The sequence below is a fragment of the Peromyscus maniculatus genome, chromosome 13 (assembly GCF_049852395.1).
Source record: "Peromyscus maniculatus bairdii isolate BWxNUB_F1_BW_parent chromosome 13, HU_Pman_BW_mat_3.1, whole genome shotgun sequence".
Classification (NCBI taxonomy): domain Eukaryota; kingdom Metazoa; phylum Chordata; class Mammalia; order Rodentia; family Cricetidae; genus Peromyscus; species Peromyscus maniculatus.
This window is the reverse complement of record NC_134864.1, coordinates 45,071,887-45,143,975: the sequence shown is the minus strand read 5'-3', so window position 1 is coordinate 45,143,975 and position 72,089 is coordinate 45,071,887. Positions and strand designations below refer to the sequence as shown.

The 72,089-nt window shown below is 41.4% G+C and overlaps 1 long non-coding RNA gene and 1 pseudogene across 1 annotated transcript; both read right to left on the bottom strand.

Moving 5' to 3' along the window:
• Window positions 1-22,349: 22,349 nt before the first annotated feature.
• LOC121822173 (U4 spliceosomal RNA) lies at window positions 22,350-22,466 on the bottom strand (annotated as a pseudogene).
• A 15,367-nt stretch (window positions 22,467-37,833) lies between these two features.
• Window positions 37,834-71,505, bottom strand: LOC121822074 (uncharacterized). Its single transcript, XR_006063055.2, has 4 exons — window positions 71,411-71,505; window positions 41,251-41,328; window positions 40,270-40,367; window positions 37,834-38,203 (listed from the first exon to the last, which is right to left on the bottom strand). It is a non-coding gene; the product is annotated as an uncharacterized LOC121822074 (long non-coding RNA).
• Between the last annotated feature and the right edge of the window lie 584 nt (window positions 71,506-72,089).

Below are 72,089 nucleotides of genomic sequence, written 5' to 3'. Positions count from 1 at the left end.
TAAATCATTTACCACCATAAATATCCAAAGTAAGAGCTCAATCATCAGTGATGAAGCAGTGGTCATAATAATTCTACTAGACTGTTTTAGACTATCACTCCAGTGTTCTGTGGGGCAATGCTGAAGACGCAGTTTCCTGCTAAATAGTTAGGCATGCTTATCATAACCACTTACACCCTGCTTCTCACCCTTCCAAGCTTTCCTAATGTTTTCCAAAGTGATGTGAAGGCTGAGTAATCACTCGCAAAGATACCAAAAGCTTCGTTCTGGGCTAATCCCATCATGCCCTACATTCCTTTTTACTTCAGTCAATCCTGAAAACCACAAGTCGTCTCTCATCACTGGAGCTCTCCCATCTCCATAGCCCTTTGAACAGCCTCTAATCTAGAACAATCTTCCACTCCTCCCTTCTCCTCAAATCCTGCCCACACAGCCTCTGGAATTCCTGATAACGCATTCACTTGATCTTTCTTCCTCCTTATGACTGCTTCCCTTACTTTCCTGTCTGGGCTAACGCCTGCTTATACATGTGAACACTACCTCCCTTTTGCACTTCAGAGGGTAGCATTTTCTTTCTCTTACATCTTGTAAATCTAAAAGTACTGTGATGTTTCTTGTTGGCATTTCCATGAAACTAGATCCACTTTCCTTAAAAAAGGAATACCAGCTCCTTTGAAGTTCATGCCATTTGACAACTTCCCAACAGACTACCCACTACCCTCATTCTAGCCATTCACAAAACCTAAGGCCATTGGCTCTCATTAAGTGAAAATGTAACAAGTTGCTCTCTGATACCACCACTATTCTGCAATTGTTCCAAGATTGGTGATCCATGTAGCTCTGTATCTATGTAGACTCCCATGATTGAATATTCTCTCACTGTCTTTGCTCTTAGTCCCTTAACTTCCATGAGTACAAAGATTTTTATCCTCATCTCCCTCTTCCATCTGGTCCCAAGTCAGGTAGAAGATCCTCTTATTGCCTTAATGCTAGATATCAATAACCTCCTCTTAAAATGCCTGGGTTGTGGGTTGTGACCACCCCTCTTTGTTAATCTCTTTAATAATGCTTGCAAAAAAATGTTCATTTGCACTGGGAGATCAATCGTGCCAACATTTACTCATCTTTTGTCTTCACAGTTCCATTTCCCTCCTTACCCTGTCTAACAGATATGAGCTATCCTCCTTTCATTATCTCACATATTCCCCTGACAATATTACTGCCTGTCTGTCATTGTCCCATCCATTGTTTATCCTGACGACAGCATCTTACTATTCTTTGCCTGACTCAGAGCAGCCCAGGTGTGACTTGACAAGACATGCAACAGAGTTGATCTGTTGTACTTAAAATGCATGATTACCATATTGGTAGAGTAGGCCTAGGATGCACTCATCAAATCCCAGCATGCATTTCCATTCAACTTACCTCCCCTTTACTGAAAACAAACACCATCTTAACACTTAACCTTTCTCCTCCAAGTCTCAACATCTTTCATACACGTCTCTGTATTTTCTGCCCAACCCCCTTACCTCAGATTTCACTGTTGATATTTTTGCAATTATAAAACAATGTCCATATCTCCTTACTAGTGTTTCTTGACCAAGTTCTTTGCATTTCTATTTTGTAATGGATTGTTTTTCTTACCTAATTCCAATTATACTTCTTTCTCCAAGTGTATGCACTAGACCCCATTCCATCTACCTTATTTAACAGTTTTGCCCCAATGGTTTTTGAATCATCACTTATCTCCTATCTACAAGGAACATGTCACAAATTTTCTCCATGAAACAAGCAAATCAAAGCACCTTGCCTGATTTCAGATCCCCATCCCCCTGCCTCTCTACTCCGCCATTACTCTCCTTCCCTGTTCATTTATACCAAACTGATACTTTAAAATTGGGCTACACTGCTGGCTCCATTTCCTTCCATCCCAGTATTTCCTGACAAGACCTCACTCAATCTGTCAAGTCCCACCTTCTAGAAAACAGTCACTGTTAGAGCATCACCTTCTCCTCTCTACCAAGAAGGCAAACTCATCCACCCTTGTGGCAACGTCTGACACGGTTGACCATTGCTAGGAACATTTATATTCTCAGCCTCTTAGGTGTCTGTTTCCACTCTGTTGACCTCTTCTTTACCTCTTTCTTACCTTTTGAGTTTTCTCTGTTAATCTCTTCTCAAGGCAGCCAAACTGATGTAGTCAAAGTAGATGACGTCACAGCCTTGCCCAACACAACTCCACGGCCTCCTACTGTCATTCAGAAAAAACAAAAGTCCCTCCAGTGACTCTCAAGGTCTTACTTTGACCCCCCTCTGATCACATTGCCCCATCCACCCAGCCACTAGCTCTCCATGCACTTATTTCAGGCAGGCTCAGACCTCCACGTCCTTGCTGATCTCTCTATCTAGAAAGGGACTCTTCTAAATACCAGGCTGCCCGGCTCCCTGTTGCATTCAGATTTTCTTCCATAGGTAAATGTATACACCCTTTTTTCCTACGTGACAGCCACTATCTAATCCATTTCATCTTCTCTTCTCCCCTATGATGCTCAATAGATGGTTTGTTTATTCATTTATTCTTCCTCTTTCCCACATAAAATTAATGGTGCCTGGGACTGGTTAGGGTATCTACATTTTTGCATTTTTTTCTGTTTTTTCACTACAGTTTCCCTAGCACCTAGCAATACTCATTGCTTGATAAATATTTGCTGAATGAATAAATAAAATCCTCCCTTAGAATGTCAACATTCCTGTGATAAGCATCTATATATATGCATTCCTAAAACCATTAAAAACCTTTATCCACTACTTAAACCAAATCTAGAGCACAGTAAATTGAGAATGGAGGCAAATGGGTTGGCCATAACCTTCTGCTGAATGTCTTTCCTTTGTCCTAGCAAGGAATTTATTGACTAATTCTTATAACTCTCTCCATTTCCCACAAAATGCAGGGTGGTTAAAGTCCAAAATCAATAAAAACAAGAATGCTTAGAGCAAGAAAGAAGAAAGGAGAGATAATGAAAACACTTTAAAGGAACTCATAAACACAATGAAACTGTATCTGAGAAACAAAATTAAGAAGGAAGATTTTGTAAGGAATCATGTTCGTAGAGCAGCCTCTCTCTACTTGCTTTTTTTCTCCTCAATGAACTCTCAGAAGTCTTTCTTAGGGCAGCCTGGGCTCCATCATGCAGAACAAAGGACAAGCCTTTTGGCCGGAGCGTCCAGTTATCTGAGCCCAGATAAGGACGCACAGGATATGCCCCAGGCAAAACTGTCAAGTGGAAATACTTGGCATATGTCTGGAAATTCCCCTTTCCCTGTCTCTTTCCCCCACTTTGAGATTAAACTCCAACCTCTTCACTTAGTAACCTCCTAAATCTTTCTTGTATCAAAAACCCAAAAGGCGTATCACAACAGCACTTATACTTATAGCCAGGCTACACCGCTGCTTTTAACCCATTTAATAATTAAAATCATATAGGCCTTTAATTTTTCAGCTAGGTGATCAGGTGAAAATGAATAGATAATCCAACCCAGGCAACTCAGACAACTTAACATCTCCAACAGTACTTTCCTGCAAATACTCAGTTCTTCAGGGAAAACATCTGACCTCATAGTTCCCTCCCTCCTGGAGCTCAGATATGTCGTTTGATATTTCCTGGGTAGATGTGAACAAATGTCTCTTCACCCCAGTTATGCCATTGACAAGAGAATAAAGCAAGGGTTCCACTCAAGTCTTAACTTGGTACACCAGTGAGTTCACATGGGGTCAATTACAGGAACATGAGTGACTCAAAGGCAGCTACATTACCAAACACCACCACGCCCACCTTCAGCATGAGTGACAGCTCATGAAAGCTGTGCCTCTGGAACTCAGTGTCCAAACTGTAGGCAGCTCCCTGAAAAAGAATCTCCTCTTCCCAGCTATGGTTTACGACTGGTATAACACGGGGAGCCAGCTTCTAGAGTCTTGTAACTCTTTGAGCTTCTTTAGTCCTACAACTACCTCTTTCTAGGAAGAAATGTTTTGATTTCAAGGGAACAGCTGCATGATGATCTCTGTGTGACTTCATGATAGAAGAAGTGGCAGAGACCCGACATCGGTCTTAGCAAAAAGGATGTGTGGAGCGAAACTGAAAACTCTTTGCCACCAAAAAGGAAAATCCCAAAAGCGAATCTAGTGGTTTGCCAGTAATGAGGCTGAGTTTAAGGTTTTTAGTAGGCTTAGGTGGGCTCTCATTGTCTGGTATGCATAAGCAAAGTAGGGGGAAAATAAGGAGAGATCGCCCTACTAGGAGACAGCTTGTTGGACTCAAGTAAGGCTCTCAACTGGCCCTGTGGCGCCACCTTTCTCTCCCTACCTTGATGTTTCGGAAGAACTAGAGAAGGTGGGGTAATCCCACAGTGGGTTTATTTTGGGTTCCCTTCCTGCCCGAAGACTGGGTCAGATCATAGCAGAGATTTTTGTGTTCTGTTACCACCACAGGACCAGGAAGCATGCCACTGGGTGGTGAGGCCTTGGTGATGTATTGTGTACCCTAATAAACTTGCCTGAGGATCAGAGGACAGAGCCAGCCACTAGATTAGACATAAAGGTCAGGCAGTGGTGGCACACACTTTTAATCCCAGCACTTGAGATCTCATGCCTTTGCTTGGGAAGCACACATGCCTTTAATCCCAGGAAGTAATATGGCTGGGCAGAGAAAGGTATATAAGGCGTGAGGAAACAGAAACTCACTCTCTTTAGGCTGAGGATGTTGTAGAGGTAAGCTAGTGGCTGGCTGTTCTGCTTCTCTGATCTTTCAGCTTTCATCCCAATATCTGACTCTGGGTTTTTATTATAATGTAGATGAATTTCTAAATGGTATTATTAAATAAAAAAACATGGAGCCAAATATAGGGGTGAAAGCCTTAGAGAGATCAGGAAAATAGGGAAAGCCACCAGCCAACCTTACCTCACCAACTCTGCAGCTTCCAAACACGAGTGACTTTCTGTCTACCCAGGCTGATATAGCTTGCTGTTCTGCCATTTGATTTGCTCTCTGTCTAGCTACATCACTTCCCCTTCCTGGCCAGCTCTGTCACTTTCTGTCTGTCTGTACGTGCCTCAGAACTCTATGGTTGGTACTGAAATTAAAGGCGTGTGTCACCACCCTTGGCTCTGTTCCCTAATGTGGCCTTGAACACAAAGAGATCCTGTCTGCTAAGTGATAGGATTAAGGGCATGGGCTACCCCTGTCTGACTTCTTTGTTTATTTAAAATGGCTTGCTATTCCCTCTGATCTCCAGGCAGAGTTTATTTATTAAAGCACAAATAAAATATCACCACATTTCAGCACAAATAAAATATCATCACATTATAAGACCATGTTACACAGGCCAACCCTCTGCATATTTGTTTGTGACAAAATGAGAGGTAGTCAAGGGCTGTGGAACCTCGGCTCTCTTTTTGCTGCTCCCTCTCACAGCCTCACTCTCCTCGCTGGATGCTCCCCGTCCTGTCAGAGTCTGCATTCTCTTGTGACAATCATTTGTGCTCTCACTTTGTTCTCCTGAGATACAAATTATGGATAACATGACATTCTCATACAACCTCAAAAATTAATGATATCTTAACTGTAGGAAGAGAGTTTTTAACAGCAGAGGTGAATCATCCGTTGTGTATTTCAAAATATTAACAAATATTTGATATTAATTACAGGAAGAGACCCGTGGAAGTGGTCCAGTGGTTGGTTACAACTGTAGAACCAACTATTTGTGAGTGCTACAAATGTTTTATTATGGGTTCAAACTACACTGATGTTTTCTTGATATTATGAACTGTGAGCCTGAGGACCTGAGTTTCATACCAGGACCTACATGGTAGAAGGAGAGAACTGACTCCTGAAAGTTGTCCTCTGACCCCCCCCACACACACACACATACACATACACAAACACACACATACCATACACACACACCACATATATACACATATATACATACACACCACACACACATATACATACACACCACACACACACACCACACACATCACACACATACACACATCACACACATACACACACACCACACACACACATACACACACACCACACACATACACATATACACACATACACACACATACATACCATACCACATACACACACACACCATACACACACACACACACACCACACACACACATATACATACCACACCACACACACATACACATATACACCATACCACACACACACATACCACACACACACCATACACACACACACAACACACATACCACACACACACACCACACACACACCACACACACACACACACACACCACACACACACACACACCACACACATACACATATACACACACCACACACATACACATATACACACACACCACACACACACATATACACACATACACATATACACCATACCACACACATACTCACACACACACATACCACACACACACCATACACACACACACCACACACACACTATACACACACACCACACACACACACCACACACACACACACCACACACATACTTGTGCACACACAAAATAAATAAGTGTAATTACACTTTTTTTTATTGCTTTCTTCTCTCATTTAATTCCCTTTATGTACTAACACATGCACATGCTCCCATACATGTGGACACACAGATATACAACCAAAGAGCATCATATCCTACACATTACTTGGGGGTCCTTTTTCTCAATTAACACAGTATTGTGGCTACCCCAAAATATGTAGAAATTAATTAGATTTTTCCATAAGGACTTAATGAAAAAATAGTATTCCTCACCTGCACTCACATTAAATTTTCCCTATATGGTGGTATATTCTGCACCTGGAGGCAGGTGTTTTCCCTCCACTTGTCTCCTTGGCCTCTGCTTCACCTATGTATTACCATCTTCTCTTTTATCCCATATCTCCCACAATGACACCAAAATGTCTAGGTATGATTTAGAAGCACAATCCTCTCTCTGTGACATTATAATCAGCCAGTCATCTACTCAGGGTGGTTAACAGGTGCCAGTCCAGTTTCAGAAACACATCAAATGCTGAGTTTAAAACATAGGGAATTTGTGTTTAATAAAAACAACAATACTGTTACAATTGTCTCTGATGATGAAAATTCTCCATAAATAACTATAGTTCTTATTTATTCTTTTTAGAGGCTGCACAATATTCCAGGGTATGGGTTTTTGTTGTTGTTTGTTTGTTTGTTTGTTTGTTTGTTTCACTCCAAGGACTTTATGACTTCTAAGAATAATGTCCCAAAGATTAATCTGCTGGGGATGCTGTGAATGTGTTGCTCTGATTGATTGATAAATAAAAACGTTGATTGGCGATTGGCCAGTAGCCAGGCAGGAAGTATAGGATAGGCGGGACAAGCAGAGAAGAGAATGCTGGGAGGTGGAAGGCTGAGTCAGGAGATGCCGGTCTGCTGTCCAGAGAGCAACATGTAAAGGCAACAGGTAAAGCCATGGAACATGTGGTAACATATAGATATGGGTTAATTTAAGATATAAGAACTAGACAGCAAGAAGCCTCCCACGGTCATACAATTTATAAGTAATATAAGTCGCTGGGCAGTGGTGGCACACGCCTTTAATCCCAGCACTTGGGAGGCAGAGCCAGGTGGATCGTTGTGAGTTCAGGGCCAGCCTGGGCTACCAAGTGAGCTCCAGGAAAGGCGCAAAGCTACCCAGAGAAACCCTGTCTTGAAAAACCAAAAAAAAAAAAAAAAAAAAGTAATATAAGTCTCTGTGTGTTTAATTGGGTCTGAGTGGCTGCGCAAGCCGGGTGGACACAGGAATACTCTTTCTGGTCCTTGTAATTCCAGCACTTAGGACCCAGAAACTGGTAACTCACCCATGATTTCTAGGCCAACCTGGTCTATATAGTGAGTTCTAGGTCAGCCTGGTCTACATGGTCTACAAGAGACCCTGTCAAAATACAAAAACAAAACAAAACAAAAAATTCACACAAACTTGATCTAATCTACTCTTAATTTTATGGGGACATTTTCTAAAGCTGAGATTACTAAATACAAATTCAAATATTTAACATGTGGTCATTTTCCCAAATGTTTGTAACAATACACACTGTTATTTTAAATGCATAAATGTACCACTATGCAAATACTAATGTACAACAGCTAGTGCATTTAAACTTTCTAATGTGTTGTATATAAAATTGTATTGTAATTTTAATTTTCATGAGAATATCAAAACACCCATTCTTATCTTTACAAAATACTTCTAATGGCCCTGGAGATTGAACCCAGGTCCTTACACATGCTAAGCAGGTGCTCTACCAGTAAGCTAAATCCCAAGACCTGCATTTTTTTTTCTTAAATTTTTTTATATTATGGCTCAGTTTTAAAAAAAAAATCATTTGACTTCTATTATTTATTATCCAATAAGTTTTCAAAGATTTATTTTTATTTATGTGTAAGTATGTTATGTGTATGTGCATCTCAGGGCTCATGGAGGCCAGAAGAGGGTGTCAGATCTCCTGGCACTGGAGACACACGCACCCAACAGTTGTGAGCCATTCAATAGGAGTGCTGGGAATGGGATGAAGGTCCTCTGGAAGAGCATCAAATGCTATAATGTCTGAGCCACCCCTTCAGCCCCCTTTACTATATATTTTAAATATTTACCAGTAGTCAGCTCAGCTAGGAAAGTTTTGACCTACTAAAGCAATTATATAACTATTTCTTACAAAGAATTTTTAATGTCCCATAAGGAGACATCTATGTTAAAGTCTTTGGTAGTTACTTTCCTCAATTATTGAGACCAAAGACCCAACAAAGTCAGCTAAGGGAGAAAGGACTAACTTCGGCTCCGGATTTAAGAGGACACTCCATTATTACAAGAGAGGTATGGCACAGCTGCAGGACCATGGCACAGCTGGTCACATCTGCAGTGAGAAAGCAGAGAGTGAGAAATGTTGGTGCTCAGCTCACCTTCTTCAGAATATACAACCGACCTAGCCATCTTCTCACAAACCTACATAACCAAGAGATAACGTTAGTCATCAGTCATCATGGAAGGCAGTTAGCCACTCACTGCTCATGGGAAGGACAAGGATAATGTAGAAAGTGGCTTAAGTCTTCTTTAAAAGGAAGAAAAAAAAAATGGCTCTCTAAAGTCTTGTAGACCTGTGAACTAGAGCTTGATATTTTATTTCACTCCAAATCTCTCCTAAGTAATAAGCAATTCTATAGAGTTAGCGCATTCATTCTTGTGCATGTTACATGAGCAGTGTCAATCAAAGAGAGGGAAGAGCTATTGGATGTAGGAGCTGGAGGGGAAATGAGGAAAGAGAAGGTCAGAATGACCCGGTGCTCCTCTGCAAGGGGGCAGGAACAGAGAGCAGAAGTCGGTGCTTGGCCAAATCAGTGCAGGTGACGTCCGTGATGGATCCCTGTTTCCACGGCCCTGCATAGTTGCCTCCCATTTCCTCTCCTCTGCAGGTATTTATTGAGTTTGAACCAAGTGTGTGCCAGGCACGCTTCTAGGTCATGGGGATTAGATAAAAAGATATACATAGCTCTTGACTTCTGGAGAATTCAAGTTTATTTTTTTAATAGATACAAAACCAACAAATCACAGCATCATAAGGACACTGCTATAATGAATAAGAAAGTTCTTTGGGAACAAAATGGAAGGAACATTTGAGGGCCCAGTCCCTACTAGAGACTCAACAAATATTGAACTAAGGCACAAATGAATGCGTTAACTAAATAAATAAGGTAACTGATTAAAAACCTTCAAAATCTAGAAAGCTTTCACACACACACACACACACACACACACACACACACACGCACGCACGCACGCACGCGCACACACACACACATGAACATTTCAGCTGAACCTGTGTTTTGTAGGAATGGAAGAGGAGAGGGTCCTCTTAAGAGGGGAAGGAGATGTAAATTCAGAGGATAGACAGAATGGCAGCTTCAGAGAACTGTGCAAAACTAAGTGACTGAAGGTTCAAGGTCCAACTGGTGTGAGGATGGGGCCTAAGAACTGAAGTCGGCTTTGTGGGAGACGTCGGATCTTTGGAGGCCATTGGAAGGATTATAGTTTGAACTTGTAGCTCGGGAGGAGCCGCTCAACAGTGTGAGCCATGAAGTAAAATGCCAGATTTACCTTGCTGAAGTTTCTCTCGTTGTGCTGTCGAGGAGATCCCAGCCAGAAGTGAAGAGGCAAAGAGAAGTAATGATAACCCCACTTGCCGGGGTCCTAGAGGTTGATGCTACAAGAGCCTGCACCTGGCTCATAGAAGCAAGGCACACAGAGACAACCTAGCATTTACTCAGGTCTGGTGGGGTGCAGAGGGTAAGACATCGGAAGGGGAAAGCTAAACTTCCTCGCATGACTTTTTTTTTTCCTTGTTTACACAGAAAGAGCATCAGTCGGGATCTTCAGAAAATGTATCTTAAACGGGTGATTGACGACAGGACTACTAATGGCGGCTTGGAATGGGGACAGAGGCGGGAAGGACGGGAGGCTCCTAGGAGGGTAGCTGCTAAGAGGATGTTTTCCCTAAACGCAGGTGTTCCTCTAGTCACCCGCAGCAGCTTTGTGAAGTGTTCAAGCGCCACAGGAGTTGGCGGGCTACCCTCTGGCATCTGACGGGGATCTGGGCAGAGCTGCAGTACTGTGGCATCACGGACCAGAACCTAGATGCTCCCTTCCCGTGTTTCCCTCAACCCCCAGGACTCTGGTTAACCAGGGAAAACTTACCTACTGTTTTCTCTCGGACACAGAATGCTCTCAGTGCTCTATCCACGCTGGCTTCACCAACCGGGTATGGGAAACACTTGCGCTGGCACACGTGTGATTGAAAAACCAGACCTTTCCGGGAAAATTAAAGTTTGGTGACAAGGTCCTGGGTACGGTCCCGAGAGTTTTTCTCTTGTTTGTTTACTTTCACTTGCATAAGTCAGCATAAGAGGACATTTAAATGCTCTATACATTATCTCACAGTTATTGAGGACTTTTTGTGAGTCTGGCATATGACAGTGTCATGTCATTTAGAACTCCCAACAGCCATACAAGTTGGAGACTATTATTCCTAGTTAGTGAAGATAAGCATGGCAGAAGACATTTGCATTTGCATTTCCTTCCTGATTTTAGGCATTGAAGAATTTTCTTCTCCACGATTTCTATTTGATTTTCACTGATAAACGTTTCTTGGCTGCATAGACTATGCATGCTAAAATTGCTCTTTGTGTCTTATTACTTTAGATAAATGTTTGCTATCCTTCTGGGTTTATGATTTATATTAATTTATTCTCATCTCCTACTTTTCACTATTGTACCAGAAACAGAGTAGCTGGTGCTTGCCATAGACAGCTTTTGGCTCAGTTGCTAATGGTTTGAATTCCCTGTTGACATATATGAAGCACACAAGGTTGTTTCCATCAAACAACAAGTCAACTCCAAGAGACATGGGCCCTTTGCCACGTCACTCACCACTAGCTGGGAAGGGAATAGAAGATACATAAAGTTGGCCATAATATTTCTTAGATTTCCTAAGTCTCCCATAGACAGTTTAATCCCTACTGCAAAGTGACTTTATCTCCATTTTCTATGGTGATTTACATTCTGTCCCCAATTATAGCCGAGAGAAATGATTAATATCAGCTACACTTGTACCTGAAAATGATGAGGCATTGAAAAGTAAGCTTAAAATAAATTTATCAAAGGTAATCTGGTATTATTATGTCAATAAAATGAGAGCTTTGTGACAATACTGTATGTCTCTGTCACTTGGTTTAAACAGAAGTCCCCTTGTGTTAAACTTGTATTATTCAACCAACGCTGGTAAAATAAAAATCATCTCTTCTACTTTGCCTATTCGTCCAAATTCTCTAGAAAAAGAACTGACAAAATGAATATATATTATAAGAGGATTATTAGGTTGATTTATATAGTACAGTTGGAGTAGCCCAACCATGTCTGTCTCACACTAGTGAGGTCAAGAACCCAGTAATTACACAGACCAGAAGGCTCATGGAGAGCCACTGGTCTTTAACAGTTTAGCCCAAAGAATCTGCTTCTAACATCAGTGAAGGAATCAGCAACAACAGGATATAGAACTCATCAGTGAGAAGCAAGATCAAGCCATCAAAAAAGAAGAGCTTTCTGTCTTCCATGTTTTTGTTTGGTTGTTTTTGTTTTTTAAATCTAGGCTGCTACCAGAGGTGCTACCCTGTAAATGGAGGCTTTTCTGTCATGCCCTGGCCCATGGCTGACTGTTTGTAAATAATCACTCAGAGGCTTATATTAATTATAAATGTTTGGCCAATGGCTCAGGCTTATTGCTAACTAGCTCTTACAACTTAAATTAACCCATTTCTATTAATCTATGTATTGCCAAGTGGCCATGGCATTACTAGTCTGCTGGCATCTTGCTCCTTGGGTGGCTGGCTGGCTTCTCCCAGGCTCCACCCTTCTTCTCTTGTTTGGATTTCTCTCCTGACTCTATCCTGCCTTTCCATAGTCCACAGAAGCTTTATCCATCAACCAATGAGAGCAACACATATTCACGACATACAGAAGGATATCTCACATCACTGCCCACATTGAGGGTAAGTCTTCCCACATCCATTTGTAGTGCTATTTGCTCCACCCATGACCTTGGGCTATATGGGCCAAAGGTGGCGGTACTTCCTGCCATTATATGTGACCTCTTATATGGTAAAAGAAAAAATTAAGAGAGAGGAGAGAGGTGGCTCGGTGTTTAAGAGCACTGACTGGTGTTCCAGAGGAACCAGGTTCAGTTCCCAGGTAGTCTAGAATCTGATCATGCTAGGATTAAATAAATCAGTAAATCAATAAATGGGAGAAGGCAGCAGGGAGAAGAGACCACATGACCCCCCCTCCTTATAAGAGGTCAGTTCAAGGGCAGGAAGCACCACCTCCTTTGGGCCATATAGCCCAAGGTCATGCATGGGTGGAACAAACACCACTACATCCATTAAGGAACTCAACACAATCTCCCTACTCACAGGCATGTCTCCAGGCCAACCTGAGGCGAGTAATTCCTCACTCAGGCTCTTTTCACAGGTGATTCCAGGTTATGTCAAGTTAACAGTGAAAACTAACCATGACACCCAACATGGGATTTGGGTGAGAGTGACTGAAATCCCCTACCCCAAGAAGACAGTGAAAGTGAAATTGTTGAAGTCATCACATCAATGCAGTTGTGGAATAAGACATACCTCTTCAGCTGAAGTGGCATCCCTGCGTCACCTTTCAGAGTATTCAGTTGCACTGACTTAGGGATGGATACCCAACAAAGGGTGGCAATGATGGACATCTAGGGACAGCAGATGAAGTGGCAAGGACTGGGCACATTTGATGTTACGGTGTTACTAAGCTCAACACACACCCTTGGCCCACTTAAATATTGCCTGCCAGGGACTCAAAGAAAACAAAGTTGCTAGCTGACCTGAGTAGCTTCCCGATTACATTCCTGGATTGGACAGATCCAGACATACCTGAGTGCCAGTGCCCTAAATATTTACATATGCACGAATCAGTAAATTCACTTTGTAGTTAAGCTCCACAGAGTTTCTGACATTTATAGCCAGGGGCCCTAAGTCCCCAAGAATGCAGTGAGTCTATAAGTTTCAGTCCAGGGGACATACTATCTAACCCCAAGTTCCCATAAATTTGGACTGGGTAGAAAATGAGGGGATATAGAACAAACACCTTCTGGTTGTGGTTTGTCAGGTGATTGTGTTATTGCCTGCTTGCAAAATAAGTGAAAAAAAAATTAGAGAGACTATTTGTGAACACTTCTAAATATGAAAACTGGGGGCTTTGTCAGTATTAAAAATAATTCAGAATCTGTGTAGTCAGCAGTATGTATTATGGTTCCTATACCACTCAAGACTGGCAGCTTCATGTTAATTGATCGATTGTGTCCTACCATTGCTCTTAGGCTAGAACTTTTACTTTAAAGGGTGTTTGGTGGCAAAACTCCAAACCCTCTCACTGCGAAACCTGAATACTAATGGAGTTGTTGTGATTTAAAACTGTGAAATACAGTCTGTTTTTCAGTGGAGGAAATAAGAACCATAACCACAAATATTTACAGTTTCTTAACTCATCTTGGAAGGACATTGTTGCATTTTAATTCACTATTTAATGACAAGAGATGGGAGATCTTGTAGAGGAGTGGAGAGGGTGAGAGTATCAGAAATAATACTCGGGTTCGAGATTTGGTTGTGATACCCACTGCCTGGGTAAATGGGGCAAGTCACGTGATATCTTGTTAAGTGTTCGACTCCAATATGGATGTTAGATGAGCTGATGCTTACAGGATGTTTTGTTCTGTGTCTGGGAAGCAGAAAGAACTCAACAAATAGCTGTAGTTGCTGCTATTATTCTATGAGTAACAAGATAAGAAGTGCTCATATGGTGAGTAGGAAATTAACTGTTCCCCTTGCTTTCTACTGAGGGTGTTTTGCATGTGTTAGACTTTTTCCCCCTTCCTTTCTCCATCTCTCCTTTCTCTATTCCTTCTTTCCCTTTCCTTTCCTTATGCTTTACCCCTTTTCTTTCCTTGTCAGTTGAAAGGGCCAAGAATAACAGTGCACGGGAGAAATGAATGGCACTTATTTCTCAAAAAACAAAAATGATTCCAGTAATACAGTTATATTTTTTAAAACTCGCTTATCTAAGAATCTAAATTAAATTTCCAGCTCAAAGCCATTCATTTATAGAGTGCCAGATCTTCAAACCTTCATACAAGTAGGAAAGTATTTCTAAAATACACTTTGCATTTTGAAAAGACAAGCAGAGAAGTTGTTTCCTGGTGTAGAAAGGACATAATATTCCCTAGCTAGAAAATGGGTTTTGGGTGAAGAAGAAATTCAGTCTAGTGATCATCTCCATATTCCATTACCTACTTCCTGAACATTATAACTTCAAAAATACTTCATAGCCTCACCCAGCAACATATTTCTGGGGGAAAGAGTCAGGATCCTCATGAAGTACAAATAAGTTTACATCAGAGGATAAAAATGTTCTGGTTGTATTCAGGGTAGACTGAAGCAGGCAAGGTCAGATAGGAAAGATGAACATTCTGAAAATGCTAAGAAAGGGCAGGTTGATAGAGGTGAAGATCTTGCCAGGAGCTGGATGACCGAGATGACACTTGATGACTTAGGTGGGAGAGGGACTCTGAAACATGAAAGGGTTAAAGAAAGCAAGCCTTCATGAAACAAATCAAAGAATTAAGAAATGAAAAGGCGGTGGCAGAAGAATTGGCCAGGCAGATTGAATTTACACATAGACCCACAAGTCAAACAACCGGGAAATGTAAGGTGAGGTTCAAGGGTTCAGAAGAGTTAATGAACATTGTACAATATGCTAGCCCCCAAACTAAGGCAGCTGACGAGAATAAAGTTGAAAGAGCCTGAAGAAGAGTGGATGAGAACAGGCATCACTAGAAGAAAACCCACTAGCTTTTGTTCCCTTAAGTGTTCTGAGAACCCACTGGGTTCCCACAATGCACTTTTGAGTCCCTGAGCATCATTAGTCTCCCGAGGCAGACGAGAGACCTGGAAGATGCGGTGTTTAAGCATTGTGCCCGATTTGCTACAACTGGTGCGTGGTGGAGAAGTGACTTGATTACAGCAGTTTGGCCTTAGGATCCGCAACTTTTGATCATTATTCCCAAGTAGGTCTTTAAAGGGGATGAGAAATGTTGTAGAAGAGAGCCAGTTCTTACTGAGTAAAATTGCAACAATAGTTTAAAAGGTTCCTTCTTAATGCTTCCTCTGTGTGGAAAGGGAGGCCAGGGTTTAGCTCAAGTTCAAGAACAAGTGTGATTTCCCCCTTCTTTTCTATTATATTCCTCTCAAGTATAATTAAATGAAATACATTTTTCTCTAAATATTCTGTTGTTATAAAATTATTTTTGCAAATTCTTTCTCCTCATTCCCTTCCATCTTTCTCTGTATAGCCGTAAAAGATACATGAAACCATGGCAACCATGGCTACATCTGTTTTAGTATTAAATCATTCTTTTGATATTTTCTGTATTTATTGATTTTAGTTATAGAATTCATTTTATTATGGTAAACAGTCTCAAGTTATTATTATGATAATACGATATTATAATTATTGTAGCACAGGGAGATATCGTGAAGAAGAGATGGAAAAGAGATCCTACCAACCACAAGGCTTACATGCTGTGTTCTCACGAGTGTCTAAAGGGAAAAACACTTGTCTTTGATGTAACAAAATCATCTATTTTCTCTAGTATTTAAAAAAAACACTTTAGATAAACATTGTAGCCAGGAATTAACTTGCTGTCATCTTTTGAATATTGAATTATTTAAGGAAGTAGAGGTAAGTTTTGAATAAAAATTCAGTTATTTGTGAATTAAGGACTTAATCTGGGAACTAACGTTATAGCAGAAACTATACTGAGGCTGGAGAAAAAGGAGTCTAGTTCTGAATCTGCAACTTCCTGGATAGCTTAGGAAAACCATTGCCCGGGGGGTTTGTGTTAGCTAATTAGCATCAATATAGAGAATGGAACACATGCATAAGTCTCTGCCTCAAAACTGAGCTACGGTAATAAAAATGGAAAGAAGTATAAGGTTACAAGAGGATAGCACAATAAAGAACAGAAAACAACAAAAGTCAACATTCGGGAAAGTAGACTTCGTGATCTTGACACACACAGGGGAGTTCAGACAAGGAGGAAAAGCAACAAGCTAATGTGTGCGCAGAACATTGGAGAGGGCTTGGGAACTGCCTGTCCTTCTAACCTGTGGGATAGATGAGAGCTGGGGTTGCCTGGGAATTCTAAGCAAGCTGCTACGTCCCTACATGTTCTTCCCTTATCTACCTTCTTAGGCCTTAATCATTATTTACTCCAGGACAAGACTGGAGGTTTGCTTTCTGGGGAAGTAAATAGGAAAGGCCTGTAATCAAGTGTTTAAGAACAGCCAGTTAGGGGCTGGAGAAATGGCTCAGAGGTTAAGAACACTGACTTCCAGAGGACCTGAGTTCGATTCCCAGCATCCACATGTCAGTTAACAACTGTCTGCATCTCCAGTTACAGAGGATCTAAGGGCACCAGGCATCAATTCAGTACACAGAAACAGATGCAGACAAAAAAAACCCTAGACATCAAATAAGATATATCTTTAAAAACCTTTTTAAAAGGACAACTAAGTAAAGTTAGTCACCAAGGGGTTAATTAGGGGTCTAGGTAGTAAAGGATTCAAGTTTCAGGATCTGTCTTCTATATCAAGCGTTTCAGTATTTTGTTACATTGGTCACTTAAAAATGTGCAATTTCAATCATTTAATCATTCTAGCAATTTCCTATGAATCACCAAAATCTCAAAGGTGAAATGCATAATCCGAAAGAAGAGAAAAATGTGAAGGAGAGGAGGAAAAGATAAAATAGAATCCAGAGAAAACTGACAAAGCAATCATCACAATGAGAGCAAAATCTTAACATTTCTAAAGAAACAACCCAAGATCATTGGATAAACATTAAAAATGGAAATTATGACAGCATAAATTAAAAGTTTATGCATATAAAGTTATGGTGTTACAGAACAATGTGCCCAGAATACGAAATAGTTATTTACCCTCTTGAACTCTCAGCAGCCATGATTACCCACCTGAAATCTGAACAAGATTAGGCCCATGGATGCTCTGTCATGGAACAACCCCTTCCCAAAGACGGATAAGCAGTTAATGATTGCTGATGTCTGAAATAGTCCACACTCCTGCAAGTAACATTAATTGAACTCATTGGTTCAGCCAGGTAGACTTGGTCGGAATTACCTGATCTGTCACTTGTGGCCTACCTGGTGGTGAATAGATATTTATTTGTCTCCCTTGAGACAGTATATGGAAATTTCAAATATTATGGCACAAAAGAGACAGACCACAAGGGAAAACAATAAGAAAATTAGATAAGAAATATGATTTTTTGAATACAGATTTTAAAGAGAGAGAGAACAAATTAAAACTATAGACAAGAAATTTGACCAGAATTGAACTTCTTGAATTATTAAGTTGGGGGCACTTCCAAGGGTGCATATGTTGATTTTTCTAAGTGACCCACACTAAGGACCTCACTGTGAGATGACTGAACACCACAGACAAAGAAAATTCCCAAAAACTTTAGCCGGGAAAGAAAGTTAGACAATATACCACATAAAATTGTTGACTGCAGCTGGAAGCTTAAGCCCGTCATGCGGTGGCTTACAGGTCTTAAAGAAAAACCAGTTCCCACGTGTAAATCTGTACTCAGCCCATCTATTTGTTATTAATCTCAATATGACAGGAGAAAGTAAGCATGTTTTGGGCTTGGGCTCAACATATTCATCTTGTGAACTCTTCTTTTCTTTTCCTTCCAGAAGTGGAACTTATTGCACACTATTTCCCACCAAAATGAGGAAAAGCTGGGTGTGGAAGCAAACACCTGGAATCCCACACTCTAAGACAGAGGCACAAATCCTGACCTACATAGTGCATTCCATTTCAGCCAAGGTTCTGTATCAAGATTCTGTTCAAAAACTGGAGCATAGAAATTCAGAAGAGAGGTGAAGGGCGGCTGAGGTCATTTATTAAGAAGACCATATAACAAAAGCCCAGTCAGTACCAGGCACGAGGAACCTCCTTTCCAGCTGTTGAGCAGAGTAGAGTCTCCCAAACCAATAGCGTCTGCAGCTGTTGCTCGGTTTCTTCCCAGAAGCTGAAGCAAATCTCTGTTGCTGAAGATTTCCATGTACTTTGGACACAGGAATCCTGAGAATCAAGCTGGATCTCACCCCAAAGCCTCCTCCTTTTATAGTAGCAGAGGTTCTATGCAAGCTGCCCAGGAAGGGAGGCAATCAATAGTCCTACCCAGTGTGAGACCTACGAGGCGTGTAAACCACAGCAATGGCCAGCTTGGCCAAATACCTCTAAAGGTGCCCTATCTTGGCAGTAACCAACAGCTGTCTAATAGGACTCAAGACCCACTTAAAAAAAAAAAAAAAAAAGAGGAAACTCGTCGTTCCTGGTACTAGAAAACTAGTCAACTACCTGGGGCTAGTCAGGTCATGGATCTTAGAGGAGAACCTGCTGCCAACACTTAACTTGGTGAGCCTAATTTCTAATTGCATTCTAAATGGGTCCATATACCCATAATCTTAGCTCTCACCCTTCATCAAAGAAGCTTCACAGCAGAGACTGTTGCAGAAAACCACAACTGGTCCAAGTGCAGAGGACAAGTAACTGATCGTAGGGTTCCCAGCCTCAACAGATACATCTACACACAGCTCCCGTACCGAGGGCTCAGGTCACACCACATAAGATAAAAGAGGGCTGTAAGAGCCAGAGAACATAAGGGAACCAGATGGTCAAGCTGAAACAGGGATGAAGTGGGAGAGCAATGAAAGAGATACCATGATAGAGGGAGACATCATGGGGATAGGGAAAAACAGGGTGCTAAGGAAGTTCCCAGGAATCCCTAAGGATGACTACTAGCCATAGTGGAGAGGGTTGCCTGAACTGACTTACCCCAGTAATCAGATTGGTGAATACACTACCTGTCATCATAAAGCCTTGTGGTGGTAATCTAATTGTACTGAAATGTGATTTTGATTGTATGTTAATAAATAAAGTTGCCCGGGGGTCAGAGCTATTAGAGCCATAGCAAGAGTGTGGCGGTGGTGGCACACCACCCATAGATCTTTAATCCCATAGATCTCTGTGTGTTCAGGGATACAGCCAGCATTGGAGACATATGCCTTTAAGACCTAGGGGGCTGTACATTCAGACAGTGACGAGGCAGTCACATGTTTGGGTTTACAACCAATGAGAAGGCAGAACAAAATACTATAAATAGACGAACAGACAGGAAATAGGTCTCTCTTTCGGGAAGCTGGGACACCGCAGGCGGAAGGGTGAGATTTTAGCTCTGAGCTCTGACCTCTCGGCTTTCTCTTTTACATTGTTTCTGTGTCTCTTATTTAATAAGATGGTTAGTTACATCTACAAAGCCTTTCTCCAGTAACTGATGGAAGCAGATGCAGAGATCCTCAGCCCAAACCAGGCCAAGCTCCAGGAGTCCAGTTGAAGAGAGAGAAGAGGGATTCTATGAGCAAGGGGCGTCAAGATCATGATGGGGAAACCTACAGAGACAACTGAACCAAGCTAGTGGGAACTCAAGAAATTTAGACCAACAGCTGTGGAGCCTGCATGGGACTGAACTAGCCCCTCTGCATAGTGAGACAGTTGCATAGCTTGATCTGCTTAAGGGCCCTCCCTGGCAGCAGGATCCGAATCCATCCCTGGTGCATGAGTAGGCTTTTTGGAGCCCACTACCTATGATGGGACACTTTGCACAGCCTTGAGGCAGGGAGAGGGGCTTGGACATGCCTCTAGTAAATGTACCTCCCCATGGGAGGCCTCAACTTCTTGTAGGAGGAGACAGGTGGTGCATTGGGACCGAGAAGCTGAAGAGACAGGAAGAGGGAAGAAGGGGATCTTTGATTAGTATGTAAAATGAATTAAAAAATTTTCTTCATAAAAAATATATATTATATACATATAATATACACATATTATATACATATAATATACACAATTATATACATATAATATACATATAATATTATATACATATTAATACATAAATAGAAATATGCACATATACATATATATGCATATATAATATGCATAGCAAGTATATATAGAGAGGGGGGGAGGGGGGAGGGAGGGAGAGAGGGAGGGAGGGAGGGAGGGAGGGAGGGAGGGAGAGCAAGCCAGAACTAGGAAGTCTGCTGTGAGATTGAGTCTTCTAGAAATTTAGAGAAGCTATACCCATCATACCTAAATAGCATGTCTGCCTAATAAGACCTAAATAATAACAACATTGATAGACATGTTAGTGTGGAAGGGACATGGCCCCATTCCTAAACAAAGAACTACAGATAACTAATGACTGCTAAGAGACAGATAAGTAATCTTTCCCAGGGATGAGCCCCCTAATGGATTATATAATTAGAAGTGGTTGGCACTGAAATTATATACATATAAGCAATACTAAATGGACTCAACGTGTTGGATTTATGTATTTATGCATATATATATAATATGTATAACAATATGTATAACAATAACAATTAAAGAAAAAGAGGTCATGAACTTGAGAAGAAGTAAAGAAGGGAGATGGGAAGGATTGGAGGGAAGAAAGGGAAGGGTAGAAATGAGGTGATTATACATATATTTTAAAACTAAAATTAAAAAAAAGTTGCCTTAGAAGAAACAGTGACAAAAGTCCTAGAAATGAAAAGTCTTATGGAGCTGGAGCATGCAAGGCTCCAAGAGCCAGAACTCACAGAACAATGTGTTATCTATTTTACAAATGTGTTAGGTGGAGAACTTGGGTTCTCCTAGAATTAGAAGATAAGCCAACGATGGTTATAAGAAACTAAAATGTCAGGAAGTAGAAAGTACAGGCAGAACTAACATCTCCAAATCAACAATATTCAAAATCACTATACTGATGATATTTAAATAACATTTTATAAATAATAATGATAATATAAATGTGAGTTATTTAATCCACGTGGTAAACACCTCTTAGGCTGTTTAGGGAATAGGAAAAAATAAAAAGAGTCTAAGTATGTAAGGAATGACAGAGAACGGATATAGAGCTAATTATCTTTTTTCACAACTAGACGACCATAGATAATGTTGACAACTCACAAAAATAGTTACCGTGTTACCTTGAAATATAGAACTAAAAGGTAGAATACATATAGTTAAGGTTCTTGCAAATGATAACCTGTGTTATACAGTGAAGTGGGATGAAACTGGCTGTGTCAGGAGTCAACTCATTTTCACTCTGTCCCCCATAGTGCTGTGTGATATTTAAGATAAACACAGATGTTGAAGACATCTTTGCCATACCAGGAAAATTTGATCCTTGTCTTCATGTACACAAAACAATGCTTTTGGGATTTATCAACTCAGAGAGAGAGAGAGAGAGAGAGAGAGAGAGAGAGAGAGAGAGAGAGAGAGAAAGGAAGGAAGGAAGGAAGGAAGGAAGGAAGGAAGGAAGGAAGGAAGGAAGGAAGGAAGGAAGGAAGGAAGGAAAAAAGAAATTTGGGGAATGAATGATTAGGTAGAGATTTGATCAACAAATGATGCTAGGTTCTTTTTTTACCTTTTTCTTTCTTTCAGTATTTACAAGTTGATATCTGAATTGGAAGCAAGTGTGTGTGTGTGTGTGTGTGTGTGTGTGTGTGTGTGTGTGTGTGTGTATGTGTATGCTCGTACATACACACACACTAACAGAGTTTAGAAGAGTTTTGTTTTGTTTTGTTTTTTTCAATTAGCAATTATCACACCTCAGATAAACCTCATTGGCTATGATACTGCCACTGCGCAAAATTTAGTTTAGAAGAGTTTTGCAGGCCGCAAGAATATATTATAGAGATTCAGCTATAGACGAAATTCTAAACAATGTTAGTAAATAAGAAACACAGAGCCAAATACAGAGGAAATAGTCAAAGAGATCAGAGCAATAGCCATGACTAGCTTTAGCTTACCACCAGCAGTAGCTTCCCCAGAGAGACTTTTTTCCTGCCTAACTTGTGTTTTTATTGCCTTTCTGTTCTACTTTTTCATTGGCTCTAAGGCCAGCCACATGACTTCCTCATCATTGCCTGTCTATACAGACCTCCAGGTCTCTATGGTTGGTACTGGGATTAAAGGCTCGTGTTACCACACTTGGCTGTGTCCTTGACCACACAGAGACTCTGTCTGCCATGTGATCAGATTAAGGGCATGTGCTACCACTGCCAGACTTCTGCTTAATGGCTATTTGACCACTGATCTTCAGGCAACTTTATTTATTAACATACAAATAAAATATCACATTTCATCACAGATAAAATATCACCATATTAGAGCTATACCTAGAAATTTCAAGGCATTTTTCTAGAGGAAGCCATTTATCATGGAATATTTGGTGTTATTTAGCTTTTAATATTTCAGCTGTCTTCTGCTATGAAATTCTTGCAGGGCCCATATACTGCTACACTATATTGGCAAACAGTTCAGCTTCTCAGACCTGCTGATCCACTAGGTAACACTAACACCACCCCCACCCTGCAGAGCCCAGGAGACAGGCAGGCTGTAGATGCACAGCTTTGCTTCTTGTGCAAATGAAGCTCAGACCTCCCTTCCCCAGATGGGAAAATGGCATTCCAGAGCAACTGACTCAGGACAATAGGGCCTTTTGCATAACCAGGTGCAGTAAGGACTGGAGCAGAATTCCTGAGGGAGGCTGAGAGTCATGTGTCCAGGGAAGAAAGAACAAGGAGAGTTTCTGTAGACGATAAAGCAGAATGGCTCAGACTAGGGAGTGAGGAGCAAGTGATAGTTTCTTGTAGATTGTAGGTGAATCAGGTCGGGAGAGGAGAAGAGGAAGGAAAGACGGAGGTCGAAGGAACAGAGCACAAAGATGAGATCAAAAGCATAAGGGCTTGGTTATTACTAGGGCTATGAGGGGACAGAAAAAGTAGGTACAGAGAGGAGCTGAGACTCAGGGCGGAACTGAAGCTGTACAGATAGAATTTTGTCATAGAGAAATAAAAAGTAAACGGGCAAAGACCACGGTGTACATAGAAGATTCTTTTCCCTCAGATAACCCCACACTGGATGTAGCGTCTTCCCCAGGACTCTGGGAGGAATTTTCTCAGGGTAGGGACTTGGGAAATTTTTATTAGAAGAGGGCATCAGATCCCCCTGGAGGTGAGATTATAAGTGATAGTGAGCCTCTTGTCCTGTGCGAGAAACTGACCTCAGTCACCTGAAAGGGCTGAGTCCCGTTAACTGCTGAAGACAGCTCTCCGACCGAGGTAAGAAACCGTAAAATTGGATGCTGAACTAAACTGGCAGCAGCCTTGACTGACTCCTTCTTCCCTCACTTCCCTGGTAGTAGATTTTCATGAACTCTACATGAAGTTCACATCTGTAGAATATATATATACTTGAATGTATGCTTATGATAGGATCGTGGCCTTATTTGCAATGTATTCAGATTGTCTTGGTTTGGAGGTGGATGGGTTGTAGACATCTAGTGATGCCTGTACTTCTTCCCATGGTATGACCTCATAGGATCCTTTACTCAACAACATGTGAATCTGAGGATGACTCCATTGGTGTCTTAAATTTCTTTTCTGTTGGAAGGATATACCGCAAGCCACACCCTCTCTCCGAAGCACCACCCTTCAAATAATATATCAGACTGATAAGTAATTCAGAAGAAATCTGTGGTGCTGTAGATTTTTCTTTTGCCTTCACCACCAGCAGCTTGTCTATGTCATTAATCCCTATAAAATTGTCTTATCTTTTAAGCCTAATTGTTTGTTTTAATTATGTCTTCCACAAGTGGTCTATGTGCATTCTACTGCAAACATATATTCTGCTGTATTCAGTCTCCCCAAAGGCAACATCATGAGGCTTTCTGTCACCCCTATGTTCTATTGAAAATGATAAAATAAATAAATAAATGTACCCCAAAAGAGGTAATTTTAAGTACTACGTAAACCATTGCTATGCAAATCATCTTAGAACATATTGTGATCTTCAGGGACTATTCAAAGTAAATAACCCTCTCTCCCAAATAGGAAAATTAGACAGAAGTTACTATTTATGCCATTTTAATATTTTCAATATTTGAACACATTGCAATAAAAGCTTTCAGTAAAAGTTGGAGAATATTATGATGGGAGAAACAAGCCAGACACAGAAAGACACATGCCATATGTTCTCACTCGTTTATGGAAACCGGTACGCCAACCCTGCAGTAGGGAATGAAATGCTCGTCACTAGACATATGCAAAAGAATGGAATACTAATCACCAGAGATATGTCATGGAGTACATCGAAGTTCGGATGATTGCCCTACCAGATAATGTTGTCATTAATTAACACTAAGAATAGAACATCACAACTATTGTTATGAGTCCCGCTCCCCTCTATCTGTAGAATTCTTCTTGACCAGGGCTGAGAAAACAACTCAGTTGAAAAAGTGTTTGACTTGCAAAAATGAGGACCTGAGTTTGATCCACACAAGCCACCAGGCATGGTGATGCTCACTTATACTCCCAGTACTAGGGAAGCAGAAACAGGTAGCTCCCCAGGGGTTTGTCAATCATCCATCTAAATTACACTTTCAGGCCAGAGAGCAGTCTTTTCTAGGAAATAGGGCTGGTGTAGGGCACATGAAGAGTGATACCTAAGGTTGTCTTCTGGCCACCACATACACTCATTCACACATGCATGTACACCAGCACAAAAAGAACTACTTATAACCATGAAAGACAAAGAGAAAAGAAAACTAAACAGTCAAATATCAGTTATAGTGAGTATATGCCACAGGGTCTATTCCTTGGTAGGTATACAGGATCCTTGAAGAGAAAATAGTAGAGAATCAGAGAAGAGATTCAGCCAGAAAGGGAAAGACCTAATCTTGAGGTGTCTGGATGGAAAAAAAAAAAAAAAGGAAGGGGAGGTGGACTTACTGTGTATATCAGTGTAAGTCATAACGGGGCATGGTATCTGATTTGAGAATTGACTAAAATGCCTGGGATCTGTGGGCAGGACCTGTAAGCTTGCAGAGAGGACTTGGTTTCTACAATAGTTTAAAGATCAAACTGACTTTGTGTAATATATTTTAAATATGCATTAAGAAAGGCCTACATAGGGGCTAGAGAAATAAATGGCTCAGCAGTAAAGGGCATTTGCTGCTCTTTCAGAAGACCAGGGTTTGGTTCCTAGCATCCACATTGACATCTCACAACTAGATATAACTCCAGTTCCAGAGGATCCAGCACCTTCATCTGGTTTCTGCGGGCACCTGGTATGCATGTACATGCATATGCATGCAGACACACATAGAGACACACACAGACATGCAGACACACATACTAAACAAACCAAGTGGAGAACATAAAAAGATCATATATTTGTTTTAAAATAGTCTCTTTGAAAAATTTTTATTCATAAATTATAAATAAAAGATATTTGGTGTTTTGTCACTTACAGTCCATTTCCTCTCATGAGTGTACTTTGTACTTTAAGAAGTTAGCAAAATTTGCCAGGACAATGATTCCTTTAAAACAAACTTTGATGATCATTTAAACTCTAGGAAAGCATGATCTTTTGCGAGTTTGACCTTAATAAGAACAAAAATTAGTACAATTGCCATGACATGTCCAACAAAGTAGAAATGTCACCTCTGTGAGGCCTGCAGATTACAAAAATTAAAAGAAACCTGGTATGCTTTGAAAATAAAACAACTTTAAAACAGTTGAGTGGTTTTTGTTATCATGGAATAATGTTAAATAATACATTGGAAGACAATAAAAGAAACTAGGTTAGAAGACCAAGGGGTGGGGGAGCATGGTGCATGGCAGGGTATAAATATAGACAGGCTGATGGGAAATGAAACCCACCTTCTACTTAGTAGCTGTCAGGCTCTTAACTGTGAGTTCTAAAAAGACCACAACTCTTTGATTGCCAGAAGAGGGCTGACTGCACACAGCACCAACGTACAGTGCAGCACCATCTGGTGACAGAATGAATGTAAACCACAAACAAGGCTGACTGAATCCTCCTGGACTTCATGCAAAGAATGAAGGGGGGAGGGAAAGGTGGGGAAAGGTGGTTGCCTCTCTCTCTCTCTCTCTCTCTCTCTCTCTCTCTCTCTCTCTCTCTCTCTCTCACTCTCTCTCCTCTCTCTCTCTCTCTCTCTCTCTCTCTCTCGTTCTCTCTCTCTCTCCTCTCTCTCTCTCTCTCTCTCTCTCTCTCTCTCTCTCACACACACACACACACACACACACACACACACACACACACACACACACATTAATATTTAATTCTAATAGTCTTTTCCAAGTTAGTTTCTTCCTTTCAACAGATTTGTTAGAATATCCAGTCGAGAAATTTCAGGTTTGTGCATCCTCTGCGAAAGAACTAGGTGCATTTTAAGTGACGCTCGAAGCTTATGACATTTTCAAAGATATTTTCACTACCTCTTAAGATTCAAAAAGTCATTACTTCCCCTTTGTTTTAAAAAAAAAAAGAAAGAAAAGAAAATCCAATATTTTTAAGATTTTTACCACCTGGAGCTGGAAGCTGGTTTAGAGGATTCCTATGGTTTAATTTTAGAATTGCCTGTTTACCCTTGCTGTGAAGTTCAGAGAAAGTTGCTTAGGAAGGAAAGGGAATCTAATGGCAGCATGTTGGAGCGATTCCTTTACACAAGTTAACTGAGGACCAAACTATACCTACCATGCCAAATTCAGTCCCAGGAATAGATCACGTTTTTACAAATCTTTCCATCAATAGATGTGGGAGCCCCTTCTCAGGTTCCTCATGGCTTTACCCAGCAGGTCCGAATAGAGGATGATCAGGACCACGGGCCTGAGTGCAGGTGTCTGAGATGGTCTGCTCTTGGCTGTGCTGGGGGAGGAGGTCTTTTGCTCCACCCTTTGGTGTCTCTATAAAAACCCTGGGCCAGAGACAGTCCGGGCCCCGTTGGAATAGGTTCCAGGTCCTCTCGAGGCTATCCTTTATTTTCTATCTGTTTATCTCCGCAAGATTCTCCGCTATAAATCCTTCTATCTAATATTTCCTGCTGCTCGCACTCAAGAAAACTCTGGGGAACTGTGGGGGTGGTGGGTAAACGCCCCACAAATAGACAACTAGGGAAGCCCTTTGGATATGGTTTGATATGATCTGCTAATAAACTATCTCATTATCCTGCTGCTTCTTAAATGTTTGTTGCTTTAGCAAAACAAGTCTTTTGTGGCTGCACAAGAGGCTGTTCACCTGTTGTGTGACTTCAAAGGCAACAGCCCTTCAAGCATTCTGATGGAGTCTAAGAACTTCAGGAAGCCAGGATCCTGACTCCAGACACCCATTAGGCTGCAGGGCCAGCTAATCCTGGGAGTGTTTTACTGCCTGGGAGGTGGAGCAACTGGATTCTGACCTTTCTATCCTAGGAAGTCCCCTGAGCACAGATGGCCGAGGGACGATTCTCAACTGTCCAAGAATGACCCACCTCCAAATCTGGGGCACTGGTGACTTCGGGTTTCTTACACAAGCTCATCCGTTTAGTGAGCTGATATGTGACCTGAAAACACAGATTCCCGTGAGTAAAAACAACTGATTTTCATTTCTTCACTCACTCATGCAGGTGTTTACTGAGCAGATTTATGTTTGTTTGTTTTGTTTCTTGAGACAAGGTCTTACAACATACCCTCAGCTGGCTGGAACTCAATATGCAAACCATGCTGGCCTAGAACTCACAGAGTTCTGCGGAGATTAAAGGTGAGCACCACCACACTCAGCCTATTAAACAGGTTTTATGTTTGGTGATGAAAAATTAACAGGAATAAAAAGTAGATGTTCTCTGCTGCCACAGAATCTATAACCCAGATGAAGGAAGACATTAAATATTAATCTAATATTTTTCAAAGTTCATTATTATTATTTCTGCATTGCCTCAAGAACTAAGAAGGAAAAACACAGGGTGGGGAGAAAATAAACAATACTGGGCTTTACTTTTTTAGTAGAGCTTATGAAATGCCTTCTCATGTGAAAGTTCACAGAGCTAAAAGGTCAACCTCTCGAGGAAGGGTGGAGTGTGTGTGTGTGTGTGTGTGTGTGTGTGTGTGAGAGAGAGAGAGAGAGAGAGAGAGAGAGAGAGAGAGAGAGAGAGAGAGAGAGAGAGAGGTTATCAACACAACTCTCAGGTGAAGAGACAGAGGCTGTGATACTCGGTTTGTCTTACAAGGTTAGATAAATGCAGAACGCCGAGCCAGAAACAAACTTCCTGTCTCCCTTCCCATGTTTCTTTTCTCTCACCATCCTGCCTATCATTTTAACACAACCATCTTTTTTCAAATTAAATTTATTTATTTTACATCCAAACCACAGTTGCAGCCATCTTTTAAAATTTTTTTTATTCATTTTATATAACAACCACAGATCCCCCTCTCATCCCTCTTCCCGCTTCTCCCCGCACACATCCCTCCATTCTTCATCCCTTCTTCCAACAGGGTAATCTTTTAAACAATGAAATCTTTAAAGAAGCTATCTGCCTGTCTACTTTATTGGTTATCCTGCATAAGAGCAGGCAAGTGGCACTTTATTAGCACAGGATTTTTTGCATTAAGTCACTTTCTCAGATATATTAATTATTTTCCTAAATTACAGTGATAAAAAAAAACATCACCAAGGCAACTTATGAAAGAAAGAATTTATTTGGGATTTCTGTTGCAAGGGTTAGAGTCCATGATAACAGAGACAGCATGAAGGCAGGCAGCAGGTACAGGGTGCTGGGGGATCTGGACCAGCAGGCATGGGAGCTAGAAGAGCAAGAGAAGAGCTCACTATAGATGTAACCAACTGTTTTATTAAATAAGAAACACAGAAATAATGCAAAAGAGAAAGCCGAGAGGTCAGAGCTCAGAGCCAAAATCTCACCCTTCCGCCTGCGGTGTCCCAGCTTCCCGAATGAGGGCCCCTTTTCCTGTCTGTTAGTCTATTTAAAGAGACAGAACAAGCCACAGCTATCTCACCTCACCAGTTCCTCAGCTGGTCTTGTTTCCTCAGACTGGAAGCTTCTGTGTCCTCATCCCAATAGCTCTCAGCTGAACTGTGTTGCTCCAAAGCCTGAAAGCTTAACCAGCCAAATGCTTCTAGTTTCTGGTCCTCACGCCTTATATATTTTTTTGCTTTCTACCACCACTCCCTGGGATTAAAGGCTGGCTTTCTGGGATTAAAGGCGTGTGCCACCACCGCCACAAAAATCATATTTCAGTATAATTAGATTACCACCACAGCTCACATCTTGAACCACAAGCAAGAAACAAAACAGAGGGGGCTGGAAGTCAGGCAAAGGCCTTAAGTTCTCAAAGCCCACCTCCCTGGGACCTACTTCCTCCAGCAAAGCCATGCCTCCTAAGCCTCCCCAAACTGTGCCACCAACTGAAGATGCAGTGTTTAAATGCCTGAGACTATGGGGGATATTTATTATTCAAATCATTACACCAGGGGTTCTCTAGTCACTTTTAACCAAAAGATAAAAAAAAATGTAAGTGTAAAAATTTCTATTTTTCAAGAGAATCCATTAACTACCGCTTTAAGAAGAAAAAGCTTCTCTTTGGCTTTCCCACTGTTGTCTTTCCCCTAATTGGAACATATAAAAATAATCTTATCAATGAAGTATTAAGAGTCAACTAGAGGGTCGAAGAGCGTGGTGGGGCGTGCCTGCAATCCCACCAGTAGACGGAAGCAGAATGACCTTGAGTTTGTGAATTCTATACCAGCCAGGGTTACAGAGTGAGACCTGAGAGAGAAAGAGGAGAGAGAGAGAGGAGAGAGAGAGAGAGAGACAGAGAGACAGAGAGACAGAGAGAAAGAGAGAGAGAAAAGGGGAGAAAGTGGGGGGGGGGAGAAAGAGAAAGACAGGAAGAAAGGAGAGAGAAAGTGAGGCAAAAGAGTGGAGAAATTTTCATTATCTCAAATTTGGACATGCAACAGGAAGTTCTGTTTTCTCAGACCTGAATCCTTACATTATGAAATGAATAAATACAGACATGATTTTGGGGTACTAGGTAATGGAAAAAGATGAAAATGTTACTGCTACTCTTCACTCAGCTCGCCTTCCTGGAGGCAGACTTTAATACTGTTAAACACAACTTACAGATTCCTGCAGAAATCGGTTTTGTGTGTTATATTTTGCAATAGGGAATATGGTTGCATATACATGACTAAATTTTCTGTTCTTAGAGATCAGCGTGTTTAAACATATACGGTAAATAAATATGATCTACATTCTAACAGATACAGAGTACTCAATGCATAGTATTTGTAGTCCATAAATTCATTAACTATGTCTACTGATATGCTATTTAATTCAATTTTTATTTTTGGAGTAACAGAGATTGGGCCTAGGACCTCACCTATGTCAGGCAAGAACTGGAATTTGAACTATGGCACCTAGACTCTTCTTTTTTACTTTTTCAAAATTTAGAGACAGGATTTCATTTAAGTGGTCCAAGGTGACTACCAATCCAGTCTGTAACCCAAATAGGGTCTTGAAATTGCAACCATCCTGTCTTGTCTCCTGGTATCTGGTATTACTTCTAGACTTGTCTACAATTTCTTAACATTACAATGCCATGACATACATACTTGTTCGTATTTTGTGCACTCATATAAATGTTACTATTATAGAATAGTTACCTAGTAGAAATCTGCAGTTCACAAATCTTTTCTGAGTTCTAAAATTGCCCCCACCCTAAATCTACATTTCCTGACCTTGTGATCATCATAAGCACGTGACTGGCACCCTTTTTAATGTTTATAACCTGAGGCAAAAGTGTGTCTTCATTGTTAGCTAACTTCTATCCAACTGATTATAAGCGACATAAAGATTTATATGTATATTACATTATACTTTTTCTATTATCCACTGAACAAAATGTATTTGTTTGGCATTTAGTAGTATCGATTAGTATTCACTGGCCTCACTGTGGACATTGAAACCTCAGGACCAACGCTAGTATTCCACAAGTGCCTTCCTACTTCTCATCTCCACAGAGCTGCTTAATGGACTGACCAAAGGCAATCAATGTATAATGAGAGATAACAGCAAAATCAGATGTTCACTTTATACAAAGCAACCATCACTCATTCAACCAACATTTGCTGAACTTCTCTGTACATCCCTAGAAAATTTCTCCAACATAGAAAAGCTCTGGATTTTTATAAGAATTTTCTGTCTTCTGGCATACACACCAAAAAGTCACTCGTAATTGAAAGGGTCTTAAATTGCTACTATTTCATGTTCTCCAGATTCAAGCAAGATGATATAATCAACGTAATGGACTAATAATATGATGTCACCTGGAATAAAGGGCTGATCAAAGTCCCTGACAGTAAAATTATAAACAAGAATTATAGAGTTGCTATAGCCCTGAGACAGGATAATGATGATGTAATAGTAGCCCTGCCCATGGAATGCAAATTGCTCTAGGGATAGCAGAATAGCATATAGAATGAGGATAAAGCATTCACCACATCAATATCTGTGTCTATAGAAGACAGAGAATGCATTCATTTACTCCGGCAATAAAAATCACATTTTTGTTCAGTAGCTACTACTGAAGTTAAGTCAATTAAGTTTATCATAGTTCACGGGCGGGCATTCCTCCAAAATCATCTGTCTTTTTGCATAGACTAAATGAGGAAGTTGAATGAAATAAGTTGAGTCAAGTTGAGGAATCATTACTTCTGTATCATACAGGCGTGTGATATTCTCAATAATCTCTGCAATTCCTCTAAATATGCAGAATTATTTTGGGGTTGCTGCTTTTGTCTGCAAAACCAGTTCTAATGGCCTCAGCATTTTGTATCACCATGCCAATACGAATAATATTGACTATATATTTTCTTTAACTCATAGCAAGTGTTTGCAGACATTCAAAGCTCACGCCAATGCTCATCAATCACCTGATTTCAGACCTCAGTACGTCTCTATTCTGAATGTGGACCACACTGCTGACAGTCTCCAGAAATTCATATCATTTTTAAAGACAGTGCTTAATACTCCCTAAAGACCTCATTATTTATTCTTCCCTAATGAATTGTCATCCTGTGATTATAGGTCCCTTTGGGTACACCAAACAGTAGGGGCTAACCACTCTATAAATTATGACTTCATAGCAGGATCCTTCCTCAACATGATCTGATTTCTTTTTGATTCAAGATTCTCCAGATCTGCCCTTCCTCATCAGAATTAGTTGATGCACTGATCCCAGCATTCTATTAGGATGACCTGGGATTGTTTTCATCAAATATGGGTTTCATTTATTCATCTATTTAAGCCTTGAGTTGTCTGCCAATGGACTTCAGTTCTAGGGATATCATGGTTATCTACCCAAGGTCAGTAGCTCTGTTGGTCAAGTTATCTTAATGAGTGCCCTGGCTCTGCGACCTGATACGATCATCATATCCACACATTGTAATCACCGTGTGCTGTGGCTCAGCTAGTAACATCCTGACGTTCCCATCATTACCACTGGATCCCAGCAGTTCACTTTTAGGGAGGAGTTTCTTTCCTGTTTGCTTCTACTTGTTAACTGTCAGTTTTCCAGCTCGATGGGGAAACATTGAGGACAAATACTTTGTGAAGAAAAGAGGCTTTTTCAGCTTATAATTTCAGAGCCTAAAAATACAAAACTGCATCATACCCATTCTGGTGAGGGTTTAATGGTGGATGGCAGCACACTGGAGCGAGTGGTTATATGACCAGGGGGGAAAACAAGGCAAAGGGGAGACAAGACTTTCCTGGTTCTCATCTTCTTAAATGTCCCGTCTGCTCTTGGTATCACCATCACATGTTGGACCAAGATTCTAACACATGAACCTTTAGGATCGTCTCCAAATCATATATGGTTCTCACCACTGGCCTTGAGGAGGCTCATTAATATATTTATTTCAGTTTTGCACCACCCCAGTGAAGGGAGTGACTTCCGGATTTTCTCAAGATGAAGAGATGAACAAGAAGACCTTAGATAACAAATGTCTCCAGCATTCTAGCATTCCCTGTGCCTTTAGACACTTTCACCTATAGGACATTAAGAAACCTCTGGTGGGCTTGGAGAGATGGCTTAGTGGTTAAGAGCATTTGCTCTTGTAGAAGACCAGCATTTGCTTACCAGCACCCATGTCAGGTGGGCCACAAACTCTGCAGCTCTGGCTCTCAGGGATCCAGTGACCTCTTCTGGCCTCTGCAGGTAAACACACACACACACACACACACACACACACACACACACACACACACTGAATTTTATTTTTTTAAAAAAGAAAGTGGTGGAATTTTGAGTTGATTTGGTGTAGGAGATCTTTGAGTCCAGTCTTCTTCAGTTAACCAACCACAGCCAGTCAGTTTTCCTCTCTGCTATTCATAGGCACATGAACCCAGAACACTATGTTCCTTTATCAACAAATTTCAGTACAATCAAACATACCTTCTTCCCACCTTCCCCTGGATCAAACATTGCTTCCTATTACCTTGATCCAGTATGCTTACTTGGTAATTTAGAATCTCAACACCACTACCCCCCCCACACACACACACATTTTCTTGTACAGTTATAAGCCAGAAATTAATTTCATTCTAAACCATATTTTTATTAAAATGCATTATGAATGGTCTTAAATTCTTTAAAAATCCTTTTCTCTGTTAGGTACTTGATTACAATGGCCCCAGATGATCATTAAAATAACTTTCTGGTTATTACTGGTGTCCCTGGCCACAGGAAGGAACATTTAAGCCTTAATTCCAGGATGAGAATGAGCCCCACATACTCACTCATCTTTATGGTTCTGATACTCTGAGAGTCCTTACACTTCTTATTTCTAGCAACTTTAGCAATCACTGTTTAATCAGAGAAACAAGAATATGTGTGGTATTATATGAAACGTGATTTATTCTAGGAATTATAATTATGTACCTATAGATGAAGATGGGAGGGGTGGGAATGAAGAAGGTCTGAAAAGGATCAGAAAAGTCACCAGCCAGGTCTCAATTTGCTGTGGAATGTCATTCTTTATGCTGTGAATATGTGTTGCTCTGATTGGTTGATAAATAAAATGCTGATTGGCCAGTAGCTAGGCAGGAAGTACAGGCAGGACAAGAGACGAGTAGAATTCTGGGAAGAGGAAAACTGAGTCAGGAATTGCCAGCCAGACACAGAGGAAGCAAGATGTCAAGGCAGAACTGAGAAAAGGTACCAAACCACGTAGCTAAAGATATATAAGAATTATGGGTTAATTTAAGTATAAGAGCTAGTCAGTAATAAGCCTGAGCTAATAGCCAGGCAGTTATAATTAATATAAGCCTCTGCGTGCTTACTTCGGGACACGAGTGGGAGAGATTTGTCCTGACTGCTAGCCAGCCAGGACACAAGAAAACTTTCAACTATGCCAATCCATGCGAACTAGCTGAGTGTACAAGAAGTTAATCATGACCTCCTGTTCCAGCTTGCCATGGAGTAGGCTAGTGTACAACTCATGGAAGGTTTGTGGCCCTTTGACCAAGTATCTCTTGTGAAAGAATTCCTAAGTAGAAGAACTAGGAGATTGAATGGGAAATGATGTAGAATGGGAAAACACAGCAATTCAAAGGCTTCAATGTCGGAGGCAGTTCCACTTACTTGAGACAATATAAAAAAGCAATGCAATTAGGAGATGGAGGGGACAGAGAGAGAGAGGGAGGGAGGGAGGGAGAAAACCAAACTAGATTAACTCAAGATAGAAATATAATCACAGAAACTACTCAGATCATGAAAGGCCTCATGGGAATTTGAGAGTTATTCCAAAAGCATTGGGAAATCATTAAAGATATTCTCAAAGGTCCTAAATGTGACAATTGTCTCTATCATAGTTGCTTACTATATAGTGGGGACCATGAAAAACCTTGCATGCAAGGGGGATTCACCAGACATTCATTAAGCAGCCATGATACACCACACAGTTTGCTGGGTACCCGGGACTCGGTAACAAAACACAAAAGACAAATTCAACAAGTTTAAGATCTGTTAAGCCATGTGCTTGTTTCATCCACACAAGAGCTTTGTGAAGTAATCAAGTGAGGAACAATTGAACAGCACAAGGTCACCCAAACGCAAGTATATAGGGTCTGTATTGGGATCCTGCTCATTTGCATTCTGAAGACATTACTTCTAAACAGCATGCTGTCTGTCATACGCCCTGTCGCAGGTAAACTCTCAGATAAATCAAAGGGACCGAACCACGGACGGGGATGTGATTAATTTCTTAATCTCTTCGTGGTCCTCAGTTCTCTATGCTTATGTCAGTGTGTGCATTCAGGTTATAAATTTTGCTCGAGTGAGGAAATGAGACAACCTTGAGTGTGGGGAGTGATCTCTGCAGAATTCAGAGCAAATAACTCACCAGGACTCTGCTTCGTACGGGCACAGTGCAAAGGGATGGGAAGTGCAGCATTATTACTGGATGTGCTCACTCAGACCAAATACCTCGTTTGGTGGCTTCTTATCTGAACCGTGTGTGTGTGTGTGTGTGTGTGTGTGTGTGTGTGTGTCTGTCTGTCTGTCTGTCTGTCTGTCTGTCTGTCTGTCTGTCTGTCTGTCTGTGTTGTATTCGTTATGTGTGAGCAGGTGCACATGAATGAGGATCCTTGTGCACATACAGACACGTAGAGACCAGAGGTCAATGTCAGGAGTCTTCCTCTATTTCTCTCCACCTGATTTTTTTCTCTCACTGAGCCCAGAGTTCCCCTATTTGGCTAGACTGACTGGTCCATCAGTTCCAAGGATCCTCTTCTATTTCTCTCCAACTCCTATACCACCAAACTCGGCTTTTTCCACTGGTGCTGGGCATCAGACAGAACCCTTTGCCTGCCCCAGAACCACATCTTTCCTTCATGTTCTGATTCTTTGAGTAGGATGTAAAACAAGAATTTTTAAGTTTAAGTTGTTTCTTTTTTTTTTTTTTTAAGTTTCTCACTGATTCTAAGAAAAAAATGTTAATTGAATCAGCACTGGACAGATAAAAATCTAAATTTGGTTGTCGTAAGTGTCAGGCCATTTAGAAACCAAATAATTCACACCCTACTAATTGCTTTTGTGTTCGTCTATCCAGGAGACGTGAGTCATCGCTCAGAAAATCCTAATTATGAATGACTTACACCTTGCTGATGACAGACCTCTCTATGCTGTTCTTACAAAAACTTTCCAAAACATATTTCTCTCAAAATAATTTCAACTTTCTCTGATTTATGTTTATCTGATAAACCTACATTTTTTTTTCCTTAGAAATATATAACCCAGGGGCCTCACCTTACCTGCCTTCCTTCCATTAGCCAAAGGTTGTTCAGGAGCCAGGAAAACGGAGTTTCTAAACTTTTGCTGCCGAGTGTCAGCGCCGTGATGACAGATTAATCCGAGCACATGATTGCTGAAGCTCTGTATTAGAAATACGTTTTTCCCCCAGTGAGGAATCCAAAAGCACTCTGAGCAACAGCAGTGACATGAAAATCCGTGTAGTACAAGTGTCAGTGTGTGGTGACAAGGGTCCCCACATTCCTGAGGAGTCAAGTGGTTAATATTATCCCACCCACAGCCTATGTATGCATCTCTAAATTGGATGTGAGCTATGAAGAGTCATTTCAAGACAGGGGAAGAATTCATAGAAAGGCAACTCACTGAGTACCAGTCAAATGACTTAGCAATACAATCTGTAGCTTAATGCTGTTACCAAAGCCACCTCTAGTTTCACACACACACACACACACACACACACACACACACACACACACACACACACACAAATACACACATACATGTACATACACACACGTATATACATATGCATACACACATACGTGTATATACATACATATATGCATGCATATACATACACACATGGGTGTACATATACACACATATACATATTCACAACAACAAGATATTTTTGGCTTATTAGTTATTCTTTTACATTTTACAGTTTTCTTCAAGGCCCCACCCTAACAGGAACAGGATGGGTGGCACTAACCCTAACCATGCCAGTACTTCCTCTTTATCCTGAAGCTTAAGTCAGCCATCTCAAATGAATGCTTAAAGCCTAAAGCAAGAAGCATGGGAACTCTTTGGGGTGCATATTTCCCCAACCACATTTCCTTTTGCAACCTCGCTGTCCCTGCTCGAGACCCCCACGGGCTATGCGTGTGAAATGTTAGACATGGGGTGTTTCCCAAGAATGAAAGCCGTAAAGTACTCTTGGTTCTTGTAAAATGACTGTCAAAGACTTTCTATCATACATTTCTGGGAATTTCACATTAAGGAATGATTGACATATCATTAAAGCCGAATTCATGTATTTATTCAGCAGAGGGAGTGGTAGCACAAACCGTCTGGAACGTTATTCCAAAGGGGAGGATCCAGCAGCAGGGATCAATCTTTCTGCTGAGTCAAACGCTGGCATCTCCTCTGGGGATTCTGATATACGGGCATGCAGGAGAGCTCCGGACAATGACGGCTTTTGTTACGTGGAGATCTTGCTGGGAGATGCAAGTAAAAATGTTTGTCTTTTTCCCTTTGAATCGGAACTCTTCTGCCCTCCCTGCCATTAATATTTATAAATTATCATAAATGTGGTGTCCCTAAAGTACTCTAAGGTCTTATAAGATAATTTACAGGACTTGGCTTTTCCTCTATGGAAACACACACACAAATAGATAAGAGAAGGTGCTGTGTTGGCTGGCTGGCAGGCAGAATCAGTCCGAAAATAATAACTATCCCAGTATTTTAAATTGATCACAATAAAACACACCCTTTTGAAAACACGGTCATAAAGTAGACTTAAACTCAAGGCCTGATGTAGTTTATTTATCACATTAAAAGTCCTGGGGAGTCTAATGAATTTCTCTTCCTTTAAGCCTCTCCATGTTCTATATGACACATCCAAGTTAATTTTTTAACTATGTAATACAATACTAAGACCTCCTAGAATTAAGCTGTGTCTGTGGGGGAGAATGCTAAGTTTTCAAAACTAGTTTTGTGAAATATTTCACTGATGGGTCTTACGTGGTGTGAATACTACCTCGGCTCTTCCCATCCTGTCACTCCCCTCCCCTCTCATCCTTCTCCTCCCCTCCCCTTCCCTTCTCTTTTTTCCTGCTTCTCTTCTCCTCCTATTTAATCCTCTTGCTTATTGAGAGAGCAAATAATATGACGGTTTTTAAGGGTAGTTTCCATACCACACTACCCTATGAGTAAAGTGTTCCATACTTTACTCATAGGGTAACACAAACTACCAATGTCCCCTTGCATCCTTACTCATGTGTTTCCTAAGCACTCAGTCTTAACTGAGAAATAAACGCGGTTTAACCCAGAAGACAATTCTTTTCACTGCAGGGATTAGCAATGCCAGTCCCAGGCACTCGGGGTCGGTTGTAAACGTCACATGGTAAAGGGAGGGGACCATTTTTAAGAGACACCGTTTAACAAGCTCATGTGGGTTTAACCATGCACATATCCATGGGAAGAACATAAACAGTGCAAATCTAGTTGATGGTTCCGCTGCTGCATTCATGCAGAAATTAAAATCTTCCCATCAGGGTCCTCTTATTACAGGAAGCTAGCTTCCTCGATAAAGATTATTAGGAATATTTCATAATCTTCTTTGTAGCCAAGGTCAAGAACCAGGAAGCATGGAGTTAAAGAGACCACAATCAGTAAAGTAGGACTTGGTTACCAAGCATGGGACAGGATCAGACAGGTTAGGAACCTGCTGGGCATCATGCTTCCCGGTCATGAAAATACAGGCCAATCATAGGAACTCAGAGCGGAGCCCAAAGTAGGACGCACAGGCATAAGGAGCAGGGGCTATGCAGAAGGTAAATGTGAGGGAAGTATCTTCCTCACTGCAGTTTCATGAGAACTGGGATTCAGATTAATTATTGGCAGTGACTGACGTCAAATATTCTTTTCAGGGACTGGAGAAATGGAGAAGTGGTTAAGAAAAGCTCTCTGCTCCTCTGAAAGACACACAAGGTCAGTTTCCAGCATCTACATCAGGAGACTCACGACCTCAGGAGATCCAACATCTGCTTCTGCCCTCTGAGGGCACCCCTGCACAAGTGACATACACTCACTGAAACACACACACACACACACACACACACACACACACACACACTATAAAGTAAACCTTTTTTAAAAATGACTTCTTTCATAAGACAGGTATCACCTATAATCCCAGCACCCAGAAGGCTGAGTCAGGGGAATCAATGTAGTAAAAGGTTAATCTTAGATCTGTAGTGGGTTCCTGGATAGCCCAGGCTGCAGAGTCTCATTCTGTCTTCTGGGGCTGTGGAGATACTTCAGTGGATAAAAGTACAATCGTGAGGACCTGGGTTCAAATCCCCAGCACCCACGCAAAAAGCTGAATGTGGTCACATGTATAATTGTAACACCAGCACCATGGGGGCAGAAATGGAGAACGACTAAAGCTTGCTAACCATCAGCTGAGCTCCAGATTCAAGACAGTCTTGAAGGAATAAGGCTAGAGTGAGGACACCTGAGGGTCTCCTCCAATATTCATGCTCATACACCAGACACTTACTCATACACGCATGCACACACAGAATTCTTTTCATTGATGACATTTGTCATGGAATCAGCGTGACATCTGTTCAGGTACCGCTTTCTCCTTCCTGAAGCCTGGGGTAAAAAAAAAAAAAAAAAAAAAAAATTCAGTGTTTGACAATCTTCAATAATTTTTTTTACTTGAAAAATAAAACCATATTTCAGAGTCTTACCAGTAATGTTAACAAGGAAACGTTACCCAAGGCAGTTAAATGAGCAAAGTCAAGCCATATGCTGTGTTTCCCCTCACATTTAATAAGTTTATTGTTGGAACACCTAAGATGGGCTGTAGAAAATTAATTGGCTTATCCATTCTTTCTTCAAATGAGTGTCAGGTCTGGGTTGAAGAAGTGGATTTGGGGATCATCACCTGGTAAACGGAGACAGACTTTGGGGGGTCCTAGAATAATTCCTACAGTTACAGTACAGGCAACTTTTAGACTTATTTGTCATAAATGCTACTAACAGTAAGAGCAGGATGGAGAACTGGTTTCTGCATTTAGCCATGAAGACTCTTGATGGCTTTGGCAGGAGTGATCATTTAATTGGAGCTGTAGGAACAAAAGTCTGATTGGAGTAAGTTCAAGTCCAAGTGAGGACAAAACGAACATGGGTTTCAAGGTCTCTGAAGAGGAGAAAATGGGGCACTAGATGAGGGTGATTCCAGTTAAAAGAGAGCTTTTAAGAGCCATTAGTGGTATGCCATCCTTGACTGGGCAGGTGTGGGTGCGACAGAGTCAAGAAGGGAAGGAATGGGCTTCTGGTCTAGTATACACCAGAAAAGCAATTCAATAAATAGTTCTGAGTGAATTTTAAAGTGTTCAGTAAGTTTTTTTACTCTGGAGTCAAGGTCTGGTGTTTCTTTTGCAAGAGTGTACAGATATGTTCGTTCTGACCTAGTCTTTTGTTGAGGGGTAACTTAGTTCAGAATTTGATGTAAAGCAAATAAAAGACTAACCTCTTGCATGTTGATATTTTTTGGAAATATAGTTACATTTGGTTTCTTTAGGATAGCCTTTGTAGTCATTCAGGGTACCTGAAGTGGGTAGAAATGTTAAGGTTTATAGGAAATCTTCCATTACAGGATATTCTCATTTTCTTTTCCTCCAACAGATGTGTGCAGGCCTGTGTGTGCCGAAGGTAAACGCCCACTGCCCGATCATCCAGAAGATAACCTCCCTCCACTTCATGAGAGATCTTGAATCTTTGAGCTTTTCAATGAGGAGTGCAGGATCAGTTCCTCCCGTGTGAATCACTTTGACATTTAAAGAGTTCATGGAACCAAGAAAAAGGTAAGGCCTATTATTGTAAAAAAGAAAATGTTGTAACCCTCCTGGAATGTTCCTGGATTCCTGCCATGCAGAGGTAGGGATATGTACTGGGTGGCAAGAAGAGGTGATAGTCACCCTGGTGATGAGTAGCCCATCAAGGCCCTTGCGGTCTACAATCGTCCATCACCACGGCAATGAAGTGTCAGTCTCCTCGCAAGTTGGGCCCCAGTCCGGGTAGCCCTGACTACATTCTCTCTCATCCACAATGTGCGATCAAAAGGGATTAAGCGAATCCAGCCCTTCCTTTGCTCTCTCCCCCAAATGAGTAAAGGAGACTCGGGCAAATATTTGCTTAAGACAGATCCTTTCTGATAACCAAACTGGATGGCTTTCAGAGTAACCACAGAGGTAGGATTAGAATCGTCTGGGTGACTCGAAGGAGGTGGTTAAGGAAGGGAAGTTGGGTGTTACCATGGAAAGCTGGAATCCAGCTCTACTGGTACGTTAGCCTGCGCCTCTTTGGAATCTCTTAATTGCCACAAAGCCTGGTTTCTGGGTAAACACAATGGAACTCAGTATTTTTGAAGAAGGGGGGAGGGCAAAGAACAGAGAAGCAGCCATCTCACCTGTGGGGAAAAGGGAGCACTTCCTCAGACGAGAGAAAAGAAGGTCCGTGTCAAGGGCATAAGATTTAGCACGGCCCTTGTACAGTGTCGTGTAGCCATTGAGTGGGCAAAATAGCACATTGAAAGGGCAGTAAAGCACATAAAAGACCCAGTATATTCAAAACTGTCCATTTTAATGCTCTAGAAATCACGTTAAGAGAAGGGAAGAACGCATTGAGTTCCTTAGCTACTCAGGGCATTTCTATGTTAAAAACAATTCAACTTCCCCCATCTGTTTTACTAGAAACATCTCTAAGAGGGAAACTATTCTCAAAGCACTCTCAACCCTAAGGCCTGGCTAGACAGCTTTGGTTTAGCTGAGGGCCACTGGCTAAACTTAACGCCAGGGCGCCAGAGCTTTCTTGTTCTCAAAGGTGAAGGCCAGCAGCGATCAGGATTGCTCTGCCCTAGTTCTTTTAAATCCATTTTTAATTATAGCATAAGTACAATATTCACAGCAAAGGGCGATTGCCATGGATTGTCCTGGCAGGTATCAGCTTGTTTCCAACCCAATGGTTTCTTTTCTTCCTTTCTCCCCCCACATCCTTTTTTTTTTTTCTTAAAAGAGCTCTGTATATGAAAGGACATTGTCCATCTTGTCAACTTCCTTGGTTTTCCAACATATTTTTAAAAGGTTTTAAGTCTAGAATGAATAAGGCAAAACAAGGGCTACTTTTTTTTTCCAAATACAACGCAAAGATGGGGAAATCGAGATTTTTGTAGTATTCTAAAAATAATTTTCAGAATGGCTTCATGTTCTGTAAAATTGTATGTCATAATGAGGATGAGGAAAACGTTGTCTCTAATATTAAACAGATAAAATAAATAATAAGATAGATTTATTTCCAGTTTCGTTATAGGTGGCAATATTTCCATATTATTCCCAGTAGTGTTAATTTATGGAGCACTTTTCAGTTTGTATGTGTGCTTCTGCATGTGGGAAGCCAGAAGACAATCTTCAGCATCATTCCTCCAACACTAGCCATCTTCTGGTTTTGCCACAAGGTCACATATTGTCCTAAAACTCTTTAGAGGGACTAGGTCGGACCCAGGGACCTGCCAGTCTCTGCCTCGCCAATATTAGGATAATAAGTGAGTTCCACACACCAGCTCCTTTTCCATTGACTCTGGTGATATATTTCAGAGTCACATGGTAGCGAAGCAACCAAGCCATCTCCCCAGCCCCGACTTTCCAGTATATGAAGTGCTTTAGAGACAAAGGGGGAGGGGGGGCAGAGAATTGGATCAAGCCATTTACCCAAAGTCATAGACCTAGCTATAAGTGGGGGAATCAGAATTCAAATACAGGTCTTCAGCTCAAATTTATCTATGTGCAAGAAACACTGTCAACTTTATAATTTTACTCATTTTCACATTTTACTCAAATCTCTCTTTCCAGAAGTAAATAGATTAACCATGGCTTTGTACAGTTTTTCACTGGGCCAAAGTTATTGTCTATTTCCTTAATGCCTGCCAAAGAGTAACTATGTCTAAAGTATTACAGGCAGCCTATCCAGTTAGAATATGCTTCCTCAGGCTACCTGACATGAAGTCCTTGATTCATAAATCTACAAAATGGGAATTACAATTCCAACTCCTAGTAGAAATATTTAGATATATTGAAACAAAATGTATTTATTATTCTAAAAGCAGCTGACAGGATTTTATTGAAAATGTCATTGCTACCCTAGGCTCTTCTCCAATAATACTCAGCTGTAGATTTAGCAAAAGAAAGATATATAAGCAACCTCTTTTCAAGTATGAAAATGAATAAATAACCCTGTACAAGAATAATGGGGTTTTTCATTTCTCTACTCTGTGATAAGAGGAGAATATCGAGCAATTTTTGTTAGGATAATTACATTTTGGAATGTGAAATTTCAAACTTAACTTGACCTTTGGGTTTTTGAGTTTGTCTACTTTTGGCATAAGATAATTTCCTGACTTTAAAGACACCAGGCGGCTCTTACCAACGAATATTTTAATTATTCAAGTTGCATAAATGACTTGAAACCATATGGAACCAATTTCCCACGCAATGTTCATTGGTTAGAAAATTATGAGAGAGAGATGGCTTTGCTATACATGGAATTAATTTCCTTGAACTTCAGACTTTGCAGGCTTGGGCACAGCCAGATCTGTTAGGTCTTCTGAAACTCAAGAGAGGTCCATAACCCTGCTGTTACTCTGAACTGTTTCAAGCATTTTTCTTTTTGCCTGCATGGCAATTGCTTCCACCTGTCCAGTAGCCTTAATAACATCTTTTCCCCCTATACTCATCAATGCACATTTCTATTTGTATCTTTTGAAACTTAAACTCTTCCAGAGAAACTGAGCATGCTATAACCCACAGACTATAAAACACCCCCAAGTCCGTGACATCCTGCAGCAATCATTTTGCATAGACTTCCGTTGAAACGCCAGCCCACTGATAATAAAACCGCATCGTGAACTCCGCCGTTTATCAACGCCTTGACACTTTGCTTCCGACTTCTGCGTTGTGTGATGTATGTGTGTGGACCATTTGTTTTCTAGGTATGGATTCCAAGTCACTGGGAGCTATCACCCTGCTGTTCTCTGGCTTGGTTTTCTGTCACTTCACTTAATAGCACAGAGCATCATGTGGACTGCGTGGGATTATAGCACTTCGCATGAAAAAGTTAGTGGGAGGATATTACAGCAATGGTTATGCTGAAATGAAAATCTGGCATACGTGCAGAAGCATCTTCCAATTTGCACTCTCTTCCAATTTTGGACCTACAATCATATGTTATTACTAACATTTATTTTAAGTTGCTATCCCTTGGACTGATTTTGTGACACAGTAATTTTCAATTCCTTATACTTCAATTGACTGAGCCTCAGCACGATCATTGAAAATGCCTCAGCAAGCCAGGCAGTGGTGGCGCACACCTTTAATCCCAGCACTCGGGAAGCAGAGACAGGCAGATCTCTGTGAGTTCGAGGCCAGCCTGGTCTACAGAGCGAGCTCCAGGACAGGCATGAAAACTACACAGAGAAGCCCTGTCTCAAAAAACCAAAAAGAGAGAGAGAGAGGGAGGGAGGGAGGGAGGGAGGGAGGGAGGGAGGGAGGGAGGGAGGGAGGGAGGGAGAGGGGGAGAGAGAGAGAGAGAGAGAGAGAGAGAGAGAGAGAGAGAGAGAGAGAGAGAAGAAAGAAAGAAAGAAAGAAAGAAAGAAAGAAAGAAAGAAAGAAAGAAAGAAAGAAAGAAAGAAAGAAAGAAAGAAAGAAAATGCCTCAGCAGCTTTTAAATGGTACGGCTTGAGTCTAAGTAGATGAGTGTGCTAATAACTGATTGCTGAGCTTCCCAGCTTGAAAACCCGAGTCGACTGACTTCCCATTGCGGCTGGGGATAGAAGCGGGCTGGGGCTATAAACACCATTCATGATTTTTTTCTATTTATATATTACGTATTGATTCTTTCTCTCCCAACACCCCCATGGGTAGCATGACTGTGATTGTACAGGTCTATGCCCCTGTGAGCACAGGCAGAGGCCAACAGAGGTTACTAGAGCCTCCCTTTATTGAACTCCAGTTGATGGCCTTGAGATGGGACCTGTCACTGAACCAGAAGCTTACTGCTTTGGCTAGCCTGGCTGGCTAAGTAAGCTTTTAGGACCTAACTGTCTCCTCCCTGCAATGTTTGGTTTACCGACATGTACAGCCATGCCCAACTTCTTAGGTGGGTGCTGGAGATTTGAACTCAGGTCCTCCGTATCTGCGCAGCGAGCACTTAGACCCACTCAACTGCTGATTCTCTAGTTTGCCAATTCCGTGTTTGTGAACTCATCTGCTCACTGAGATTTATTCATAACTTTAAGCTCGGTACTCAGAACATCGTGCATTCATTCACTGGCATGCACACATGGCAACAGGTTTGAAGTACCAGCTGGGCAAGGTAGAGTACAGCCATGCCCAGCCTCCTTGTCTTAGCTCTCAAACTATAAACAAGTCCCCTCCCCCTCGCCTTTTTTTTTTTTTTTAAATAAAACTTGTGATTCACTGTTTAAAATCAGCCCTGGCAGAGTTTTGAAGTTCTGTCCAAGGTTCCTATGGGCAAGACATCTACGAGGTGCCTCAAGGAGAAAATACACCTATTAGATAAGCTTTGTTCACACATGAGCGCTGTTGGCTGCAAGTGCAGGGATAATGGATCATCTACGTTAAATAATGTGTCCTACACAGAACCACACCTCAGATAGGTCTAGCTCTTCCTCATTGGCAGGACAGAGTTCGTAGGAGCCTCGCTTTTTATTTCTCCTAGGACTGCTGGCTTGGAATTTGCAACCAATCTGTACAAACTGACAGTACACGACATTTTCCTCCTCTTTGGAAAATAGCATATGGAGAGATAACAAGATGATATTAACATACTTGTTTTCTTGGTTAATGAGGTGCTGTGGTTCGACATACAAATTATGCTTGCCATATACTACTATTCATTATCATCCCCAACGTCTCTTTATAGGAGCGGGTGCCTAGTTAATTAATGAGTTAGTTTGTTTATTTTTTCTACTCATAGGGTGTCACTGAAGATAGTCCCTAACTTAATGTTCAAGGGAGTGTGGCCTGTTTGGGGGAAGTAACACAGGAACTATTATGACCTGATCACTCAGTGTGTCTCATAGGTAGCATCTTTCAGGGATGAGGGTACAGCTATGGAATACAGACAGCACTCGACTTTCAAAGGTAGAGGGACTTCCATTCAAGATCTACCAATCTGTGCTTATGTAGTCTAGAAGGATTTTGTTTTTCCTCTTGGAACTTTTCTGTTTCTTCATCTATAACACCAACTGACAAAGGCCACTTACCTCAAAACCCAAATCTAGAAACCCAAGGTTCAGGTAAGGAAGCAGCAGCTTGGGGTGGGGGGGGGGGCAGTTGGGGACTCAGCTCTTGGACATTTTCTATATTGTTCTGTTACTGGGCACTGTCTCCTTGAAATACCATTCTGCTTATATGCCATGCTGTTGTCAACCGATACAAACACAGTCATTCTGATTCCCCTGTAGTACAACCAAGTCAGGCTGAAAGCTTTTGAGATGCCACTGACGAGTAAGGAGAACAAAGTCCCAGATCCCAGAAGGAGGCTTCTGGGATGGTTTATTTGATGGTATCTCCACACAGAACAGGGCAGAGACTGAAATATTAGAAGTCCAAGGGGGGGGGGGGGCGCGGCGAGCCTAGGAAGTTCAGACTCTTCAAACCGGCATTTGGACTATGACAGGCGGCCCTCTAGTCAACAATAATTAAATCTTTCTTTACTACTTTGTTTCCTTGTTATTCTTGACCAATAGCTAAGGAATTCCCTTTAAAAGCCAAAGGCCATAGAAAGCAACATTCCTGTTATACTGAGGAGTCCGGGCTTTAAAGGAACACAGCTAAAGACGGTGCAAGCGGGAAAACAATGGGACAGGCCGAAGGAGGATTAAGGAGTCACACCCCATAAACTTTTAGGGACGGAGTTGACTGACATGGTAAGGCTTACGTCCACACTGAGAAGAGCCCTGAAGTGACTGGATATGATCTGTCACCTGGACCCCGACCTAGCTAGGCAACTTGCCTAAGAAATCCCTTGTCTCCCGACCACTAGGATTTCAAAGGGGGCTGCTCCACCCACTCAGCATTTACGTGGGTGCTGGGATTTGAACTCACCTACTTGTGTAGAAGGTGATTTACCTACTGAACTACCTACCTTCCTGGCCCTTAAAATATTCTTCTGAAATATTTTTATCAATAAAATCACAAGTATTCAAACATTCTTGGTTTATTGTAAGTGCATATAAGTACTTTTGGTAGTGAAAGCATAAAACCCCACGTGAAGCTCCGCAGCTATTTTGGAATGGGTATTCTCACTGTGTAAGTTCATTGAGCTGGGCAGTCTTTGGATCTGGTTAATTTTGTTGTGTGATGTTTTTTATATTTGCTAATTTTTATAATAAAGCTTAAAATAAAAAGATAGATTTTTATTTTATCATAGAGCTTTTTATCATGAAGTTCTATGACAAAGGAAAATAGTACCACCATTCTTTAAATTTATATCCAGTAATTCAGGTCATCCAACTCAAAGTACAGCATATAATCTAATGAAACAACTTGCTTCTGAAATCTGTGATGGGGATACATATTCCTATATTTCTGGAGGCAAAGAGGCACTATGTGCAGATTTTTAAGGCATGGGTAATAGAAATTGAGACTGAAAATGTTGGTTTCTGTATTCAACCAATGGTCCATACAACTAGTTGAATGATGAATTAATGTTATTGAGTGAATTCTACCGTTCCTCAACCCGTACTACATTTTATGATTTTTATGTCTCAGAAAAATCTGTTCAGTGCCTAGTGCAAGGCACTAAAGAAAAACACTTTAGCAAAGGGTGCTAAATGATTTCTTGGCTGGTCAAATCAGGGAAAAGGGGATCAGGGCCACCAATTTATTTCCTGATTCAGAAGATGACTCACCACGTAACTTTGTGAATGTTGCTTGACCTTTCAACATTTCGGTTTCTACAGCTGAAAAACAGGGATAATATTTGTCTACTATACAATAGTAAACACTTTAGAAATACAAAAAAAAAAAATCTTGAATCCAGGTACAGTAAATCTGGTTTTTCATGTACTTGAGATACCACTGACACATTCACAAAACAGTTTCTGCCAACGTTGCCTGTTTAAAGCTTCCAGATCACCTCCCTAAACACCACATTGTGCACTGAACTCTCCTTATCCTGCCTTGAATCAGACCAGTGGTTGCCATGGGGTGTGTTCAACATGACGGATGGGCTGTATCATGCAGACTGCCAGGGTTCTGCCTGCTTGGTTGTCAAGGAAGACACAAGTCAACAGAAGGGGAAGATCCATACGGTGGGAAGAAATGTTCTCCTTGAATTGTGATTCTGGAGAATGTGATTAAAGTTATGAAACAGCCAATTTCATATGCAGTCTTCCTGCCTTATGATACATCTCTTCTTCACTTTTCTCTCATATTCTAGAGACCCAATCTAAGAGAAAATATCTAGTTTCCTCCCCTGCTTTACTTAGTATCTTTTTTTTCCTTCTTAAATGTTCTGTACACTCTGCTTCTGTATTTTTAAAGGCCAGTTACTTAAAATGATTGATGGGATCTCCTGATATCTATTGCTTGACTCCTCAATATGTTTTTCTTAATATTCCCACAGTTGGCAGTAATTACAGTTCACTGAAGCTGGAATGCTGGGCTAGGCAGATTTCTTCTGAAATTGTCTGGTGATGACCTGGAGCCTGGGAAATTCCAATGCACAGGTACGGCCAGAAGTTCTCACAGGACGGATACACCAAGCAGAAAAAGAACAAACTCCCTGGCTAAGATCCTCCTCACGCCAAAATAGACCCACATCTACTGGAGATTCACACTATGGGCCAGTGGAGTTGGTACACAGGACAGGAAAAAGCATGCATCCAAACAGAGAAGTGTCGCAGGAAAAGAGTGCTAATGGACAATCCTGCACTAAGAGAATGAAGTAGGTCCCTGATGAGAACTTTGCTCAAACTCCACGTGTCCATTGGAAACAGAAAAGGATATTACCTAAGTGTAGGTAACAGGGATCTGGGATCATTCCTGTTGGTACCTAGGGACTTCCCTCCTCTGTAAAATTCCACTTGGATTCTTCTCTTTGGTCTCACCGCCCTCCACTGCACATAGGACTAGGCTATCCCTTTTCTTCCACATTTATTTCTCAAGAAGTATGTACATTTCAGCATAAATATTAGACTGACACATGACTAGGAGGGAAGGAGACAGGAACCCTGGTTTGGAGAGATGGTTTAATGGACAAGAATGTTTGCTTCCAAGTCTGACAAGCTGGGTTCAGACCCCCTGCACCGTCATTAATACCTGGGTAACTGTCATCTCAGCACCCTCAAAGATTGCCGTCTCAGCACCCTCGAAGCGGAAGACAGGAAGAGAGCTGCGTTTTCCTGGCTGCCAGGCAAGTTCCAGGCTCAGTGAGAGACTCTGTCTCAACGGAATAAGGAATAAAATGAGAAAGCAGGACCCACGATGCCTTTTTCTGACCTCAGCATGTGTACACACACACACACACACACACACACACACACACACACACACACACACACACCAAGAGTGACACTTTGTATCAAGACTTTAAGCTGTTGATTCACCACCCCAGACAATTTACACAGAGCTCCAAGGGAAATTTTGTTTTATGCTGGCAAAATCCAGCTTGTTTTTCCTAAAACAGACGTATTATTTTGTACCAAAATAGTTTTGGGTTTGAAAATTGCTGCTTGCCACATATATCTCTCTTTGAGAAATTCATTCTACACATCGGCCTATCAAATCTTCCAAGGATTTTTCAGAAGGTAGTAAATGTCTTCTATGCATCTTCCCACGCAATCGCCAGAATGACAATTTATCTGTTTGCATTCTTGGGACTATAACAGAAATTCTCAAGCAAACCATCACAAACACCGAAAATGGTATTTTCTACTTGATCTTTCTTTTAGCTTTATTTATTTTTATTTACTGTTTGTGGGAGTTTCCCCTGCGTGTGCAGCTGCGTACCACATACATACAGTACCTGTGGGGGCCAGGAGAGGGCGACAGATCCTCTGTTGTGAACTGCCATGTGGGTGCTGGGAACTGAGCCTGGGTCCTCTGGAAAGAGCAAGTGCTTTCAACCACTGAGCTGCCTCTCTAGTCACCTGCTTGATCTTTTAAAATTGCTATTTATTTATTTATTTATTTATTTATTTATTTATTTATTTATTTATTTATTTATTTATTTGCTTGTTTGTTTGTTTAATTTGTGGGAGTGGGCTGTACACCTGCAGGGAGTTCAGAAGACAGTTTGTCAGAGAGTTAAGAGAGAGATGGTCCTCCCTTTCCATGGTATGGGTTCTGGGGAACGAACTCAGGTCATCAGGCTTGGCAGCAGGAGCCCGGCTTTACCCACTAAGGCGTCTTGCAGGCCCTTAATCTTTTAATGTGGAATTGGACTTCTGACTCTGCTTTCTTCTGGGTTGATCCCTTGAACACGTTGTAAAAATGCATGTTTATATTTGAAATAAAACTAACTTCCCTATTAGCCGAGACCTGTTTGAGGTGTGACCTGGGAAAGGATTAGCTGCAATTCCTTTTTCTTCTGAATCTTCCTTTAGAGAATTTGTGGCTAAGCAGCTTCCTCGTTTGGACAGTGAGCAAGCAAAAGTGTTGAATTGGATCAGAGCACAAGGACAGCAAAAACTTCTGTTTCCTACAATTAAAAAAAAAAATGATTCAAAAGGGCAAAAGGAAAAAGATTTTTTTCTTTTGCTGTCATACATTCTGTTAAACAGGGTCTGCCAGAGATGAGATAGATAGAGAGAGAGAGAGAGAGAGAGAGAGAGAGAGAGAGAGAGAGAGAGAGAGAGAGAGAGACTGAGGTATTCTATGTGTTGATACTTTAATTGTGAGCCCATGTCCTTTCAATGCCAAATTGTCTCACCATATGGGTGTCTGAAGATGTGAACTGGAGGAAAATCTGAGCAGCAGAGGCTGGAATGTGGGTCTAGCAGTTCCCTGGAAAATATTTTCTTGAAGTAAGGTTTATAGATGCTGTCCTGAAGAACATTAGTCTTTCGTTTTCCTTACCTTCCCCCTTTCTCCCATTCAACTCTCCCGTGTTCCTTTAATTTATTATCTGTCTGTAAAGCCAAATTTGGCTTAACATATCATATCAGGTCCTCATATCAGAGGTCCCTAGAAAGTGTTGAAAGGCTCATTTTCACACCCGTGCTGACTCTGTGAGTCTCAGGCTTTGGAGATACCCTTTGAATGGTGACATTGTTGGGTGTCCCAGTGCCCATTCTGAAGCTGAAGGATGGAACAGGGAAACGAGGTACCTTATGCATCAGTACACAGTGAGTCACCGCCTTCCATGAGAACAGGGAACAATTTTCTCTGTCCATTCAATGCGAACTGTTTTTTTCCTTATTGTTTTTAGACTGAACTTTGTGTCCACTGCCAAATAATGCATGACTTCCAGAGGCTATAGAAGCCCATACTTCTGCACATATACATCCCTGTATTTTACATATGTACACACACACACACACACACACATACACACACCCTTTGCATCATTGCAGCATTATCCCTGAGATTTTTTTTTCAACATTTTAATTAGCATTTGTACCAGGTCAACACTAGTTTCCCTGTGATGCAAACCCACACCCATGCTAAGTGTCTCTAGGGTTAGGAACACAGTGATAATGTGACTGTTTGGTTTCGATGTTTGTGTGCAAGGAGCCCCAGGTCATTTTCAGGAGAGAGAGACTGATTCAAGGTGAAAGCCTCATCAAAGAAGTGACCATTTTGACCCCTCAGTAGTAACCAAAAAAAAAAAAAACAAGTATAATAAATAATCAAAAAGGATGGGATATTAAAAGTCGACACTGGTTTAATGGTTTAATTCCCATTTAGTCAAGAACCTTACGAAGCTAAAATTTTTGTGCACTGAATAAGAGACTTCAGGAGAACAGTGAGCTCTCAAGGAGAGAGAGTGCACACCCCATGGAAGCATTCCATCGCCATGACAGCCAGGCTACCCTGCCCTTAGAAAACTGGGGGCTTGTGCAAATTCTTCTGATTCCAAGATGTGTGTGCATGCAGAGCTGATCCTCTGGTTTTGGGTTCCCGTGGGCCAAAGCTCCTGGCTATTCCCTGCCCGTGTGCTCCTCTGATGACCCCAAAGGTGATGCCAGCCCCTCTGAAGCATCCCTTTAGCACGTCCTGTCATCTTAACAGACACTGAGAGAATGGCTGGTGTGGGGGAGGGGATAAGACAGAGACAGTGAGGTTTTTTCACTGAAAGGCAAGAAAGATACCTTCAAATGAAACTTTAAGAAAACCTGTTCTGGTTTCTGGGCCTCTAACTAAGGTCACTGCCTTTGCAGGCCTAATGTTTATACCTGCTAGGCCATCTTCTTTATTTGAATAATTTATATATTTTAATTTTATGTGTATGAATGTTTTACCTGCAGGTATGTGTGTGGAGCATGTGTGTGCAGTCCCCATGGACCCCCTGAAACGAGAGTCACAGGTGGATGTAAGCTGCCATGTGGGTGCTGGGGTTAACAAAAAAAAAAAAAACAGGGTCCTCTCTGCAAGAGCACCAACTGATCAGGCCATCTCTCCAGCTTCTTGTTAAACAATCTTGCCGGTTCCTGAATACACAAAATATCCTCTATTGTAATCAAGACCACTTCCTGTCGTGCTGGGTAGGGTCTCCTGCCTCCATCCCTGGCCTCTCACTTTCTATCTCTAACAGCTACTAAAGGGTTTTTTCCTAAACAGTAGGACTCTGGGTTACTTTACAGTAGGGTTTGTATTATGACATGGTTTCATCTGGAGCTAGTCAGCTCTCTGCTTCCTGTTTGTAGGCAATACCACCCAGAGAACAACTTTGTGGAACGCCATCCATCATATTATTTTTTTTTAGTTCATAACTACTTTTTTAACTTTTATTCTAAGTTTATATTGCATGTCGAAGTCCCTCCTCCTCACTCCCCCTGAACCCCCTTTTCTTAACCCTTGCTCCTCACATCAGTCCCCATTCATTACCCCTAGATGTTTTATTTTTACTTTCATGTACTATACGTGTGTGTGCACACACGCTTATGTATGTGTGTGAGTGTGTGTATGAGTATGTTGTCTGAGTGTGTGTGACAGCATATGTGCATGTGTGAGTGTATGTGAGTCCGTGTGTGTGAGTGCAAATACATGTATGTGTGTATGTGTGTGATTTTATGTATCTCTATAAAATCTAGGAAGCACAAGTCAGAGAAAAACGCATAGTACTTAAGTATGCAAGTAACTGCCTCTGGGAGGAGGTAAGCACAGAAAGCTTGGAAATTTCAGCCTTTTATCAATTATTATGGGTTTCAACATAGTTTTTAATCCACAGATAGGCCTTATTTTGCTAAGTATAAAATATCATTAAGTGAAAAACATTGTTAGGGAGCTGAGGAGATAGTCCTGTTGGTAAAGAACCCGAGCTTGGATTTTGAGCATCCACGTAAGAGCCAGGCATGGTGGCCTGTGTCATGGTGGCATGGGTCCCTTTGTCTCGTCACCTAACAAGAGCAGGACCTGCCTCAGAAGGTGTGACGCGGATTCAATGAATAACACATTTGCAATTTCTAGTCAACTGTTTGGTGCCTGTAAGTGTTGGCGCCTTTGTTTTGACTTGGCCCCTTGACAGTCTCGGGAAGGGCTGAGCAGAGCGCTGAAAAGCTGTAAGAGGGATTGCTGGCAGAAGATTCCCCCAAGGGAGGTAGGCTAGAGGCTTGCTGCTGCTGCTGCTGCTGCTGCTGCTGCTGCTGCTGCTGCTGCTGCTGCTGCTGCTGCAAGAGCCTGGAAAACTCCACTCAGGAGTTAGTTGTTGGGGCAGACTTCTTTTTGTTTTTTTTTTCTTTTCTTTTGAGACAGGGTTTCTCTGTGTAGCTTTGCGCCTTTCCTGGAACTTACTCTGTCGACCAGGCTGGCCTCGAACTCACAGAGATCCGCCTGGCTCTATGGGCAGACTTCTGGACTGTAAGTTTTGGCGGGTTGCAGTCCTGAAGAAAAGTGAACGGGCCCTATAGCCCCGATTTCACGGCAGGCTCGGACACAAGGCTCTGCGTATGAAAGTGTTTTTCACACAAACAGATCCCCAGTTTCAATGAATTGGAATGTGTTTCTCTGATGGCACACGGTTTTCATTTTCTGTGCAAGTGCACTTAGAAAATCTCTTGAAGGGAAAAGCAAAAGAAAAGAAAGAAAGTCTATGCTTAGTACAATGCAGGGCCTACCTGAAGAATACTTCTTGTAACCTCATTTTTGTACAATACCATGTATGCGGTACAAATTCAATAATTATGCACTGGTTTCATTTTTCATCCTTTAAACAACAACACGGAAAGGCCTGTTTTAAAATATTTGCTGCTTCCACACTAGCTTCACAGTATAGCATCAACAGCAGTTTAGGTAAGATTTCCTTCTAATTCTGGAAGGACTTAGCCACCTGGGTTCCTATGTTAACTTTCCACAGCTAAACACACAGGAGCCTCACATCTGGGAGTCATCTCTATGAAAAGAATATACTTGTTCTCTCTTCAAGTGTCCTGAGCCTAGATTGTATTTAATTTATCAGTTCCAAAAGAAATCAATTCAGGGGGCTGAAGAGATGGCTCAGCGGTTAAGAGCACTGGCTGTTCTTCCAGAGGTCTTGAGTTCAAGTCCCAGCAACCACATGGTGGCTCACAACCATTGGTAATGAGATCTTGTGCCTTCTTTTGGTCTGCAAGTATGTATTTAGGCAGAACACTGTATACATAATAAATAAATCTTTAAAAAAAAGAAATCAATTCAGGCTATAACAGTAAATTTAGTCCTTTTTAAGGTTGGTCTGGTCTACTCAGTGAGTTTCAGGCTAGCCAAGGCTACATAGTGAGGAACTGTCTTTAAAAATATTCATGTTTGGGGCTGAATAAATGGCTCAGTGGTTAAGAACACTGGCTACTCTTCCAGAGGTCTTGAGTTCAATTCCCAACAATCACATCATAGTTCACAACCATCTATAATAAGATCTGATGCTCTCTTCTAGCATACAGGTGTACATGCAGATAGAATATTCATACATAAAATAAATAAATCTTTTTTAAAAATTGGTGTTTATGCTAGGTATGGTAGCCCATGCCTTTAATCCCAGCACTTGAAAGGCAGGGGCAGGTGGATCTCTGAGTTTGAGGCCAGCCTGGTCTACATAGTGAGTTCTAGGACAGTTGGGAAAACACATAGAAACCTTGTCAAAAAGGAAAAAAAAATTCAACCTGGTGGTAGTGGTGCACACTTTAAACCCAGCACTTGGGAGGCAGAAGCAAGCCAATCTCTGTGAGTTTGAGACCAGCGTGGTCTACAGATTGAGTTCCAGGACAGCCGAGGCTACACAGAGAGAGCCTGTCTCAAACACACACACACACACACACACACACACACACACACACACACACACACACACACACACACGAACATGTACATATTGGAATAGAGGGGGAGGTAAGAGGGAGGAAGGGTGAGGGAGAAAAGACCTTGCATATAAAAATAAGTGACTTTGCGCCGGGTGGTGGTGGCGCACCCCTTTAATCCCAGCACTCGGGAGGCAGAGCCAGTCGGATCTCTGTGAGTTCAAGGCCAGCCTGGTCTACCAAGTGAGTTCCAGGAAAAGGCGCAAAGCTACACAGAGAAACCCTGTCTCGAAAAACCAAAAAAAAAAGAAAGAAAAAAGTGACTTGCTTTGTCATCAGAACAAGGTCATTCAGCAGCACCTCTGTGCTCATTGGGGGTTGACTGATGGAAATGATAAAAATGACTACATGCCCAGCAATAGTCAAAGCCCCCCATATATATCAATTCAGCTGTGTTTTACAAAACGCCCATGAGCTGAATACCCATCACGCCCAGTATATGGATGAGAAAATGCAGGCAGGCATGAAGTTCCCCTGAAGTTATCCAGAGTCTAGCAGGCACACATGCCACAGTAGTTCAAAACTGTATGTTCTGGTTTGGACAAAATAAGCTTGAACAGTTTTTATGAGACAAAGTGTGTGCAAAGTGTGTGTGTGTGTGTGTGTGTGTGTGTGTGTGTGTGTGTGTGTGTACATATTTGGAAAAGTACATCTGTGCGAGTGTGTTTAGCCAGAAAACCCCAGGGTTCCTGTCCCCATTTCCCCAATGCTGGAACTACAGGCCCATGTCACTAGGCCTGGTTTTTCATATGGGAATCTGAACTTGTGTCTTCTACCCAGACCATTTTATCAGAATCTTAGAGAAAATAGATTTCTCTCCCCAGGAAGAGAATATCAAACAGCCAAACAAACAAACAAACCTTCCAGTAAAGGACTCACTACATAAAATCAGAAAAAGTGAGTGTTAAACCTTAACATACAACTGGAGATTCTGAGAAACCAGGAAGAAAGTCTGGTCTCTCCATGATATCTCTGTTCAGTCTACAGCCATGAAGTCTATTTAAGGCAGTGGTTCTCAACCTCCCTAAGGCTTCAACCCCTTAATACAGGTCCTCATGTTGTGGTGACCGCCCCCCCCCCCAGCCATGAAATTATTTTCTTTGCTACTTCATAACTGTAATTTTGCTACTGTTCTGAATTGTAATGTAAATGCCTCGTATGCAGGCTCTCTGAAGACCCACAGGCTGTGCTGGGAGCTGATGTAAGTGCTACGGGCTAGGACCCCTCTGAGGAAATGGAATGCCTGTTGCCAACACAAAAGAAAGTGAGCCAAAACCTGACGGTCCTCCAGGAGGGCCGGTGGTTTGAGCCTCTACCAGGAAACCTCCCTCACACACTGGATTTCAATCCGCCATACTTCATTTCTCGTCTCCCATGCCCCCTTTTATGGGAGAACTGGAAGAAAAAAAATCACCATGGTTGCATTGAGTTTTCAGACTCACGGTTGGTTGCTTCCTGGTGAAGGTAAAACCAACATTTTTCTTTTCTTTTGTTTTTGTTTTTGAATCAGTTCTTTACATTTTCCCAGGTCACCGAGTCTGATCCTTTCTAAGTTTCTGTCACTTGTTTTTCTTTGGGGCACATAGTTCACAAAAGAAACCACACCGGGGCATTAGACAGCAGAGATGGAAAATATTTGGGATTGGGCGGTGGCTATTTTTAAGCAAGAAGGAATAGAGAAAACAAAGAAGAGAGGAGAGAGAGGGAGAGAATTTCGTGTTTTTTCCGAGGTCCCACCTTAGTCAGGGAGTATCAGGTGAGAGTCATTCTGAAAGGATTACCTGGCCCTCAACCCCTGGGAATTCTCAGCCTGTATTTGTTTTTGTCTCCCAACAGAGGTGTGGCTGGAAGGGGTCAAGCAGAAGGTGAGCAAGATGTTAAATGCTCCACTTCCTTGCCATACAGGAACATTGCACTCTCCTTTTAAATCAAACTCTTCCTCATCAAGTCTTTTCCCTTTCCTGGAACATCCCTTCCCATGCTCCTACTGACTGCATGAGGGTGGAGCTTGGCAAACTCCTTCAAAAAAGGAAAAAGAACAACAACAATGACAAAAAAAAGAAAAAAAAACTCTTTATTTTCTGTTGGCTATAAAACAGACATTGAGTTTTAGGCACGTTGTTCTCATTATTTGAACTTCCATGAGTTAGACTTGTAAGGTTGAGTTCAGTAAGGAATTAATGTAGAACCTGGTGCTGATCCCACCTACTGGACAGGCTGAAGTAGGAGGATCGTAAGTTCGAGGCCAGTCTGAGCAGATTAGTGAAACCTTGCTTCAAAATAAAAGAATATGAAAAGGGGGGCTGGAGGGATGGCTCAGTGGTTAAGCGCACCCATTGCTCTTACAAAGACCCAGTTTCAATTCTCAGCAGCCACGTGGTGACTCACAACCATCCAATGCCCTCTTCTGACCTCTGTGAGCACCAAACATGTATGTGGTACACACATATATAGAAAAAATATACATACAATGAAAAATACATACATAAAACCATATATACACACATATATATAGACACACATATATTAATATTAAAGAGCTAGGGATGTAGCTCAATGGTAAAGTACCACCCTAGTACTCTTTGGCCCTGAGTTCAACTCCCAGTACTGAAGAAAAAAAAATATAGATATGCTTTTTATTTTTTCAAGCCAAATTATTTTACCAGCCACTGGCCATACAGTTCACTGTAATAATACTTAGGGACAAGCAACTGCCTAGGGAACCAGGAAATGATGCTGAGCATGTCTCTAAGCTAATCTGAATCTTCCCCAGGTCTACAAAACAAAAGACAGGACTAGGTATTCCCTAAGAGTAATCTCACTCGGAAAATTCTTAATTTGTATCTAAATATACCTTATGCATAAACTCTACCCTTTCATGTTGAAAAAAAGCAATTGAATGGTGGTATCCTATTTCACTAAAAGCTGTTAGGAACCCCTACCAATCTTGGCACAGAAGTCAGTAATCAGGGAATTCAAACACCAAGCGAATGTAGTTGACACACAGCAACAAAAGCAGGCACCGAGGTTTAGATGGAGATCACTCCCAAGACACATCTGTCACGTTACTAAGAGGTAATGGCTATTTCTCCTTTAGAAAGCCTCATGTAAACCCAAGACTACTGGAGGAAAGACCCAGTCATCATTTGTCAGCGAGTATAACACTTTCATTTCCCTTATTTGTGATGAACCTAGAAACTCAAACAATGTAAGGAGTGGGTACTGGGCGTTGCCTGTGTAATCAAACTGGGCTTTGTGAAAGAAAACTTGTATATCGTACAAGGACTATTACATGAGTTGGTGGACAGCTTCTTGAACACTTGAGAAGATCTGAGCAGTAGAATCTTAATGAAAAGGAGATGGTTCACCTAACTCTTTTCTCCCACCCCGTTTGCCTCCTACACTTCCTGCACCTCTCCCCGTCTCTTGACGCTCCTCCGGTTCTAGTCAGCTTTCAGATAGGTCTTGGCCTTCTCATCAATGGCTACTCCTGAGTGTGACTGGAAGGCAGCCTGGTCCATTGGAAAGAACACCAGTTTTGGAGTAAAATAGATCTTCCTTGGAGTTATTCTTCCATGTATTAGCGAGGTGGCTTAGGGTACGTGAATTAAGTTCCCTTCCTTTAGGTTTTCATTGACATATGTGGAATGATAGTATCAATGTTAAGAGTTATTGTGACTTGCCAGTCGTTTAATATGAGTGAGGACTGGCATTGAGAAATAACCCAGCTATCACAGGTAGAATTAAGAAAACAACCATTGTTGACAGAATTTTTGAGTAAAATTATAATCTGGCCAGCCATGTTACTGTCCACTTTACATTTCAAAGAGTTCCCCTTGTTCTTACAGCCCCAGTCTTTCACACATAGCTTACAGGGCCCATCATGCCGATCCTGATCTCTAAGGTCACATCATCCCTCCTCATGCCTCTCAACTGCTGTACTCCACTATACCTAGGACTTCTTCCCTCTTCTTGAACTGATGCATTCCTACCTTGGCGTACAGCCAACTCTTAGTCACCACTCAACTTTGCTTAGACACTTTTGTCCCCAGTGTTTTCTGAAGACTTTCTGAACCAGCCCGGATTGTGGGTTGCCACAATGTCCTGTACTCTGCAGCGATGGTACTCACCACCCTGTCCAAGGATTTCCCATCAGCCGTGAATCCTCCTCACACTGTGCAGTCATTGAGAGCTAGATTATGTTGGTCCCTTACCATGCCTAGTACAAACTATGCAACCAGGGAAGAACTCAGGGTAGACAGACAAATCATGGACAGACCCAGTCCCTGCTTCTTTGTGGGGCCAGATATATGACTCTAGGCAGCCAGGAGAAAGACACTTGCTTCCTGCTTATTCCTTACTTTCCACTCCCTATTCTTTTTAAAATTATTTTTATTCATTTTATATACCAACCAAAGATCCCCCTCTCATCCCTCCTCCTTCTCCCCATCCCCTCCACCAACAGGGTAAGTTCTCCATGGCAGGGGGGACAGCTAAGAGTGGTACCTTCAGTTGAGGCAGGACCAAGCCCCTCGCAGCTTTATCAGGGGTGAGCAAGGTGTCCCACCATAGGTAACAGGAAATCCAGAAAGCTGGCTCATGCACCAGGGATAGATCCTGATTCCACTGCCAGGGTCCCTCAAACAGACCCAGCTACCCAACTGTCTCCCTATGCAGAGGGTCTAGTCCAGTCCTATGCAGATTCCACAGCTGTTGGTCTAAAGTTCATGAGTTCCTTTGAGCTTGGTTCAGTTGTCTCTGTAGGTTTCCCCATCATGATCTTGACCCCCCTTGCTCATATAATCCCTCTTCCCTCTCTTCAACTGGACTACCAAGCTCACCGCTCCCTATTCTAATAGAAATGTAAGAAGTGGGATGGGCAGACTGCTTAAACATTGAGGGACTCTCCACTGACTGATTTTTCCCAGAAGCCAATCTTAAAACGGCAAGCTTGATCCATAGTTGATTTTATAAACCTAACCATAGTTTTATAAATTTAAGTTACTTCCACAAGTTATATGGTATGATTTTCATGACTCAGGTATAAGGGTGCATTACTAACACAGTCACACACAGGGGGGAAAAAAAGCTTTCTTTCTTTCTGTTTGGTCAAAACAAGGTTTCTCTGTGTTGCCCTGGCTGTCCTAGAACTCAATCTGTAGACCAGGCTGGCTGGAACTTAGAAATCTGTCTTTCTCTGTCTCCAGAGTGCTGGGATCAAAGGCATACACCACCACCACCACCACAACCAGGGCCCCCCCAAAAAAAGCTTTTTAAATTAGTCATCTCTAGGTGCTTTTTTTTTTTTTAACTCATCCTTTTCTTTGTATCATCAAGTATGCGCCAATACCGACTACACTGACAATGGTGTATTAGCTGCCTCCCTTGGTGCTGTGACCAGATACTTGACAGAAGCAACTTGAGGCAGGGAGGGTTTATTTTTGTATCGTGTCTGGAGGAAACAGTCTATTATGACAGGAAGGTGTGTTGGCAAGAGTGTGAAGCAGACGGTCACAACACCTCCCACATCAGCAAGCAGAAAGAAATGGATGTTGATGTCCAGCTTGCTTTTACCTTTTCATTCAGTCTAGAACCTCAGCCCAGGGAATGATGCTGTCCACATTTAGGGCGGGTCTTTCCCCTTCAAACCCAACCCAGAAACTTCCTCGGAATTCTAGATCCTGTCGACTTGACAGTAGTAACCCCCACACAGCCGTAAGTACCCAGCTGGTCTGGGTCGGGAAATGTAGCCCAGGCTGGCCTCCAACTGGTAGCAGTCCTCCTGCCTCAGCCTCCTCAGTGTTGAGATTATAGACATGTGTTATCACATCTAGCTCAATGACATAATTCTTTTACTTTTTAAACATATTTATTTTTATTCTATTTTTTTATTCCTCTCTCATATAATACATTCCAACTGTAGTTTCCTCTCCCTCCACTCTTCCCAGTTTCCCCCCTCAACACACACACACACACACACACACACACACACACACACACACACACACACCTTTCTTCTCCTCCAGATCCACATCTCCTCTATTTCCCTTCAGAAAAGAGCAGGCCTCCCAGGGATATCAACTGAACATAGCATGACAAGTTGCAATAAGACTAGGCACAAACTCTCATATCAGAGCTGGACAAGGCAACCTAGTAGGAGGAAAAGGGTCCCAAGAGCAAACAAAAGAGTCAGAGACACCCCTTTCCCATTGTTAGGAGTCCTACAAGAACACAAAGCTACACAACCATAAAATGTTTGCAGAGGACCTATCCCAGACCCATGCAGGCTCCATGATTACCCCTTCAGTCTCTATGAGGCCCTATGAGCCCTGCTTGGTTGATAAACTTTTAAATTCATAAAGATAACATCTCTTATATTCAATTAAAGTTTCTGTAGGGAACCTCAGAGTCTGCCCAAGACATACCAAACCAAGTTCTCAGCACAAAGGAGATTTATTCGACACAGAGGGACAAAGAGCAGGGAGTAAGAGACAAAGACAGGAGATAGAGGATGATGGAGAAGGGGTCGGGAACAAGGAAGAAGGGGCAGGGTTATTTATCATGAAGAGAGAGACAAAGGACTGTCTCTGGACAGAGAGGAGATAGACATGTCCCATAGACACACAGTGGTTTATAAAGGTAAAGGGGAAATCCCATGTTGGGATGAGGTGTTTAATTTTAATTGGGCATGTTAATTAGGTGAGCCAAATGGGACTTTTGATGGCTGGATTTCAATACTTCGATAGCTGGGCCTTGGTAGTCAGCCTCAGGAGGAGGAAATGACCAAATAAAGGAATGGACTTCGATGGCCAGTTTTAGGAATGTCATCTAAGTTTTTTGTAAGGCAGAGGGAATGGGGGAGAAGGGCACGGTCTGTCATAACTGTGTTTGCCATGCTTGGGCTGGCTAGAGTCCCTCAGTTACCAAGTGTGTCAGACCCAAGAAGAGAATTGTGGGCAACTACTAATTTTTTTTTTTTTTTGGTCATATCTGTTAAATGCTTGAATTGCCACTCTGGTCTGTCTTTCCATTCCTGGACTTTTCCTGCATCCCTCTGTGTAGACCTGCTCCCAGACATCCCACGCCACTGTGTCCTTATGGTTCACTGCCTCACCGTGTCTTCTCAGATAAGACAGGCCGGCAATGACAAGGCTCTCTCTGTCTTTCCAACTCAGCAAAGTCCTCCTGCACTTACACAACACAAGGTCTGTTTTATCACTTCACTCTTAGCTTGGGGCTTTCATGGCTCACTTTATCAATTGCATTTTTTTGTACCCTAATGTTGGGTCCAAACAAAAAGCCTCTGCTTTTCAGATTCTATATTCTGTATGGCAGTGGGCACTAAGAAGTTTCTTCTAAAGCACTATGAGTTGAGTCCCATGATGTTGCTGAAGAAGATGAATTCTAAGGAAAGCTAGCAACTGAGTGTGAAGGTCTGTTTTTCTAAGGATGTAGTTAATCAGGTACTGACCATGTAGGCTATTGTGGAGTAGGAAAACAAAATGTTTCTGTCTTCTGAAAAAAAAAATGCCCTCCTTTGGAAATCATAATGAAAAGATGTTATTGTAATGTATGTTACATTTAATGATGAAATAACCTGTTCCTAGACCATCGGTGGCTCCTCACCCGTTTACTGTGTCTACCAAAAAGAATGCTTGGGTAACTCCAAAATTCCAAGTGCCTGAATGCTCTCCAAGTGTCCAGTGTTATAAAAGTTATGAAAAATCATTAAAAAGATTTTTAAAAATGAGAAATAAGTAAAATTTTCTTCAGAAAACTACAGAGTTCAAGAATAGTGTAGTTAACAGTGAGAACAATGCTCATAATGGACATGCTTGAAGTTCCAGCACCTGGGAAGACGAGGAAGGTGGATTGAAAATTTGCAGCTAGCATCTCACACACACACACACACACACACACACACACACACACACATACACACACACATACACCACACACCCCCCCCACACACATATACCACACACATACACCACACACACACTACACACACACACACACACACACCACACCACACACCACACACACATACACACACATACACACACACATACACCACACACCACACACCACACACACACACTACACACACACATACCACACACACACCACACACACACATATACACCACACAAACACACACATACAAACACACACCACACACACATATACCACATACCACACACACACAACACCACACTCTACACACACACATACACACACACCCCACACACCACATACACACACATACACCACATACCATATACACATACACACACATACCACACACACACCACACACACACACACATACACACCACACAAACACACACATACAAACACACACCACACACCACACACCACACACACATACACCACATACCACACACACACAACACCACACACCACATACACATACACACACACACACACCCCACACACCACATACACACACACATATACCACACACATACACTACACACACCACACACACCATACACACCACACACACACTACACACACACACACACACACACACACACCTTTTAGCTCTGTTTAAAGGTTTAATATGTTAAGATTCTGACTTGAGAGTGAGGGGGCCGTAGGAGGGATCTGAGGGAGGGAACATGGGAGGGGCTGGAGGGAAATCGTGTAATTATATTTGCTTAAAAGTGAAAATTAAATAAAGATTGAGGTAATGTAGGAAAAAGAAGAGTTTGTTCTTCATCCAATACTGTGTGTCATCATCAAAATAACAACTTTTGTGATCTGCATTTCTGCTTACAATTTCTATAGTTCCTTACAAGTAGCATTGAAAAGAATGAGAAATCTCTTACTTTTTGATATTACAAGAAGAAAAAGTATTAGTTTTAGAAAGCCCACGGGAATACAGACCCTGGAGAACTGAATGTAGACTTGAACACAACTCACAAACCCGTGGGAATAGTTAACATTGGCACTCAGAGCCTAAGGCAACTTGGAAATGAAAATTCTATCTTGTGAGCCCTACAGTTGGCCTTAACTAGATCATGTAGGAGATGCTAATATCCCTAATCTGACCCTCATTTAAAATAAAAGTTTTAGGAATCTCCAAAAATTAAGAAAATGCACTATGCCCTACACAACGTAGATACTTCAGTGTGTGCTCATGGCATAATTTGATCATTTAACAAAAATATAGGAAACCCATTTCACTGCTATTTCAAAGCAGCCCAAGCTACGTTCAGCCACCCCATTTCACAGAACAATAGAAAAATGCAACTCCAGCTTTCCCTTGGGGGAGGAACAGTGGGACGGGGTTGGGGGGTTTGGGGGGTGGGGGGGATGGTGTTATTGTCAAGACTGATTTCTAGACAGTTTTCTTTTCTTTGTCCCACTGAAACATGGGAATGATCCCCCTGGCCACTGAGCCTTCTGAATGTTGGAGAGGGGATGAGTTGGTATTTGTAAAGGACTTGGGGTAAAAGAAGTTATGTGAGTTCAAGGCACTCGTTCGTGTTATGACTTGATCCACACCGGCTCCAGTGGAGAAACAAAAGCAACTTTTATTACAGATGACAAAAGGTTGCTAGAACAACCTAAGGGGAGGCAGAGTGAGGAGTCTACCAAGACAGGCTGAGAACATCTCAGTTTCCGGAGAGATGCTGAGGTCGCAGGCTTTTTTAACACGACAATGTTTGCTTTTCAAGTCAGAGTCATTTGGAAAGCAAGCCATGTTCCCCTCAGTACCTGGTGCTGATGCTGGATGTAGGCTCACAGGTACCTAACAAGAGTCTTTCTGAAAATAATTTTATAGTCCAGAGTGGCAGAAAGCAGAAGGTCCCTTTAGCAGATTAAAAAGGCCAGTAGAATATGCCAAAAGGCCCATGTGTGAACACAGGATGTAAACCAGCATTTAGTCAGGTTTCCCTAGAGTCATTTGAAATCCTGAATGCTATCCAAAGTCTGGAGTTCCGATTGGAATTGATAACAGCTATGACTTTGTCACCTACTTTTCAGGTTATCTTTGTCTCAGCTTACAAAGGTCACACTGTCACTGTCCCTGCCCATAGGTAGGTATTACTCTTGGTCCATAATGACTGACAGCCCTCAAAAATGTATTGTCTGCATGCTGTCTTGAACTGCCTTCCATGAGAAGGGGCTTTCACTAGCATCTAGCCCTGATGTCCCTGGCCTCAGGGGAAGAGGCGATCATTTCATTTTATTAAATCTCTTTATCTTACTATTCTTGGGGGAGCTATGCACCCACAGAAAACTTTTATTCCACTCTGCTATTTGAGACCCTAAGTTTTAGAGGACTGAGTTGTCCAGGGTTAAGTATAGTGTTGGTGGAGATCTATAAATCAGAGCTTCTGTAGGCCATCCTTCAAAGTAAACTATCGATTAAAAAAATGTCATTTTGTTCTTCACTGGTGTCACTAGCTTAGTTTTCAATGTTTTGTACTGACCTGGGGAAGGGAGATCTCTCTCATCTTGAGAACCTTAAAGACCCACCCTCCAAACCTAAGGAACACTGGGAAACAGATCTGTCTTTTCTAGGCCAAGAGTAAGAAAAGCCACGCCTATGTCTCCAAAGGTTTGGGGTAAAATATCATGTAGAAGCCCAGTAAAAGGAAAGGTCAACCACCAGGAAATAGAATCGGATTAATTCCTGTGACTGCAGAACAAATCTCCACAAAGTGAGGTTAAAGGCAACAGAAATGTATCCTCTCAAAGTTCTAAAAGATAGAAGTCAAAATTGATCTCCCAAAATTGACCATTGATCTAGACCAAAGAGTCACCAATACCATGTTCCCTTTGCAGGATCCAAGGGAGAGTCTGGCCCTTGTCTCTTTGAGGATCTGGTGAAGGTCAGCATTTATTGACTTATGGCTACTTGGCTATGTATCTGCAATCACAATGTACATTTTTCCTTTCTGTGTGCTGATTCTCCACGTGCCCCCCTCTTAGATGGACATGTGTACCTGCTAAGCCTGCTCTGATAACCGGGCTTCCTGCTCAAGCGCCTTTAACTTAATCACATCTAAAAGACCTTTCTCCTACAGAAAATGACATTTATGAGTTTGGAGAATTAGAACCTGATATCTGAGGTCATTCTTTCCACTTGTCACAAGAAATTATTATTCAACAGGTAAATAGCATTAATTTCTCTTCTTTATATCCTGAAAATTTACAGTTCAAGATTTGTAAAAGTTGTAATCTAATAACACAATCTTAGACAATTGAGATGTAAATTTCCCACAGAGTCCATGCAGTCAAATAATATTTAGAAGGAATATAAAACATGGTGATCAGTTTTTGCATATAGATGAATCATCAAGCTTGCAAATACAAAACTTTCCATACGTGGCATTGAAAAATGTAAATGTTCCCCATATGTTCTTAATGACTATGACATCAGGGCTATAGTTATACATAAATATTTTAAAATCCTTTGTAAAGCATTTGCTGAGATAGTTCAACAATTAAGTCTTTTATTCTTTCTATCCATATACAGAACATATGTTGAGATAGTTCATACCATGATTACAACAGACTCAACTTCATTTGACTTTGGCTAGAACACTTAGGGACTCATTTTCTTTATATTGTTATGTTCTACCGTTATTTAGAAAGTTTACCATTGGCAAGTTATTGATTATATTGAGTGTAAGATGACAGCGAGTCCCAGAGAAGAGCAAGTATTTGGCTTCTGGCAAGTGATATCACCAGCTGCAGAACTTGAACTACACAAGCACGCTCCTTCAGAGAGCACAGGTTTTATATAATAATAACAATGAGATCTCAATAATCTCAGGGAATAATATATTGATAGCTCTTCCAGCTACACACCAAACTGAGGAATCCAGATCAAAGGTAACCCAACTCTCTGCAACCATTCATTGTGGAGGGTGACAAAGGTCCTTCTGTCTTTCAAGGTGGCTGTGGCTCGCTCTGTCTCAGGAAAGTATGAGGAAGACAGATAAGCAAAGCACACTTGTACAGAGACCCCAGCTCCCTACTACAGTGATCTACAAGGGATTCTGAGAAATCAGTCCATCTGTGATTTGAGAAGGAGAGAGGAATTTTGGTTAATACCTGACAGTCTCAGAAAACTAAAACATAATTATTGAAGTGGCCATCAGAAGATTTGAAATCTATGATGAGTGAAGATTCATTCTACTCCAGTAACCATTATTTCTACTTAGTCTTCAGTGGGAGATGAGGTAGGAAAAACATGATTTACTAAAATTATCCCATAAGTTACATTAGGTCAAATTTCTCAAATAATTGTCAGTGAAGGAATGGAGTCTCATGTCTTTTAAAGTAAATTTTAGCATTAGGTAGTATATGTCAAATTTCCCACTGTATGTTTCTGCAATTGAGGGAAGAAACAGACTAAGAAAGTTCAGTGTTTTGCAGAGCCTTTTGGCCCAGGCAGGGTTCCAAGAGCTGAACTAAGGCAGGGTAACTGGTGGGTTGTGCTCTGATGAGTAGAAAAGAAAAGAACCACTCCAAGTCTGCTTCTTAGGCACAGGAAGAACCAGGGAGCAAGGAAGTCTCTAATTTTCAAGTCCACTGAGCAGAGGACAAGAGTAAGGTGAAAACTAAGGAGTCTCCCACTGAGAGCCGGTGGGATGGATGAAGCAAGTTCTGTAGGCTGAGGAGCCTGGAAGGATGCCCAGAGAGGCCCTTGCCTGCTCTGGACCCTGGAGGAATGGAGATTTTTCTATTCCAGCATTGCCTTTAGCTTGAGCTTAATCCACATTCTCCATTTGGATAAGGGTAATTAGACTCTTAATCACTCACAGACTGCAATGGCCGATCTGTGGCAAGTGGTAAAGGAAAAACAAAACCCCACAAATAAAGTTAGTAGACGCTCCTGCAAAAATTAATGTTGAGAAGGAAATTTGCTTTCATTTTTAGAGGATGTGTTATAACATAGAATAGGAATTAAGCACAGAGAAGTCTGTTTTAATAAGATATTGATTCAATGCTTATCCCTCCCATTAAGAGGTCTGTGATCTCACAGAAGAGCTCCATGTTCTAAGGTCCTGGTTTTATAGTCTATAAAGTGGAAGATGACAATTACTCATAATTACTTTAAATATTTAAATGAAAGAAAGTTCAAGAACATTTAACAAAGTATTAAGTCCGAAGAATTAACACAAACTTTCAACAAATACAGTTTCTTTCCTTTCCTTCTCTCTTTTGCTTCATTCCTTCCTTCCCTCTTCCTCACTCCCATCTTTCATTAATTCATTCTTTCTTTTCCGGGCATAACCTCTGCCCCTTCTTCCTTAAAATCAAGAGTTAAGTCATGGCAACCGATGCATCTAGCAAGGTCACTTGTTGACGCGGACATTTTCTAATGGAGGCGAGCAGTCCCCCTGTGTCTTAGTCACTTTTTTCTACTGTGATAAAGTACCCTGACAGGACCTACTTAAGAGAGAAGGGGGCGTATTTTTAGCTCCCAGTTCATGTTTCAACCCACCATGGTGGGGAAGTTGGGTAGCAGGCCCTTGAAGCAACTGGTCACATTGAATGTACCATCAGAAAACAGAGGAATGGATGCATGCTGCTACCGGGTCCTCTTTTAGCTAGGGAGTGCACCGCCCCACAGCAGGGGGTCCTCCTACCTCAATTAACATAATGAAGACAATCACCAGGAACAAGGAAATGGCTCAGTGGGCAAATGCACTTGTTTCCAAGCTTGATGGCCTGACTTCCATCCCTAGAACACACATGGTGGAAGGAGAGAACCGATCTCCTCAAGGTGTCCTTTGACCTCCACACATCTGTTGCAGCAATACATCTCCACCCACGATAAAAATAGGTGTAAGTCAAGAAGGTGCAGAATGGCTTAGTGGTTAAAATCATGAACTGGTTTTGTGGAGGACCAGCGTTTGGTTCCCAGCTCCTGCCTTGGGTGGCTTAGGACTTTTGTTATTCTAGCTCTAGGGGAAGCTGACAGCCTCTCCTGGCCTCCGAGGGCACCCAGTTTTAATTGGAACACAGACACACACATATAACATAATTAACAAAATAAAATTTTATGTACATTTAAAGAAAACCTCCCAAAGTCATAGCCAAAGGCCCATTTCCCTGTCACTCTAGATTTTTCACGTTGACAACTGACACTGAATATCATATCCTGTAAGCCTAGGAATATTTCTAAGATATTAAGGAAATAAATGCAATAAAACTGATATAGTACCAATGAACTGAAAAGTACACACAGAGATATTCTAATATTTTCTGAGGTAAACATACAATACCCACTAATGACTCTCTAAAATGTACTTATTTTCCAAAGCTGGCCATGTTTCTTAGCACTACTCTGTTCAGATAAGTACAACTTTCATTTTCAAGGACTTCCATTTGGCCTATGGAATTTATCATCACTGGGCATGGTAGTACAGCTTCAGGCCAACTGTGAGAACATTATTCATTGGCTATTGTGAGAACAAAGGGAGTTTTTGAAAAAGTGATGAGGCAGAAAGGGAAAACACACACCTGGAGGAACAGGGAGAGAAGTGGAGGGAACTGGTCAGTCTTCTTGGCACCCTGATGCCTGACCGTGAAGGGAATATGGCAGTGTGTGCCCTTGTGGAGAGCTGAGTGGGAGGCTTCCCGGTGATCACACACTAAAGAGTACTTGTGGAGTGAGCCTGATGATCCCAGGGAATAAGAATTTCAACATAGATTGGGAAGCAGATAAAATTGAATGGTGTAATGAAATTAAGCATTCATTCCAAATGAAATCCAAATTCATTCCAAATCCAATTCATTCCAAAAAAAAAAAAATCCATGGAACTTTCGGAATATTATAAGACAACTTCATAAAAATTATATTAACTGTATTTGTCAAGATTGTGGTGTGTGTCTGTTATTATACTGTCTTTGAAAGGCATAATGTTAACACTTGACATTTCCCTTAAGAGGTATAATTAACATTGTTCTCATTATCCAACTATAGGAACTGAAATTAAAAAAAAAAAATCCTTAGTAGTAAGTAACTTTCTGGAACTCCAAGTACTGAGCAAAAAGCACCCCCTATTGAAGAACTCAGTTCGTAAATACTTTTCATGATACCTAGATTCTAAGAAAACTTAGCTCACATCCTCTGAAATGGATTGATGACAGTTGGTGCTTGAAAAGGCATGCTTCACCAAGGCTACACTGCAGCCCTTCAGAAAGGTCTCCCTGAAAGGCATTTCATCTACCAGTCTCAGCAAAGAGATCTCCCAGAGTGACTAAGTTCTAGTCATTGTGACCAGCTAGCCTTTGTTGAATCATCCTCTTCAGAAATACCATCCTGATTCATCAGCTACGCTTTTTACGTTAATTGCATTTAACGTCTGACATCTTCCTTAGCCTTTCTCCACATCACTGAATCCTAAGAAGAAAATAAGACAAGCCAAACCCAGATTATAGCTGAAATAAAAACTGAGCATTAGTGAATTAAAGTGAAAATTGAATGTGTTCAATATACCATGAAATTCAAAAGAGGGTTTTGTATTTCATAAGGTTAAAAAAAAAAAAAACAACAACCCAAAAAACTGTTTTTGTCTTAATGTTGGATATTAATTTTGTCTACAGGTTGTAGAATATAAATTGTATCCTTTTACATAAAAATGATACTGATATGATTATTGTAAGAAATATAATTAACTGGAAGGGAGAAACTCTTAAAAATTAGTTGTCTTTTTAAATCATTATAAAATTGCAAAATGACTTACAATAAGCATATAGTCATCTAAGCTTGTTAGCTGTTATATAATAAAGTGTATCCTGGCC